The 50,498-nt window shown below is 47.4% G+C and overlaps 1 protein-coding gene across 1 annotated transcript; it reads right to left on the reverse strand.

Annotated features, from left to right (window-relative positions):
* Nucleotides 1–432: 432 nt before the first annotated feature.
* On the reverse strand, nucleotides 433–14,040 carry LOC311221320 (aquaporin-3-like). The gene is made up of 6 exons (XM_084305212.1): nucleotides 13,875–14,040; nucleotides 5,016–5,142; nucleotides 4,708–4,845; nucleotides 3,693–3,811; nucleotides 2,754–2,971; nucleotides 433–2,054 (listed from the first exon to the last, which is right to left on the reverse strand). Exons 1-6 carry the CDS (start codon nucleotides 13,980–13,982, stop codon nucleotides 1,886–1,888), a joined length of 879 nt encoding a protein of 292 aa, XP_084161338.1. The 5' UTR covers nucleotides 13,983–14,040; the 3' UTR covers nucleotides 433–1,885.
* Nucleotides 14,041–50,498: the final 36,458 nt, after the last annotated feature.

Genomic DNA, 50,498 nt, shown 5'->3' on the forward strand with positions numbered 1-50,498 from the left:
ACATACACTGGATACAGAGTAGGATTTCACAACCAGAAGAACTGTATTAATTTAAAAAATAAAAAAAAAAAAAAGAGAGAGAGAGAGAGAGAAGAGAAAAGAAGCTAAGTGGTACAAAGGGCGAGGGACAAACATGGACTACTTGTTTCTTTTGTCTCTTGAAGAATAAGATGCCCAAGAGCAGGATGTCCCCACCCACCAGCCAATACTTTGGCCTTTGCACAGTTCTCCTCCCACCTGCCCCAAAGGGAAAGGAATAAAACACAAATGGAGCATGTAGAGGTACTGACTGGAAGGGTTAATTTCATTTTGCTACTGCAGGCTGAGGAGAGGAAAAGGTTTTAAGGAAGCCTTTGCTATGGATGACTTCCTTTCCACAGCAAAGTTTGCTGACAACAGCTCAGAAATACAACTGGCGCTAACACTTTACAGTGTGGGTATTGACATTTTATTTTTTAAAAAGGCAAAAAAAAAAAAAAAAAGAATACATTATTTCAGTGATTGGAAATGTATAGAAAGTTACATATTTCAAGAAGTTTACACATTAAAGAAATTCTTTTGAAGCCTGTTTCTTTAACGCATTGCCATGGGACCAACAAATTCTTTCACAACTGATACTGCTTGTTTCATATACTCTGTATGGCATTGCGACCACCAGAGATCCTCTGGCACACCAGCACTGCTAGTATAGGAGGTGCCTGAACTCAGGCTCTCATCAGAAATAATGTGTTAAGAGTGCTGTGAGTGCCAGGGATGCCCCAGCAATTCTGCAAGGTAGAAAACAAAATGCTCCAACAGCATAGTTCCGTGATCTAAGGCTATCCTGGGAAAATCCAACAGTATCTCAAAGCTGTCAGAGAACAGGCAGTTCCCACACATCTTTAAATTAACTTAACTCATCCCAATCCTGGTACGTGGTAACAGCTTTTTAAGGAGTGCGCTTATATATCTCTATTAAAAAAAAAATACTATTGTGAAATTTACATGAACACACACAACTTTAACAACACCACATTTTCAGTGGAACTTGGCTATTAGCTGCTTGCAGTATATATACAAAGCTGATTAATTGGAAAGGCTGCTACAGGGAGCCAAGCTTTCTTTCCAGGTTATCCCCAATGAAAACAAGAATTTCCTATTTTATATTCCATGAGTTGGCAATATTAAAAATTGTGATCAAAACACCAGGGTGCAGTGGCTTGTAAACATTTTGTCTTAGTATTCTATTAAAATCCAGTGCATTCTCACTTTCCACTCTGACATTATGGATCAAATGGATATGATCTTCTGGGAGCTCACGGGAGATATGAAAGGATTAGCCAATTAAAATCTTTTAGACAAGTCCATTCCTGGTGTCAAGTCATTGACTTCAGAGCAACACCAAGCATGGATTTGATCCATCATAGAATCACAGGGAATTTTTTTCAAGGATGTTGTATTTTCTATTTAATGCTAAAACAACAAAATAATTATATTTTTCATGGTCCTCACTCTGCAGCAGATGGGGACACAGGTTTGGAGGGAAGCAGTTTGCCAAACTCACAGGCCAGGCCACCAATTTAGCCCAGGAGATCCCAAGTTCCTGAACATGAGGCCTGTGCCAGAGGTGTTGGATAGCAATGCCCACTTCTCTCCTGACTCCTACAGTCCTCAAGCCCCTTTTAGTAGGGAAAGATTACACGATACTGCACATGGGGAAAAGGCTCACAGGAAAGTGTCTAAAGCAAATGCATCAGGGATATTAAAAAAAAAAAAAGCTATAATATCTCAAGACAGGAAAAAAAACTCTTCCTGTTGTTCTTGAAGCTCTTCTCAACTCCTTCCTCCTCTTAGCCAACTGCAGTCCTGAGTAATGAATGTCTGCCAGACCTCGGTGGCAGCTTCCTCAGACCCTTTCCTTGTGCTTCACATTGGCCAATTTGACTGTTTCCTGCTCAGAGGCAGGTGGAGAAGGCTCATCGTGGCATCCAATCATCAGCTGATAGACCATCACTCCAGCAACAGCCCCAAGGAAAGGAGCAACAACTGGAACCCACCACCACTGCTTACCAGTCCTGGAAAACACAAAGGAAATGCTCAGGGTTAACAATTGCAGATGAGGCATTAGGATACTTTTGTCTGGATATGGAACAATGCAAGATCTAGCTGCAAGTCAATGGGGATATTTGGAGGCATAAGACAACAGCAACCCTGGGTCCACCACAACACCCAAGACAGAATTTGCCTCTTGCTGCAAGTTCTGGTGACAAGCATTACAGAGCAGCTGCTTCCAGGACTTCCAAAACTGTTTCCCCACAAAGAAAGGAGAGAAATCATTGCAGTGTCTGAACTTGGCACCTTCACTTCATTCCCACTATTTGCAGGAAAGCGTCTCTTGACAACACATAAGCCTGTATTGTTCATGACTTAATCGTCTTCAGTTACAACAAAATCCAATCATAACAAAGGCCTTACATTTCCTACCAATAAAAAATAATAATAATAAATAAGATTATGTTCAAGGTGCACTTGGACTTCTCATAGATGCCCTGAGGTTTCATCCCTGATAGCAAAATTAAGTCATTTGCTGGGAACTGCCCTACATGTATGATTTCTTAAGAAGCAACAGAGCAGTGTCTTTTTAAAAATGTCTATACGGTCCAGAGATACCTCATGGGTGCTAAGATTTTCTGTGATGCCAGAAGTACTACCTAATTGGACTTATAGTTGTTTTTTCCCCTTGATGCCTGAAGTCTTCATCGGCAAGCACTTACCAGAACACTTCAGAGCCCCAACCAGCAATGGCTGTGAAGAGACGAGGGCCAAAGTCCCTGGCAGGGTTGACAGCATAGCCAGAGTTGAAGCCCATGGAGGTTCCAATAACAAGGACAACAAAGCCAACTGTGAAAGCTTCCAGACCCGTGGGGACAGGGTTGTTGTAGGGATCCACAATAGCCAAGACGCAAACAATCAGGGAGGCTGTGCCAATGAACTGGGGAGGGAGGGGAAAAAGAAAAAAGCGAAGAATTTATTCCAGGCTGATCTTTTAACCAAGTTACTTATCTCCTATGAAATTCCATGATTTTAGGATTCGTTCTCTAAAAAGCTGCACTAAGTCATCCCATGGCATTATTAGACATCACCCTATTGGGAAAGGACAGTGGAGCTCACTCCTAGCAGCTGACAAGCTCCATCATACCTACACCTTTTTCCCTACCCACAGGAGAGCTATGAATAACCATCCAAGCAGCCAAAAGCAGCTGAAGACATCTTCCTGAACCTACCTCCAAGCTGTCACAGCCGAGCAGCTGCTCTACCTTTGTGGTTGGTGGCAACTTCAGGGAGGAGAGAGACCCCTCCAACACCAGCCAGCACTCCACACCCACTTGACCACTGGGTCATGCAACAACCACAGCAGTGGAAGTGAGAAAGAGACATCCTTCAGGAGCTGAGACCAAGTTATGTCCTTTTCACTGGTGTCCTGGCAAGCGTTGGGTCTAACACTGGTTAGTGCCTTTAAGACAAGCTTTCTTGCTTTAAGCCTTTCCAACATTCACCTTCCTATGGGCTAGTGAGGTACCCATACAGAAAGGATCTTGGAGCCAATCTCTCTCCTCTTGAAACTGCAATTCATTCTCTAATCAAATGAGAGGCCCAGAACCACCCCAGAAGATACCTCTTCAAATTCTGGCATCCTCCCAGCACCCTCTTACCTGGTCAAAGAATCCATTCACAATGTTCAGATGCTGAGATGGGTAGGTGGCAAAGATACCAGCAGTGGCATTCTGTCCCGTTACGTACAGCTGGTTGCTGCCAAAAGCCCAGATGGCATCTGGAGGTGGGGAAAAGGCAACAGAGTTAGAGCCCAAAAAAGAAACACTAATCCGAATCCTAATTCCTCCCACAAGGTGCTTAAACATCTGTGGTACTACAGAAGTCATAACAGATATAGTAATGGACCTGATCTGCAGCAAATATGATTTGGGCTAATCTTGCCGTTTCCTCTAAGCCAATAAGCCAATACTTTCACCTCTTGGGGCCGTCTCGTAGAGCAGTTGCCCCCTCATCTACTGCTGTATAGAAGCTGAATAACTACCCTAAGCAGGTTGTATAGGTTCCCTCCATGGTCAGTTAAGAGAAAAATAGCTGCTCATCCCTGTTTTAGGCATCTAGTTAAGATGGGGTTAGTTCTTTTCTGCAGAGAATCTGACTTCAGCCCACCAAATTCTGGAACACTGCTTAGCTCTAACATCCATTAAATGCTGAGCAATGGTAAGTGCTGATTGATTTTACTTGTTTACCTTACACAATTACAGCAGTACTGCTTTGTTTGGAATTAGCAGCATTAAACCTTTTCCTGATCAGCACAAAGAGTGTTCAGTTCTCGTCCATTGAATATTGTTGTATTGAGGAGCACCGTGAAAGAGGAATAGACTTATGAGGAACTGGATTTCTGGGATGTTTTCCAAGATGTACAATCACCCTGATAAGGGCTGCCAAAGCTGCTGGAAGTCCAATTGTCTCACACTAGCATCCATACAATGCAGAAAAATTCAGGTGAAGTTTATCTTTTTTTTTTTTTTTTTGACAAGGGGAGTAAAATGGCTCTGGAACAATGCCCAGATATAAAGTCTCTATTACTACTAGTGTTTCATCAACATTTCTGGAAGATCTGTTTTAATCTGGATAATAAACACGTACTTGCACACATAGACTATCTGCACTTACCATAGTAGAGACCAAAGACTATGCCAGCTCCCAGGAAAGCTCCAAGAGTCTGGGCCAGGGCATAAATTGGCAGCTTGATCCAGGGCTCCCGGGCCAAGAAGCACATGGCAAAAGTGACAGCAGGGTTCAGGTGTCCACCTGCAGAAAGACTGGAGGTTAGCGCACTTTTGAAAGCAGAACTTGGGTCCCAGAGCTGAGCCAGGGCATACCAATCTCCAAACCAGCACCACACAGGAAAAGTGCAGTTCTCTATGACTACACACCAGTTTTCACAAGTGAATTTCAGCCACCACAAAGCCACAACGTACCTGACACTTGTCCTGAGATCAAAATGCCAAGCATCACAGCGAAGCCGAAGGCCAGGTTAACAGTCAGGAATCCTCCATGAGACCCTCTGCTGAGCACAACCTGAGCAACAGAGCCACAGCCAAACAACTGAAAAAAAAAAAAAAAAAGAGAGAGAGATTGAAGTTAGCCTCTGTTTCACATCAGGGCCAGCTGCTGACTGACACCCTTGACTGCTCTGCTCACACCTGCATGCACCACTGAAGGCCTCGGGTCAAGGATTAGCTGTAAAACTTCAACCCCCAGTCATCATAACCAGGGATAATAGAGAAGGAGAAAGGACACAAGGCAAGTCTGACACCTGGCTGGGGGAACTGAAACAAGGACCAAAAAGTCTGAAGAAAGATCAGCCCACAGCTCACATCTCTAAGAGACTGAACATCTTTATCCAAACATCTCATTTTTAGGCAGCTAAAGGTAGGCAAGAAGAGTCAGGGAGACAGCACCCCAGAACAAGGTGTTTACAGCACAACTTGTTCATATAAGGGATCTGGGCACCTTGCTGTTGAAAACAGCTAATAACAGTCTGACCCAGTAGCACATAGATTGTCGGGGCACTATTTTGGTATTGCCTGAAATAAAGACATGGCTGAGGAAGGGTAGGGTCAGCCTGGCAATCACAGACACTCCTTCAGGCAGCCCTGGCTGATGGATTGGGGCTGCCTCCCTGAGCTGAGCTACCTATAGTTGTCCCGAACCCAAGGCACGTTGTGGGCCTCCAAGCCAACCACATCCCTCCTATGGCAAAATTATGTAGGAAAGGACCAGGATAACACAGTTGGCCTGTCTCTACAGTACCAATGTGCATGAAGCACTTAGGGCAACAATAGTTACTTCTGTTGGGTGACAAAGGGTGTTGCCTAATAGCTAAAAGAGGCACATGCTCATGCTCAAAGACGTGCTCTTAATGGGTGATTCTTGTGTTCCCAACCACATTCAAAAGCCATGCTTTCTATGCTCATCCTTAACAACCCAGGCTAATTTCCCCAGGTGGTTCAGTTCATCACTCAACCAGCTGGATGCCTTCTGCCTGGCTGAGTCTTTGCACTACCTACCATGCACTTTAAGAGGCCCTAGTCCTGAGCTTCTCTTTGCTTGTATCTTCCTCTGACTCTACCTGAACTGATTCTCAATGTGTACCAGGTATCACTTCACCACCAGGTACTGTGAGCATCCTTAAACAAGGACAGGGATTAGAGCTTGCTCCTGGACTGCTCCCAGAGGACAGAGATCCTCCAGGTTAGGCATATAAGCTTTCCTTACTTCTACGGAATATGTGCCCATATCTACCCACCCATCAAGTCTTTCTGCTTCTGTAAACTTCATCATTTTAGAATTGCTCAATTGCCACACAGACAGCATCTGCTCCTAGGAGAGAAGCCACCAAATAGGGACTGGGAGGCAGGGGTGGATCTCTTCATCTCTCCTGCCAACGCTGGACATGCTGTTGAGCAACACACAATTCAGAGAAAAGGCAAAGCCAAAACACAGCTAACTCATCCCCTGATAACTGATGAATTACTAACAAAGCAAACACTGCACTCAGCCTGCTGGGAAAGGGGCGGCCAGATAGGCTGGAGGCGAGCTCACGAGGTGGACACTGCACACAGGGACCTCCTGACAGGGAGCCAGGTCCCCAACACAGGGTTTTGTGTAGAAAGAACAAAGGAACCTGCAGAACTTGCTAGTTAACAGGAGATGACATCCAGCACTGCTCTCTACTGGGTGCAATCAGAACAGCCCCTCCAGTGTCCCAACCCCAAGATTCCCCACTGGAAAGCCAGGGCAGAGAAGATGCCTGGCTGAAGGCAAAAAGTCTTGTCTGTTGTGCAGCAAACAGCCATCATTCCTAGCCATGTCCATGCTACTGAGGGGAACAAGTAAATACTGACTAATGACCAGGGTGACATCTGTTTCTTCTTTTACCCCAGAGGAGCCCCAGCACACTTCAGTCAGAGGTTTGGACAGAGTTTTTGGCTATGGTGTTCACCTCTAAGGCCACAAAGCAAGCACATCAGTCTGACCAGGGAAGGATGAGCCCACAAAAAGATGCACTGGGCATCTGAGTTTGGCAGGGTTGGCCCCAGTTTATTCCTATTGATGAAGGTATTTGTGTTATTCATGCTGAAAGAACTGGCAGTTCTGCAAGTGGATGGTGGTTGGCTTGTTAGCCACATATCTTTTAGTCACAGAAACCACAGAGTAAAGTTCCCCACCCTGCCATCCACCGCCTCATTTACCCACAAAGTTCTTCTCTCAACCTGGAGGAGTTCCAGCTCTGCCATTTCTCAAGAGGTTATTCCCCACCCTTCTCTCCCCTCCATCCTACACCTTGCAATCCTTCTCCAGCTTTTCTGCAAGAAAGAGTCTATGGGCCATGCAAAAACACCTCCAGGCCACATCACGGGAGCATTACAACTGTTTATCAGATGAGCCTTGAGCAACAACAGGAAACTTAACCCTAAGCAGATTTAAAAAAAAAAAAAAAAAAGGGTAGGGTGATATTTATGAACAAGTTTGAACTTCAGTATGCTTGTGTGCAATTCTGTCCCCTACCAATGAAGTCCTTTAAGCATAAACACATTTTTATACATGACATCCAACCGCAGCACTTGAACTTTAAGAATTCATTCAAATGATGCTCATCCCTGCTCTTGTGGCTCTTGGTTTTACATTATAGCATCTGGTACAGTCCATCAGCACTCAGCAGCAGCCAGTGGTACACCTTCACAAGCTAGGTGTAGCCTTGACACAAGCCGTACCACGCAGTTATGTTGTCTGGAGGGATGCAGCTTGATGCATTTACAGACACAAAAGTTAAAATAACTATCATCATGTCTGCGCAAACTACGTTTACCTGGAGTGGGATTTTTTGCACCCTTGTGCATCTGAGTTATATGGTAAGTCTGATCTGGACATCTTGAATTCCTCCCTCACACCCAATGGAGAAAAATTGCAACATCTGGAAAGAAACCCATCCTCCCAAGATAGGCAGCCACACCAAGTAGTTCAATCTAGGGTCTCACTTCTCTCTGCTGAAGTAGTCAGCACTCAGCACAGCCAACTCTGACTTTCCTGTTTAAGTCTGGGCAGGACAAACCCCACTGCCACAATGAAACTTTTTTATCTTTTGGTATATTCTTTCAAGACTCCTAAAGAGGCATCAGTGACAGACACAATGCCTGGAGCACATACTGTCACTGTGGTCTGCCATGCTGCTCAAGGGAACAGAAATCAGACCATGTTTACAACCCTGTGGCAGATTTTGTCATGATCCACTTTTCCAAATCCTTGCCCTGCCAGGTTCCTATTATTTTGTTGTGGTAGTGACAAAACTTAATTACAACAATTTCCACTTCCTCTATACGTTAATTTTCCCTCCAATTCCCTCTCCCAAACCATGAAATACAGGATATCCTCACCATTCTTTTTTTTTAAAAAAAAAAAAGTCTTAAGTCTTCTTTTTTAAATACTTAGAAGTTCAAGAGCAGTTAGTTTGAATTGAAAGGCAAGAAGGTCAAAAAAAAAAAAAAGTCAGCATTTATCTGTTGTTTTTTTTTTTTTAAAGTGCTTTAAGTCCATGCAATGGATGTAAAAGTCCTTAGTCAATATTCGACCACTATGGTCAGGAGATAGCAGTGCACACCCCAGGGGAGATGATCCCTCACTCTCAGGATTTTAATAACCTGCTGCAACCACACTGATTTTACATTACAGGAAAACATCCCAACCAACAGAAACCCAGGTTAGTTCCCCACATGGCACGGTGCGCAGCAGTCAGCTGTTATATCCCTGTGAGCCACTAGGCAAGCTCAAAAGCAAATTTTTAAGTGCTAATAAAATGATTGCAACAAGCCATTACTCTGACGTATTAAAGCTACTCTCCTAGGAAGTGAGGTCGCTGCACCCATTAACCAGGCTAATGGAAGCCAGCTCCCTAATTTCATCTCACTGGCTGAAGCAGATCTAATGGTTTCACTGCCAGCAGGGAGGATTCTCCCTCAGAGGCTGATCCAACTCCTTGCACTGCAGAAAATGAACAGGAGCCCACCACCTTCTGCAGTGAGTTCAAGGGTGAAGGGGCTGCACAAGGAAGGGGGCAGCCAGAGGCAGCAGCAAAGAATAATAATATAACAGGAGACATGGCAGGTTGCTGGGTGTAGCTTCATACCCAGGGAAACCAAACCTCCCTGTGTCCAGGGCACATGAGGCTTTGTCACCTCGGGTGGCAAACACCCCGTCTTCTCCCTGGCTAGGGACAAAAAAGGCCTGGAGTTAGTTACAGCTGGTATGAAGGAACCTTAGAGGACAAAAAAATATGTTGAAAGAGCTAATGAAGATGTGAGGCCACCTGGGTTCACAGACAGCTCGTGTGCAGAACAGTTCTGTAGGTGAACTCAGGAGGGTAGCACCCGATGCCTCCCCGCACAATGGCCACATTCCCTCCCTCACTTGCCCTCTCCCTCCTTTGTCAGTGCTCTTTCATGCCTCCAGGTGCAATGCCTGGATGCATTTGCACTTGGACTTCAGACAGACTGATCTCTAAATCAAGATGGAAAAGTTTCGTTTGCATAGCCCAAGAGGAGTGGTGTTGCCCAAGCTGCAACTCTCCTCTTCGGCTAGCAAACAAACCAGGGATTAGGCAAGGATCCCACTGTAAGTCTACCCTAATCACCTTGGTGGATGTGAAATGTTGCTCAGCCCTCACTGTCCTCTGGTTAGGTGGGGAAGGCACCAGAAGGGCAGTCATACCCAGGGGATGCTCTAAAGGAAAGCTATTGATGGAAGATTTTAAGGATCAGAGACCCCTTTCTTCATACTAGGGTGGAACTCAAAACCTAGGGCTTTCACAAAGTCCTCCCAAGGACTTCCCTGCAGCTCAGTGTGAGACTGGGTTAAGACACTGCAAACCCCAAACGTGGCCTCTTACTGCCCTCCCTGTGTAGTGGGGTGGATCACACAGCCAGAGGGACCTCCACCAGCCACAAGGGACAGTGCAAGGAGCACCATTCATGCCCTTACTTGTAATCTCTCTCAAACAGATGGGTCACCATTTAAAGTTTGCAAAGCAGGGGAGAAACATCAGATCCCACAGTTTGGCTTCTTGTCCAGCACAGCTGGAGCCAGCCTGGGCAGAAACACCCCAGCAGGGAAGGGCTGAGGTGGATGGTCTGTAATGTTACAGCTCTCTTCATCACCAGCTGTCTCAGAGCCAGTTGGGGCAGCAGGACTTGAGAGATAAGAGGGAGTCTGAGGGGAGCTGCGCCATACACGCACCATGTGCTACGATAACGCTGCTCAGAGATGGAGAGAGACTGCTCTCAGCACACACCAAAAAAATAAAGAAAAAGAAAAAAAAAAAAGCAGCCAACAGTGGAGGATTTGGGCATTAGTGAGGAAACTTGTTATTTTAGCTTGTTTCCCGCCATACACATATTGAAGTAAGAACACATTGTGCTATTCCTGATGCCCCTCAGATCAGGAGGCTTCAGCTCTCAGGAAGACGTGGGTTTTCACAGGGTTGGGCATTGTTGGGGGAAAGCTGCCTCTCACCAAATAATTACAAAAAAATAAAAATAAAAATAAGGCTTTAAGAAAATAGGCACAAATCAGACAACGACACTGGGAAATGCTGTGCCACCCTGGATGGCTGTCGTATGAGCAGCACAGACTTTAAGCTTTGCACTGCCAACAGTTTAATGAGGTTCCCTCTGCCTTGATCATCCCAACTACTTTGCTATTTTGGTTTCTGTGGTCCGCAGCACACTCATTCCCCAGAAAGCTCCCACCTGGCCACAAAGCCAGGACAGCCTGAATGAAAAGCTATTAGGAGTAGTTCTGTTCTTTCCTCATGCCTCAGCAGCAGTGAATCATAGTTAGTCCAATTTGGAAATCAGTTACAGCAGCAAGTTACTTCTCTTGCAAATGTAAAAACCTAACAGAGCCACCTTTGGTATTTACAGCCAGCAGAGCAAAGCAAACAGACCCAGCCTTTAAGGAAAGTACAGAGACTTGCCACTGGAAATCTCGCTTTAGCGAGTTGCTACAGCAATAACACAAACAGCAAGTCACTTGGAAAATGCCTTCAGCATTTGCATTGCTTAACCACTGCCAGCAAGGGTGCTTCCGACACAGCTATAAAGTTCAAAACTAATGTACCATTCAGAAAGTATATTTTGAAGGGGGGGGGAGGAAGGAAGAGGATCATCTTAATTATCAAAGGAAACAGAATCAACATTGCCATTTCTGTAGCAGGAGGGACGCCAGGCACAGAGTGCAACTCTGTTGTGCAAGGTGCCGTGATCTGCGAAAGCTGCTTGCAAGTGGAGAGCACCTCGCCTTTGGGGCTTCAGGGTTTGGCTGCTTATCTGGATTATTTTTATCTTAAAAAAAAAAAAAAAAAAAAGTATTTCTAGATCACGTTCTGCTTCCTTTACAACCCCTTCAAAAATAAGAATCAAGCACCAGGTTGATTCTTACCAAGAAAGAAACTCTGCAGGGGCCTGAAAAGATTTTGCTCTAGAAGAGCTTTAGAGAGTTGCAGTTATGCAAGTGAGAGGGAGGAGAGAAGGAGCTGAAGTCATGCCAATATCTACGGTGGGACAAGTTTTACATTACACAGTGCAATCTCAAGTAAACTGCAAACTTTAAACAGTCTCACTCCCTCTGGGTTCAGGAAGTTGACTTCAGTGTGAATAGTACCAAGCCTTAAATCCATCCTCAATACTGCTCAGTTCTAATATATTCATCATCTGTGAATGGATCTCTCCATGCATCCCATGGCTTTCCTCATGTATTTATTCTCTGAAGCCCATAACAGATGCTTACTGGGCTCAGACGCAGATCAATGCATTCACACCCAGCTCAGCCTGCTGGCAGGGCAGGCAGCAGGGACTATTGCAGGGTACAAATGCTCATTTTCCCTCCAGGCAGAATCCAGATCTGTGTCCTGGGATTATGTAGCCTGAACCACAACCCAGATCCTCTGAAAAGGGGGTAAAATAGACAACTTCAAGGCCTTTTATGTTCCAGGTAGCTGATAAAAGAGACACAGGGGAATATGGGTGATAGGAAGCAAGAAAAAAGTGACTTCATATTAAAAGAAACAAAATCTCAAAGTCGCACTTCATTACCAGAAGAATTGACTAGGACAGCACCAAGGGATTCATTTCGCCATTTCTATACCCTGTTTCTGCCTGCTGTCAGCCAGGCAGTGTTTGCCATGCCTGGGATTTTTCCATTTCTCCCACCACCCACCCCAATTTCTCCCATATGAGCACAGAGCTCTCACAGCCCTTCGTCCCCAGCATGGGAGCCTCAGGAGATCCCAGGTCACTCCTACAAGATCTGTGCACAAACACGAAGCGTGTTGCTCCCTGGGGCTGTCCCTGGCTGAGGGGCACTCATTTTAGAAGCTGGTTATGATTTTGGGCCAAACCCTTCCATGCTCTGAGCACATCCTGACTCCTCTCTGCCTCACAGCAGCAAGGCTGTAGGGACAAGTTGTAGCAGTTGTAAGAAAGAATAACTTTTTTTTTTTTTTTCAACCACAAACCTTTCTGGATTCATTCACATGACTAAAGGCTTGCCTTATTTCTCCACCAATACTAACTTGGCTATCAGGAGACACTCCTCCTCTCCACAAACACCACCTTGCTTCTATCCTGAGACTAAGCACAGCAACATCAGTGATCCACAAACAGCAGCTTTCTGCTGGTTACTTTCCTATCAGCTTCTACACACCTTAATCCAAGTATAACCCTTCCCTAAGGAACCAGTAGGCTTGCAAGTCACCAGAGCTGGGTCATTCTGGAGAGAAAGCCATTGCACTGTGTAAAGCTGCTTTCCTTCAGGAGTATTAACATTTTATGGTCTCACATCAGATTCAGTAGTCCCCTCTTCTTCATCAGGAAAGTACATGCTACGAAAGCGTACGACAGTTTGTCAGTCCCTCTGCTGTCCCCAGGAGGGCAGGCAGCTTCATCAAACCTTCCTCTGCTTTTGGCCCCTCCAACTATCAGTGTTTTCCCCAAACAACCCTGCTATCAGTTACAGCAAGAGGTAAACCCTCTGTCACTCCACAGAAGCCTGGAGGACTGCTCTGGATCCCCACCACTTCAGATGAAGTTTTTGCCTTTCAGCTCAAAGACACCCACCCCACTTTATTCCTCATACCCCATCCCTTTGGGAACCAAGCACTACAACAGGCAGAAGAGTTACATTGCCATTCAGCACTTAGAAAAACACATGGAGCGACAGCTCAGCACTGCCACGCACACAGGATCAGCCGCCAGCAAGGGCTGCCCTGGTGGCATGCAGACCCACTGATAAGGTTTGGGGGACTTGCAGCAGAGAAAAACACTGCAACACTAAGTTCTGGCTTCTCCATAGGATGTACAGAGAAAACAAAGCAAGGAAAAAGCTTTCGCTGCCTGGGTGATAATAGTTGTACTATTTCAGTGCCAGGAAAATATTCCAGGGCCGAGAGGGAAAGGAAGTTTTGCACGATCTCCAGGAAAACTCCTGCTCTCACACGGAGCCTGCTCTGCTCCCTGCACTCCACAGGCACAGCACAGCCCCCCAGCACCTGCTGAGCCCTACAGAGCCCACCCTTTGCCTGCCACCCTAAAGCTCACCCTACAGCAATTTGCATGAGCTTTTCCCTGCTCTATAGACAAGGACTTCTCCTCTAGAGCCCACAGGGCAGGCTGCACTGGAGCTGGACTCATCCACGGGACAAATCCCAGCAGCAGCACAGCCCCTTTGCCAGGACAGTGTCCCCCCACCAGGATGGTGTCCGCTTCACCCCAGCACAGACTCACCACCAGGATCAGGGTCCCCAAGCACTCGGCCAGAGCTTGTCGCACTAATTTGTTTCTGATCCTCAGGTGCTCCTCAATAGTGGCGAGAACATCCTTTTGCCTCCCCATCGCAGCAGAGGTGTCCTTCCAGCAGTGTCAGGGAACAGCAGCAGCTGACACAGCCTCAGCAAGGTTTCTTCCCCAGCAGAGCTGCCTTTGCTTATAAATAAGTTTGCGATGCCTGACACACCTCCCAGTGACCACACCCCTTCCACCCTCTTCAAAACCCTTTTTTCTCCTCCTTTTCAGCACGAGGCAGACCAAGCTGTTTTCTTCACTTTCTATATTGCTCGCATAGGTGAGCGAAAGATTCAGGACTTTCAGAAGATGGAAGAATTAAAGGTGGCAAAGATGTCCTGCCCCAAACCCTTCTGCTTTCACCGCCTAGTGTGTGGCGCTGTAGCTTCTTCTCTTCAACTGAAGTCCAAAAGCTGGGCTGAACAAACAACATCGTTGCCCATTTGTGTTATCATAGCACCCTGCTTCCAGCTCGCTTTTCCTCCCAAGCCCACCAGAGGATGGCAAAGGCTCTGCTGCCCCTAATTCAGAGGCCGTGGAGGTTTTTGCAGCGGAGCAGTGGGGCAGGAGGGTTGGTGCCCGTAGCTGTGCTGTGGGACGGGGCCAGGCACCTCCTGCCCCAGTAACCCCCCACCAGCAGCTGGTGTTCAGAGCAAGGCCAGGCCTGCCCCAGCCCCCCACCCCAGCTGGAGGATTGTGGTTGGGTCCAAAACATTGGTGACATTGCAGCTTCCCCCTCACAAGGCTCTGCAAGCACATTTTCATCCCAGTCTCCATGAAAGAAAAAAAAAAATCCACAAGAGGTCCCCAGCACGGCCTCAGCAAGGAGACCACCGACTCACTGAGCCGACTCACTCATCGACTGTCGCTGCCTTCTTGTTCTCAGTGACATCCTGCATCACCCCGGGCTGATTTTATGACACTACCTGAATGAAAAGCTGTCCCAGTCCCTAACATCTGGAGCTGCTGGCAGGACGTGTGCCACTTGCAGCATCTGGTTTCTGTTAAGCCAGCAATAAAAATTCCCCGGGCTCTTTGACTCTGTGGGGCTTGACGTAGCACAGCAGGATGAATGAGCAGGGCTGAGGGGACCCCTTTCCCGGATTTGTTCCCTCACCTCCTCTGCAAAGCCACAGATTGCCAGATCTTCCTCCTATTTAACCATAAACTTTCCCCCTGTAAAAGCACGGCTCTCCAATGTGGTGATGAATGGGCTTTTATTCCCTACAGAAGCCACAGCCAGCCCGAAGATCCAAGTCAGGAAAGCAGTTAGGAAAGCAATAACGTGTGGGGAATTGAATGCAGGGGAATATTTGGGTCCAAATGCAATTACAAGGGATGGGAAACATCTCTCAATATCTCAACATCTCTTGGGCCTGGGCCTGGTTTGGTAACACAAGCATCATTGAAGTCCTCCAAACTCCAGCAACATGGGGTTCACAAACCAGCCCCAAGGACACACACTTTTCCTTCCTTTCCCTCTCTCTCCCCATATCCCTCTCATTGTGCATCATCCAAGCCATGGAGGACCCACAGCTGCACCTCTGTCTCAACTCGTCCTGCACTTCCCATCTCCTTTATATTCCCCTCTGTCCTTTTCACCCTGATGTTGTCTGAAGCCACTGCAGCCAGAAGTGAAACCATGGTGCACTTCAGAGCTAACATCTTCTTTTCCACTTGTTGAGCCACTGGTGGGCAGGTGCTGTGGTGTATGTTTATAATTTGTTTAGACTGGGTCATGGATCCCATTCTTTCCCCATAGTGGGGACAGGGCCATAAGACTAGACCCATGCTGGGTGAGAGCCATAAGACCAGAGAGCCTGCAGAGGAGCAGGAGGGACGTGGAGATGCGATGTTCTCCAGATAAGCAGATGCGTGTCTCCCAGAAGTGCAGCACCCGATCCCCACTGGCTACGAGTAAGAGTCGAGGGTACAGAAATTTCCTCATGGCTGGTGAAGGGAGGGGAGCTGTCTGGGCTCCCAGGATGATGATAGAAGATAGTGGTAGCACCAGCATCAAAGCTGGTGCTTGGAAAAGTCTAGACAGACGCGAGCCCGAGGAGCCGGGGTGGGGTGGGCACTCTGACACCAGCTCCGTGGCTGACTCACTGCCCATTAATTACATGGCCTGACCCTGAGCAAAACCTTCACCTTTCCACACCTCAGCTTCTTCAGCAGTAAATTGGAGAGAGTGACAGTGGATTCCCTTCCCGGGGCGTCATGAGGGTGAATCACTGCAGCCCAAGACCCAGCGACTTAAACTGAGCAATGGGGACTTATGCAATTGCTTTCCCAAGAACCACGTTGTTACCTACAAAGGAGCATGGGGAAGGGACAGTGATGCAATGCTGGGGAAGTGGAAGATCTTTTCAGAAGCAATAATTAATCAAAGTGTGAATAAGGGCTGAAAGGTGCCAATTCTGGAGCTTCTCCGTGCCAAGGTAGGAATTGACCTGCCACACCGAGCAGCTGGACTCCAGGGACACAGGACTCAAGCACAAAACAACTGAAGATATGTGTCATCAGCTACAATTTTTCAAAGAAGACCATCCGACCTGTTACCTGGTGCACGAGGTACTGGTACCCATCCTCATGGTTAGCAGTCTGTGGGTCAGCAGGAGTAAACAAGGAAGGACACAGGAGTAGGACTGTGGTAGACCTTCAGTCTGGTAGACCCTCAGAGTTGTTGGCCTTTCCTCCTGTTGGGTGGACACAGCAAGATGTCCACACCTTTACCACTGCTTTGCACGGACATTCAAAGCCACACTTTCACAGCACAGGGGTTTGAACAAAGGAAATTTCCAAACCTCTGTCACAAGAACTCATGCCTCACCTCCTGGTGGTGGTGCCAAAGCTGTAGTCATTCACAGCATCAGGTGAACTAGAGTGAACTATCCTTATCTATCTGTACAGTGTCAAAAAAAAAAAAAAAAAAAAAAAAAAATAGAAGGGCAATGTAACACTTTAATTTATGTAAAATACTGGTCCCCCCAGAGGAAAGCTCAAAGATAAAAAAGAAGCTCAGCTCAGCAGGGAACTCAGGAGAGCATTGTTTGTTCTGTTTAGCTTGTTCCATAAATCTCAGTCTTCTATCCCAATGTTTTCTGGGGCCCAAAAGTATGGGAGTACCCAGGTATAAACCAAGATCTGAACCCATGCCCTCTAACCGCAGTCCATCGGAGCACTTGTCTATAAGTTTGTCACTTTCTTACTCCTTCCTTTTCTCTCCTGCAGAACCTTGCAACATGCCATGACAAACTCACTGTGCTTGGGCTGTTATTTCTAGACACAGTCCAAAACCAACACCCAGGCTCCATGTTTGCTGTTTGTGTTTCAGCCTTGGCACTTGGCTCCTTCCCTCATTGCTCTGCTCCAGGGGAAAGACACAGGTGAAATTTTAAAGGAAGAACCCAATCCTTGGCTGCTTTCCTTCAGCTGTTTTCCTACCGGCTCTAGTGACACAGAATAAACCCAAGCTTATGAACTCCTTGGCTTCTGCAAAGCGCTGAATCAGCCTCCAGCAGTGTAATTTTTCTTATTAAAAAAAAAAAATGCTTAACAAAGTAACCAGACTTATCCTCAAGCAGCTGAACGGGTAAACTTGGACCGATTGGTTCCACATCTTATCCAAGCCAAATTCATTCACCCATCCCAGGATACATGGTGCAATCCAACAGGGGGAAGAGCGTGAATCACACAAATCTGTAATGAGTCAGTCGCTGCACTGGGTCACCTGGTGCAAACGCCGTTATGCCAAGGGAGGTCACTGGGTCAAAGCATGACGGGATTCGTTCTTGTGAAATCTCCCTTTAGAAGACACCTCTGACCACCTCCTTCCCGTGATCTACCTGAGAGGAACAAGGCGACCTGTTCAGCAGATTTCATTAAAAATAAAAATTATAGCTTGCCTGGCAAGGCAGGGTAGGAAGTGAGTGAGTAGGAAGCTTTCTAAACGATTCTAGCTGGAGGGTTGAGCGCAGTCGTTTCAACATCCTGCCTTGAACCTCCAGATTGGCAGAGGCAGGTGCTCATTTCATGACTGGGTCTGCTCAGCTCTCCTTCTTGAGCTAGAAAATGGGAGAAATTTCTCCTGGAAACAGTGGTAGTCCACACAGCTGAGGATTGTTGATGGCATCTGTGTTTTGAGAAACTTAAGATGAAACTGCAACTCTCATTTAGCTTCCTTGGACATCTAACAGGCATACAAGTTGGCAAACTGGGTTTGATCTCTGACTTATAATATAATAATGGGAAAATGTTCAAAATTCATGAAAAAGGCTCTTCACGAAGTCCACTGCTTAGGACCAAGTGAAGCAAAAGTGACCCTGAACTGAGCCTACACATCGTATCACTCATAAGAATTCCATAGGGTTGAATCCCCTCGAGTTATTTCGGGGAACACAGCCTGTTCCCACTGGTGGTTCCTTGTCATGCCTCATTTACTCCTCACCCCAAAGCTGGTCCCGATTTACAGGAATAAACTTTGTTCATCACATGCTGTTCCTGTGGAGAAGCCATTTTCCAGTGTAAGCAGTTACATACCAGAAGAACTACTGTACATTGGAAGAGCACCAATTGCTCCAGAAGGAAGCTTTTTAATAACACATCTGAAAGGAAAGCTATCACAAACAGCTCTTCTGAAATAGGGTGTTTGGCAGGAACTTCCCCCTTAAACTGCTCTGTGCAGTCTTTCTTCCGAGAGCTGCAGAGCCAGGCCTGGCTTGGAGACACTGCTGCTACTGAACACCACAGCAGGCGAGCTGAAAGGCCTTGAAGGCAGAAGATGCAGAAATAGGGTGAAAGTCAGCCAGTGTGTGAGTCAGGGGCAATGACAAGAACTTTCCCTGCCAGGTGAGGAAGCGTCCATGAGTGAGGAGGGTGTCTGCTGTCCCACCTAACCATGGGTAGTCCCAGCGCAGATGTCCCTGGGGAGAGAAATGATTGCTTTAAGAGCCCATTACACCTGGATATCATTTTAGTTTGCCTTTTTGGTGTTTGCACCATGGAAGGGGTGAGGTATTTGTAAAATGAACATGGAAGCATTTATTCTGTTCTACAAATCACAGCAGGGGCTTTCAACCACACCACCACATGTAGGTCAGGCCACCCATGCAAAGGAAAACTAACTAAAAGTGGAAGAGGGGCACAGAAGTATCTGAAGGACAAGCAGGTGAGTGGAGTCCCTCCATTCCCATATGGGCTAAAAGTGCTCAAATAAGGCAATGCAGCAAACCCAAAGCCAAGATGGGACATACCACTGTCAGTAAGTACATGAGGAGGTACAAGAACTGTTTGTGTTGGCACAAGTGCAACTAGGGATAAACTAGACATGGATAATTTTAGGCTGGAGGGTAGAAACTGTAAAAGCATGGGTGTCCTGTTGATATTTTCCAGGAAGGTATTTTCCAGGAAGGTATTTTCCGTTTCCAGGAAGGTATTTTCTTTTCCAAGGAATAACAAGGGCAGAAAGTACCAGAGGGTTAAATTAGAAAGGGGACAGCTTCCAGACAGGAGACATGGTGTTCCTTGAAATAGTTAATTCTTTTTCTCCTGTTTCTGTACCCTGACCCAATTCTAGGAGCCCAAGTCTTGCTTGCCCTCATACGGTCCCTGAACAGAAATTCCTGCTAACCTGCACCCTCACAGGAGAGAATCAGGCCACCAAACTGTAACAGGAGCTTTGGAGCAAGCTACTCTCTCTGTCTCTTATGACCTCAGGGCTGTCTAAGGACTTTAACTACAAATTCACCTGCACACTCCCTAAATCCACCCCTGCAAATGCAAAGTTAGCTTGCTTACATTTGCTGCAAGCAAGAACAGAGCCTGCTGTCCTCCTTGGGACTTGCGTTGCTTCAGCTGGTTTTGCATCAGCCTGAATCCTGGGGGAATTTCCATCCTGGCCTCTTTTATTTTTCCCCTGGTTAGATTAAGTATTAAACATCTTCCTTAACCAAGCAGGCATTGAGGAACTGAATCGTAATGGGCATTTCTGAGATTCCATAATGCAGTAGGGATCTGGCATGGACAGGCCACCTGAGAGGAGCGCCTGAGGCTGTGGAGATAACAGGGCAGTAAAGAGAAGGGCTGGGCTGTTCGGTGGGTGCAGCTCTCCAGGTCTGAAGGGAGGGAAGCACCCACCTCCCAGATCACCTCTCCCAAAAGGAGAGAGAATGTCCTCTACCCAATGGCTCCTGTATGGGCATTAACAGTCATAGGACACAGGGTGGTTTGGGGCTGTAGCTTTTAAGCTGAATCTGGAGGCTTCAGCGAAGGCTCTATCTCATGGGTGGAGAAAAGTAAAGGACTTGAATGGTGTTCTGATGACAGCCACTGTCCTCCTTTTCCTTGGATGGAGCTACGCTGGGGCTTGACTGATCCTACCACTGACCTGGAATATCCCAAGGGTGAAGATCCAACATTTCCTTAGAAAAATGTCTTGGCCTCTTTTTCTTGGCCTGCCCAGAAGGAAAAGCAAGGCTTTGCACACCAGAAGCCCTAAGAGTCAGCAAACATAGATGCCAAAATAGGATGTAGGATATATTCAGAATTTCAGTCCTAAGCCAGAGCAGGGAATACATACAAAAATTCCCATGTGGGGACATGGGAAGCCGAAGTCCTGGGTTGCTTCAAGACCCAAGACAAGGATGAGATGAAAAATTTTCTTGAGAAACCCACTGTCAAACCAGAGTGGCTTGTGAAAGCAGGGGGGAGGACATGGCAGGGGCAATCCCCCCACCAAACAGGCAGCACAGCTCCGACCTCCCTTACCTCCCCGTCCCTCCCTTATGGCCAAGGGCAGGGCTGGGTGTTGAGACCACCCGCACCAAGGCCACAGGAGCCCCAGTGCTCCCCCTGGGGCAGGAGAGCAGTCTGGGGATCAGAAACCCGCAGACAGGAGCCGGTGAGTCACTCGTGCATCCGTAGCTACCATTTGGCAGCAGCTCCCCAATCCAGTCTTCCTGGGATTGAATTTGGGAATCAGAACCAGAAAACCCTTTATCCCACAGCCCTGCTGGCTGCCAGTGCCCAGTGAGGGCAGGATAAGCCCTGAAAGCAGCACCAGGTGCAGCAAGCATGCAGTGTACTGAAGGGACGAGCAAGGGGTCCTCTCCCACCACTCTGGGGGGCCTTGCATCTCCCCCCACCCCAGGATGCAGAGGGGATGTCTCGCTTCATCCTTGAAGCCCCAAGTTTCCATCCCCAGGCCTCCCAGCAAATCCCAGTAGTGCAGTCCTGTCCCCACCACAGCTCCTGTTCATTTGCAGACTGGAAATAAGGAAACACCAGGAAGGGGAGAAGAGCAGCCCTGGGTCTCCCCCTCATAGAATCATAGAAAGGCTCTGTGCTTTGCCGTGTTGTGTGGTTTGTGGAGTGGTAAGAGCAGGGCAAGGCTGCCATGGTAGGAAAATTACCTCCTACAGCTCTGGAACAGCTGGTATCGTGCCACACACTGCTTGGGGAGATATTTACCATCAAAATCTGTTAATGATAGTAATGGGTCTTCCCATGCATCCTCTGGGGACAGGCAGCATCACTTCTGCTTTTCCTGTTAACCTACACACTGATGTACACATTCTTCAGCTCTGGGGTATCAACCCCTCAGGACCTCCTGGGAGGTGCAGGTGATGGGTCTTTCATGTCCACCCCCATTTCCCAAGCCCGCCACTCAGACATCACACCCACCCCTCCTGCCATCACATCCTGCAGGAAGCCCACGGGGACCTGAATCAGACTTGAGTTGGGCAACTGGAGTCAGCAAATTGGATACCTATTACTGAACGGTGAGATAAGATCATTTACACTCATCCCGCTTGTGGTTTGGGGAGTATCTGTTGCAGGCACCCAGCTGGGGCATTGGCTCAGCCTTGCAAAACCCTCGTGAAGAGGCACCAACCCAAGCTCCACACATGCTCTCCCACCCCTCCCAGAATGAATACACTCAGCTGGCAGAAATGGTGGTGTGTGGAGAGAAGGGTTGGGGCTTGGCATGGCCACCATCCTGCTCATCCATCCCTCCTCCTGGCATGTGGGGGCTGGCAATGGCAAAAACAGGATGGAGAAGCAGAGAAAACCTGGTGGGATACCCCAGCATGAGCCATTGGGAAAAAATAAGACATGCCAGTCATTCGTGGGAGGTTTCCCTAAGGGATGTGCCAGAAAGACCTGGTCCCAGCTGCTGCCAGAGAAATCATGAGAAATCTGAACTCAAGGCTGTTATTAACCTATATAGAAATCTTCTTGCCTGGCTTCTCTTCCAGGATATCTAAGGTGTGTATGAGTGGGAGGAAAGGCAGACATCTTCCTGAGGTAAGGTTTACCACCCCAGCACACACGAGACCCCCGATAGTCAGGAGCTTTGCCACCTGCATGCCTGCTGCTAGCACAGAGCACCCTGCAGCTCTTCCAGCGTCACCCCCAGTGCCCCGTGGACACAGCATCCAAACTTAAGGGTGGTGAATGGGTTCACCAGGCCTCCAAGCACAAGTTCTCCAGAGCCAGCACATGTGGAGAGCCAGCAAACAGCAAAAAACTGTGTTTTCAGCCAGGGACCCTTAGGATCTGATCCCAAAGTATCCAGACCCAGGGCAGGTGGAAGGACCAAGCTGTCACAGAGGGAATTGCCTTGGCAGTGGAAGGACCTGCTTCTGGGGATATATCTCTTCTGGGACTACAGCTGGATGTAGCTTTCAAAAACACATCACATGGTGGATAACAGACCTGTGCCCTAGAGGAGGCCCCATGCCTTTTCACCAGCAGGAGGTGCAGACATGCTCAGGCTAAGCAACCAAGGGGTTACTTCAAGCTGGACCACAGCTTGGGAACTGGAGCTGACTGCTGGTAAATCTTCTTGAGGGCCCATATCTAGAAAATAATTAATCTTTACTCACCAAAATTGAGCTTCATCAGAGGCCAGGGAAGCAGGCTGCTCCCTTGACACCAGCCCTGATGGTTTTCTGCTTGTTGCCATTTACTGTAAGGTGCTTCAGAGATGTTTCTCGAATGTGCAGTGCCCTGAAGATGACTCCGGGCCATGAAACTCTAAACCAGCCCCTGGACCTCCACGGTGAGTGGTCACATCCGTCACTATTACCTCCAGCTGCTGGAGCCGTTGAGCTCAGGTCGCTGCTGTCTTTCATCACCCTTGTTTTTAACGCTTGGTAAACAGGCAACTTTCCATCCCCGTTTCTAGGGCAATGCATCATTGAATGGACGTGCTCCAAACCAACCAACACCTTCAGATTGTTGTTAGCTTATATAACAAGAAAAGCTGGGCTAAATCCTCTGTGTGTGTCAACTGGAGCATCTTCAGCTTTCAGCAGCAAAACATTTGGCCTCTAAAATGTGGTTGCCCTGGGTCCTGGGATACTTCCCTGATTGTGTTCTGAACTATCAGACTGTGAGTGACACCCCAGATGTTTTAAAACATTTTAATCTCTGCCCTAGCAATGTAGAATCCCTGGTCACTGTCTGGGGTTGTACTTTCGGTAGTTCACAGAGGTCATCTGTGAAGGTCTGGAGGCCATCTGGTCTAACCCCCCTGAGCAAGCAGGGCCACCTAGAGAGAGTTGCCAAAGAACTTGTCCAGATGGTTTTTAAATATGTCCAAGGAGATACCTCCTCTCATGGAGGTATGAAAGATGGAGAAAAGCAGAGACGCTGTCTGTGTACCAAAGCTGAGTTTCCCTAGCTATGAATTTCAGCTGCAGTAGAGTTCAAAGAGCCCTGTCTAGGAGTCCATGTGGAGGACATCAGATGCCCTTCTTAGTGCTGGGATTTAAAAAATAAATAAGTATAAAAATAAAAAATAAATATAAATATAAAAATAAATATAAAATAAAAAGGATAGTCTGGTTCTGCACCCCTGTGTCCATCAGGACCACCAGTGCCACCAGTATGTAATTATGTAGTTGCCAGAGCTGGATGGTCAGAACAGAGCCCAGCTTGTCTGGTCACCTGGACCAGCTCTTGAAAGTCCATGGCAGTGCAAATGTTGTGACAGATAGTGCAACAGACAACTCCTCACCAGAATTGCTTGTTCACCCACCTCAAGAGGCTTGCTGGAGAGCACAGAGAGGAGAGGAGGGGAACCTCACATGATGGCAGGTCAACAAGGCTGACACAAGAGTATCTGCACCCAGCACTGAAGAGTGCAGGGCTGTGGGGTTTGGGTTTCTGTGCTCTTTTAAAGGATGTTGAAAATGTAAAGGTAGTGAAGCCAGCCGCAGGAAAACCACCTGAGGGCTAACGCAAATACCCTTTGAAGGGAGAAACACAGAGCTCAGTGTGCTCAGCCTTTCAGAGAGAAGATGGAGAGGTAGCTTGATTACAGGGCACAAACACCACAGTGGGGAGAAAAATACAAGGTCCTTAATTTCCGGGGGAAAGACCCGTCAGGCCAAATGGCTTTTAGCCTTGAGGCAAACAAATACAAACGAGAAGCCAAGGCACAAGGGATTTGCACTTCCCCTGAGCAGTGGGGTGGGTGGGTGGGTGCAGCAGAGGGGTGTCTGGGTGGAGAAAGAGGACACAAGCTCACAGGGCTGGAAGACTTTTCTAGCTCCATTGACCACGGGTGCTGTTGCTCCAGAGCATGCTCTGTCACGTTCCCCTTTGAAAGATGTGTTCACTTCAGTGGAGAGACGCAAGCAGAAGTGATTTGTTAGCCTGGGGCTCAGCTGAGCTGCTCCTTCCCCTCTGCTGCACTAGTCATGTTGTGTGGCATCCTTGAGCTCCAGGGATGCGGAGCCAAGCCAGAATAATTAATTGTGCAACACCTTCATGACTGGGAAACCTGCCTCCCCTCCCTTATCTATTGGCAGCGCCCGGGGGCGAGTCATCTCCTGCTGAGCCACTGGAGAGGCACGGCCCCAGCACAGGGCATGGGCACCCTGGGTCCCACACCTGAGGGACAGGATGCATTTGTAGAGCCATGCCTCGAGATGAGAGACACATCTCTGCTCCCACAAAGAGGCGATAAATGTGGTTAAACACCCCGTCCAAGCTCAAAACAAGGATTTCAACTGATCCAGCAGGTCTGGCTGATATTTCTCCTTATTCCCTTGATTTGAGGCTCCTGCAGTCATCCCTCACCTATCCTCTGTTGTCCCTTCACACCGTGTGTGTGCCATCGGACACAGCCAGACCCCACAGGCCTGGAGGGTGCCACTGCATGAGGACACCCATGCAGGAGGCACGGCCATTTCCCAGCACATGCAGCCAGCACCCTCCTTTGTCCCCCTGTGCTGAGCCCAGGCCAGGGACAGGTGGGTGTCCTTGTTCACCACTCAGGTGTTCACCTCACCAGGAGTGTTTTCATTTCGCACAGCCTGTTGTTCTGCTCCCCAGCCTGCCCGTGGCATTGCCAAACAGGCACCACTGGGGGTTGAACGTTTTCTGCCTTGTTTGTTTGCCTAAAGCACATATACACACCTCTAGCTGCCAAGACTTTTTCTAGAGCTTCCAGAAGTAGGCTAGTAACAAATCTACTTTTTTTTTTTCTTTCTTTCTTTTATCTGTGTTAAAATCAGACATGTAAAAGCCGTGGTGGCCTGGCCTTGGATTTGGGACTCAAAATAATAGTCAGACACGTAGGTAACTGCTTCTGCCCGCTGGTGAAAATCCACCCTGATGTTGTCCAGGTGCATAGGTGGTGTCCTCAGGAGAGACTTGGTAGATCTTTGCTAACAAAAGATCTATTTTGAAATTATTTTGAAAAAAAGATCTATTTTGACACATTTTGAAATTCCTCCACCTCTTTTCTGAAAATCCACTACGTTTCTGAACATTTCTGCAGTTTTTAGGGAGAACAAGGCCACTCACCACACCATCCCCACAGAGAAAACAGGTCACCCAGGCTGGTGGCTCCTGGTGGCTCCATGGCAGAAGGCCCCAGGGATGAAAAGCTGGGGCTGACCACCTGCCCCAAGTGCTTCTTCATGAGTTTCCCAGTGGTGTCTACAAGGAAGGAGTCTTATCCGAGAGGTGACAAACCCAGACAGGAGGGACGAGTACTCAATGAAATGAACCCTAGTGACAACAGCACTGGTGGAAGGAAGCTCTGAGAATCTGAGAGGGAGGTGAGGCTAGAAGTTGGAGAGGAAAGGGATGGGGATGGAGGTTTGGATGTGGTGCTAGAGCAAGCCTTTCTTGGAGAAACCAACTCATGGTTCCTCAGAGAGAAGCCAAGGCAGACAAGAAGGCAGTGGGGGCCAGGAGTGGCTGGACCTGGTGACAGTGACTGCCAGACTGTGGACGTGGTGGGAAGAGATGAGGTGGAAGACAAATGGGAGGGCTCTGGGGAATGCTGGCATCAGGGGACAGTGCCTGCAACAGGGGCCAGGAAGGAGGCGTGCATGCAGCTGATAATGGAGCCAGGAGAAACAGAAAGTTGTGTGTAGAGGCATTTTAAACCAGGATCTGAAAGTGGGAGCTGAGGCTCAGCAGAAAAAGGGTCTAGGTTAAGAAAAGGAGAGGAGGGGGGGGAAGTCTATGCAGAGAGGCAGAGAGCAGAACAGAAACCAGTTTAGGGCTTGACAGACTGAAAGCCTTGAACTGGTCAAGGAGGAATGGAGGAAGGCAAAAAAACTGCAACAAATAGGAAGAAATGCTCCAAAAAGGAATGAATCCAGTGAAACAAGCATTTAGCAATCATGACAGACTCTGCTGCTAAGCCCAAACAGAGCTTTAGCCTCACTCTGTCCTCTGTTGTCAGCAAATATTCATGAAGACTTTTAGGCAAAACATGTTTCAACCTCACTTCATGGCTAGATCAGGGCTCCCCACCAACCAGTTGTCCTGGCTTCCCTCTGCTCTGGTGGAAGGAGATGGTGGTGAATCACGGGGACTTGAGTAAGCACTGCACTGTGATCAGTTATGTGATTTTTTTTAGCCACACAGAACTTCTCCGGAAGCATGCATTAAAAGTAGTTTATGAAAGCTTCCACTTCCAGCCCTCCAGCCCCTCAGCATTAAAAAGTGCCAACCCGAAGTTCACCCACACGACCTTGGCTGAGAAGGCTGCATCCCTAGGGGAACAGACCTACTTGTGTGAACCACACGCTGGACGTGCATTGACACAGCCCATTAAGCTGTACACCTGGGGCACAACTCAGCCAAAACTAGGTGTTTCTGAGGTGCCCTGGGGTACCCAAGCCAATTGGCAGATACATCAGGGGACCTTTAGGAGAGTCTTGTCCTTCCTTGCCTGGAGGTCAGGCAGGACACCTAAGGCATCTGAAAGGGCCCTAGACATCTACATTTAAACAACTAACCCTAGCCTCAGATGTAAGACATTGGTGTGAGTTTGCAAATCCGATACAATGTCTAGACAGCTCTTCCTTTACCTAAATACTTTGATCTATATCTGGACCTTCAGCTGTCTGTTAGACACTTTTGCAAGGACTTCAACTTTGCAAATCATTTGGATGGTTTGACAAAAGTTATCTCTGGACAACAGAAAAAAAATGTCTCAAAGATATCAGGCCAGATCCAGCCAAGACCCAGACCCACCCCACTATTCTGTCTCTGTTAGACGCCTACCTTACCTGTTGCACTGGGGTCTTAGTGATTTGAAAACAACAAACAGCAGCAAAAGTAGGAAGAGTCAAGGCACTGAAGAGGAACAACCCTACAGGAACTGAAGCCTCAGTTAACCCTGGAGGGCTCCATCCTGAGCTTTCTGAGGATACGGAGCAGGATTTTGCCTCCTGCATTTTAGCACCAGCTGCACCTCTGGTGTCTTCAAAATGTGATTGCAGCAGGGTTTAAGAAACACCTGGGAACTGCAAACCTTCCTGACAGGAGTTCAGCTTTCCTGGTCCTGCTATCCTTTCCTGCTTCAGTTTCCCCTTCTGCACCATAAAACCTTATCTACCCCATGTGGGCTATGCAATGATGACTAAATAATGCTAATTAAGTGCTTTCAGATTCTCCAATTCAAACAGCTATACAATTGCAAAATATTAATTACTGTTTACTTATTATCATGAAGCCAATAGCAAAACCAGCTGCTTATCTACTTCTGCCATGACTCAGAAAGAGGATGATGGCTGATAAAGATAGAGATGTAGAGTCCAGTTAATCCTGTACAGTGACATGTGTGTGTGTGCGTGTGTGTGTGCATGTGCAAAGGCACCTGACATCCCAGGGCCAAGGCCAAGTTAGGCCATGCTCATGCCAAAGCCATGAACACTGAAAGTCCGTGCAGATGAGCAAAAACCCATCTTGCCAAAGAGATCGCTGGGGAAATGGATGTCTAGCGATGATTCACATGTGTGAAAATGTGTTCGTGAGAGAGAGGCCTTGTGTCATAGAGAATTGCAATAGTCGAGGTTGTAAAAAGTACTGTGAATGACTAAAAAGTTGTTGTAATATAGGCTACTCTCACAGTGTGCTCGGAAACCTTATTGTCAAAGATAACAGAACATGTGTGAGAGCCAGGAGAGAAAGAGGCAGGGAAAACAACATCCAGGAGTGAAGTGATAGACAAGCAGAAAGGAAACTGAGCTGAATATTTTGTCATTAGTATGAATTGACGAATCACTGCAGAATGATAGAAATGAGTTTTGAGTCTAACTTTGAACCAGCTGGTGGTCAGAGGACTGGAGCAAGGTGGCTGTTCCACAAACAAGGGCCACATAGATTATATGCTCCAGCTGATGGGTCATTAGGGCTGACAGTGTGATGGAGCAAAATGGATTGACTCTACTGACAAAGAGGCAAGTCTTGGCAAACTCTAGTAGACACACACGGGATCCTGAAAAGGTACGAATGGCACCAAGCTTGATGCAAGTTGTTGAGGCCTCAGTGGAGGAGTGAAGAGCTTGCACTGCTGGAACAAGAGGAGTTGTGCTTTCCAAGGGGCACTGGGGAAGGGAGGAGAAAGCTTGGAGGACCATAGGAGATTTGCAAAAAGGGTGGACGGGATCTAGAGATCTGTGTAAGAAAGAGCAAGCTTGGTTTGGGAAATCTAGAAACCAAATTGCTATCTGACCTCAGAGGACCTACCAAATCGCTTACATGTTTTAGCATCCCTAAACACCTCAATTTGCACCCTAGCATTTACACTGGTGTAAAATTACCTTCCCTGTGAGGACATGAAAGGGTAACCTGGGAGCCTGTGGCTGTGGCTCCTGCCCAGCCACTTGCAGAGCACCGGGTGCCTCTGAGCTATGGGGACTTCCTCTGCTGGTCTGTTCAGAGCAGGTGCATGTATTGCACACAGCCTTTGCAGCCTAATACTTACATACCCAGGGAAGTGCATGAGGTAGACAGATAACCTTCTCTGAAGACATCCTTGGGAGAACAGAAATGTATCTGACCTACAAGAGGAGAATCCACAAGCACAAACTCATTTGCTTGTCGGGGTCCTCAGTTAATACAAGCAACTATAACACTCTAGTCCAAGGGAATTACTCAAGATGATGCTACTCTGTAATGCGAAAGTTGGGGCAGCTGAAGTGACATGAAACCAGATGTAGATAAGGACTGTGGAGAAGATAATGGCAACAGCTAACAGCATTCCTCATGGAGAATTATCAGCATGTCCCAGGTTAGCTTATGGCTGAGGGCCCATGTGGCCCTCAAGCAGCTTCCTCTCTTCCTTCCAAACCCCAAAAGCGATCAAACCCAACCTAAAAAGTGCAGTGATCCAATGTCCTGCACATAGTACCATCTACAGAATGAGGCCAGAAAATACCTTAGAGCCCATGTGTTGTCACCTGGAGAGGCAGTGACACAGCTGTCATCGCAGCACTCTGCAAACCTTTTTACCTTTTTTTTTTTTTTTTTTTTAAGTCCTGCTAGCTCCCCAGGAGAAATGTAGAGCAAACAAATGTGTTCTGTGAGACGCAGTGACATAATAACATCTCCTCCCAGATCCTTGTGTCGGGATCTAGCTCCTGATTCTATCCCCATCTCCAACAAAGAGGTCTAGCCTAAGGAAATATACTTAAGCCTCAGGGTGTCTGTGTGATATGATCAGTCTGGAAGGCCCCAGTCTGATGGGGAAGTCTCTTTCTTATGGTGCAGACGAAAGTTCAGAGCATTTGCCCAAAGCTAGTCAGAGTCAGGCACTCAGATGTCTCTTGTCTGGCACCTGAACCACCACGCTGATACCTTTTGAGTCATTGTGTACATTCTCCTCTTCATAAAGGACTTCCCAGTCACTCTTGGCTATTTCAGAGTCAGCTTGTGCAGCCTGAGCATCACAGATGTTTAGATAGATGTTCTGCTGGTGACCTTGGTGCTTTCTGGATCACTATTTGTCTTTAGTTGCAACATTGCTTTTAGGAGCAATACTCTTCCTCGTGACTTTGTGGCTACCGATCCTCCTTCATCCCCTTGAGATTCTGTTGAGTCTCCTGCACTCTCAGGATCCCATTGAATGTTTGGAATGAGCTCAATAATTTGGAGAGAACAAACAATTTAAAGACGGCTTGATTTTTTAGGGATATTACTTTACATGGCTACAACCCTTTCTTTTCCCATCCCTCAAAAGCTCTTGGAACCATATTTTCCAAAACATCTCAAAGAAATTACTTTTAAGGCTTTCCAAACATGTCTGGGCCCAGACCCCTAAAAGGACCAACAGTTATTAGGCTGTCTTCTTATGGAAACCATATGCTTACCTTCATCCTGTGTGCCTTGACGGAAAATCTGTCTTAATAAGCAGAATTCATTCTTATAGGCTCTTGCAAGATCTGTTTTGAAGGTGTGAATAAACCTGGTTCATGTCCACATTATAACACTAGCTCAATCATGAAATGTAGGACAACAACTTTAATGACTTCAGTATAAATAGGACTAAACAGTGCTAAATAGAAATAAATGGATTAAAAGGTAGGTGTTATGCCCAACTCTAGGCCTGGAGTCTGATCTTCTGTCTGTTCTGCCTGGGGGTCCTCAGAGGAGACATACCAGTGGCCATAAACACTTCTGACTCCAGGGTGTGGATCTTGAGATTACAGTAGAGATCATTAAAGAGAGAACTTGCCCAGTCCCCCAATGAATGCAGAATCAAAAAGTATATTGCAGACATCCAATCTGTCTCTTACTGTCCAACAAGAAGCAACAATAAATAAATGATGAGTCACAGCATCTTCCTGTTTATGCTTCCTCAGCTAAGAGGAGGTAGATTTCCATCTGAACAACTCCACCCCGTCTGCATCTATTGTCTCATTTGTCCTGGCTCCCATAATCCCTACTTTTACACTCTCTCACAGCCCCCATTCCACCTTATCTCATTCCCCATCTCTACGTTTGCCAAACAGCTGACCTTACTTCACTGCAGACAAGCTAGGACACCCCACCACCCCTAGTACAGGGATCCCACCAGAAACAAGGTCTCAGCAGTGCTTCAGTCATAGCAGTGGACCTCCTTTTAGAATTTCTGGGTTCCCTGACCCAGATCTGCTTATGAGGGAAGGCCAGACCTTGCCTTATTTTAACAAATGACACCTGCAAATTGTCCTAGACCCTTTGGAGCATGCACATAGCTGAACTACTCACAGCACGTATCTGTGCTCTAGCTGGGTTTCTTGACATGGTGAAAGTTAGGAAGTAAATGCATGCCAAGAGGAGGAAAGGAGAAGAAAGTACCAACACTGCCTTGTTAATATGAGGCCACTGAATCCTCATCTTCCACCATCTATCGGATCCCACAACTTCCTCCTCTGTGAGATTTCTTCTGGCTGTGACCAATGACTTCACACTGGAAGATGCCTCTGTCAAAACAGACAGGACAGACAGCCAGGGGTGTCAGGTAGACAGTCCTCTGCATGTTCTGCAGGCTGGAGGTTGCAATGGCAGAAAAGACAACGTGGTCTTTGTTTTTCTCCATGCATATGTCAATTCAAATTAAACTGTCCTCTGCCAACCTTCCTGTATCACTTGTACTGTTGGATCTTGTGTGCCGGTAGAAGAATAAGGACAGACAGCTCCAAAGAGAGGATTTAAATATGGATAATAGCTTTTTAAAAAGGAGCAATGAGCAAAATTTAGGAATTTACCTTAGAGGGACGAGGGAGGAAAGAAAAAGAAAACACCCTAAGTCAATAACACAAGTGCAAGAGAGCACTGTTATGTTATGTGCTAACATAAAGACATTACCGATGGTTTTACATCATCACAAGTGATCAATTAGTTCATCAGAAGTCATTACTGCCAATAAGCTGATGTGACAATTGACTATATGCAAAAGACTAGACAATTGCAAATGAAATTAAATGGGTTTGCTTAAGCCAGACATGGAGGTGCTTGAACTACTCCGTGTAATTTCACAATCAGAACAGGCTCCAACACAAGGAGAGAGTCACTTACTATATTTCAGCTGACAGGTAATAATTTCTTCTGATGTGTTGGCTTAATTCTCTTGCAATCACATGAGCATGCCTTTAGTTAAGCACAAAGGCAAAGTGTCCTGATGCAGAGAGAAGAGAGGAAGTACAGTAAGAGATTACAGTGACTGCGTCAGGCGCCATTCGGTGATCTGGGAGTCAGAAAGGAGTTGTACAAGTGGAAATGCTGTCATACAAGTAATGATGAACACGAAGGAAAAGCCCAGGCGAGCAAGGATTAACTCAGATAGGTTAAAGTACATGAAAAGGGCTATAAACTACTGAGATATACAAAGGGCTGCATAGAGAGGGTTATAAAATTACACTGGAATAAGCAGAAGATGAATAAATGCTGAAGACCTACAATTTACCAAAAAAAAAAAAAAAAAAAAAAACCTGCTAATAACAAGTAACTGAGTGAAAGCTGGTACAGCCCATGCTGTGCTCCAGACCTAGGAAAAGGTTAACTGAAACAAGCCACCAGGTACAGAAATTGTTAATAAGGGGTGGGAGAAAGGTCCAGAATAGGAAAAACACAGGTCAGCCAGTGTGCAGAGTCTAATAAACCGGGGGTACTTAAGGAAGCAGCTGGAGACAGTTCGGACCCATTAGCAATTATCTCCGAGATCTCTTGGTGTTCCCATAGGACTGCTGCAAGGTAAACACAATATCTATCTTTAAAAAGCAGGCCCGGGAGGACACCAGGAGCCCCAGCTCCATCGAGCCACCTTCTGTACCCGGGAAGCTGCTCTGTTCACCGCTCCATTTGTAAGTGCTGGGAACGCAGTGAGGTGACAGCTGCATCAAGATGAGTTTGTTGAGAAGAAACCACGTCAAATCAAACCTGTTTCCTGGCAGATTACCCCATGCTCTGTGAGGAATTGGGAGATGAGATACCACTCTTGGCACTGTCCTGCATGAAATCCTAATATAAAATCAACAGACCACAGCTGAAGTTCTGGTTAAAAAACAAATAAATATGCACTCAGAAATATTGTTGTGCAACACGCTCTCAAACCTGGGAGCATCTCTAAAGAATGCAATGACTGGCCCAGAGGGGCTAGCCTTTTGTGGTTTTTGTTGTTGTTGTTGTTGGTTGGTTGGTTGGTTTTGTTTTGTTTTTGAATTTAAAGGCAGAAAAATAGGATGCTAACAACAGAGTCTGGGAGAGCTTTGGAGAAAAAGTTCAGGTAAAATATAAATGACTTTAGGAAACCAAATGAAATTCAGGAAAATCAAATTTCTACTGTCAGAGAGGAGGACTCAGATGCAAAACAACAAAAGGAGGATCTGGAGACAGGGTGGGCTTGCTCACAAACTTAAAGGCTGTGGTTCCCAGGTAAAAAAGGGTAACTATTGTGCAGATGATGTGGTCAGGAGAGACAGATCTAGGGCACAGGGAGTAATTATTTTGCTATACCTGAGGCTGATGAAGCTGGGGTTGGAGTTTGGTGTCCAACAGCATGGCTACAGCTCCAAAAATGCACAGACAAGCCTGGAGGAGTTGAGGACAGATCAACAAGAATGGCTGAAGGTTTCAAAGGGAGAGGTTTGGTGGGATGTACAGCCTGCCTGGGGCCCAGCTTCCAGCTGCTCAGAGCCCAGCATGAGGATCACAGTGGTGGATGTGCAGGCAGGGCTGGGGCACCCACACAAGAGGGGGCAAGTGAGGATCTGAAGTCACCACTAAGGTCCTGGTGCCAGCATTTGTGGTCTCCCAGCTCCAGCACATGCTGGCATCACTTTTGCAAGCAAGGACTTTGCAAGTTGCTGCAGATTTAGGGGTAAAGAGCACTGTGCATTCAAGTGCTTTGTATGGGAGAGGTGTTACCTTTGCTCAGACACAGACACAGTGGTTTCCACCACTCTGTTAAAACACAGACTTTTCTCCCTGTATAAAACCAAGGGCATGAGGAACCAGAGAGCTGCACGTGTTCAGCAGCCTGCGTCCAGCAGAGGCCATGGAGGGGGCTGACAAAGCCTGCAAGAGAGAGGGAATCATGTTGAAGGAAGGAGCAAGGAATCACCACCACCCTGTCAGTCCTGTTCCTGACTAATGCCCGGGTGACACAACACAGGTGATTCAGCAAGGAGGACAGGGCTGCTCTTGCAGGCTGGAAGCAGCACCCCTCTGCTTGGAACCCCCACAGGGCCCGCATCCCCCTCGTCCCTGCCAGGCCCAGCCTTCACACCACCATTCCCTCACCAACACTGCTCCATCTCTCCTTCTCCTCAGCCACCTCACGCAGAAAGGCCCCTGCCAACTCATGATGCAAGAGCGTTATTCATCAGCAGCTGGGAGAAAGGGAAGTTGGGTTTTACTTTCACAATTAATGTTTTTTTAGTGCTGTCCCCTCCTCCAGGGGGTGCCTCCACAGTTGACGTTGGGTTGGATAAGCCAGGACACTCGGGGAAGATATGGGTCCTTGTAGGGCTGAAGAACATCTCCCCAGGCTGGGACTGCTAAGCAGTCATGTCAGGCTGCTCCTGTAATAGTCTGAAGGGGCTCTGGAAGGAGACCTACCCAACAGATGGGCATGGTCCCAAGGAATAGGTTCATGGAGCAAAGGAACAGCTTTGCTGGAGCAGTGTTCTTTGGGATGGGCCCATCTTTCAGACAAAGCCCCTCAGCTACAACAGGCCTCTCAGCACAAAGCTGCATGGCTTGCTATATCTCTGCTTACACAATTACCCCCCGAGTTCCCTAAATTTGCATGTAGAATATGTAGGACATCCTTCACATCAGCTCCACAGCTCCTTGTTCCTGGATTTGGATACTTCTTCCTCTCTCTTCTTCCAAAAGTAGATGGTTTTGGTCTTTAGCTGGAAGAGAAACTTCATCCTTACCTACCCAGCTAGCTGGGCTGCTGGAATCTCTGTCAAGTAACAAGCTGACCTGGGCCACTTCCACCTTTGTCGTAGTAGATCTTCATGCTCAGTTCAACCTCCTTCTCCTTGTCCCACAGGGTGGCAGGACTTAGTGCTGCCAGCCTCAGTGACGACCAGCAAGCTGCTTAAAGAAAAGCTGATCTCAGTTCCTCCAACAGTGAGCCTCTGCCACTGTTCCTGCCTCCTGGGGCAGCCTTGTTTCCAGCTCCATCCAACCACACATGGCTCAGTGAGGTTCCCTGAGACCTCCCAGCTCCATAGCATTGGGTCCACCAGGACCTGACACTCACTGGGTCTCTGGTGCTGAGCCTCCTGAGACCAGTCTTAAACACAGCTCAGAGGTGTGTGCAAACCAGGACACATCTGGGAGAGGCTTAAAATCCTACTGCTTTTGTATTGGTGGGGTATTTTGGAAATCATGAGAAATTCAAGCTACTTTGTGCCAGGGTGGAGAAAGAAACCCAAATGACCACAGGTGGCTTGCGATGTGGTTTAGGAAACTCTCACTCAATTAACTGCCACCTCCTAGCTGAGACATGGAGCTGGAGCGTGTATTAATTTGCATGCGAAAGCAAAGAAAGATCAAGACACTCACCTGTATTTGGTCACAAGCCAAAAAAATGATCTTTACATGCAACGTATAAAGCTGCTTTTCATAGCAGGTTTTAAAACCAGGGACCCTTTGGTCCAAAAGACAAGGAAACTATTAACGTCTACTTATGGGAAGGCAACACCTACATATACAAGACATCAGATTTAATATAGACACAACATCTACATAAGGAAAGCAAGCTTTGTAAGATATTTATGTTTTTCAATGAGATCCTATTGTGCAAGAAATATTATATGGCTTGTTGGCTGGGAGCAAAGATGTGGGAGGTTGTTATTAGAGCCATTAGCTGTGTCAGAAAAACACAAGCCCACGTTCTCCTTGAGAAAGACACTAGTTGGATAAAGACACTAATTTAACTAAGGAAAAAGGCACTGTGATTTTGTATGAAAACTATGTTCCTCCAGAGGCACTTTATAGCACCCAAATATCTCAACCTATAAGTGACTGGAAAATTCTCTATAGATGTTGATTATCTTTCTGATTCAATACTCTAACTAGCTTTGGTTATTCCTTAACTGATTGTGACAACAAAACTCTTTGAAGAACTTCAGTGTGGATTTTTTTTTTTTCACCTGATACAAATACCTTAATGTAATCAGCCTTTCATTGCTAGGTTGTCTAAATCTGGGAGTGTTTATGTTGCATATGGCAAACTCCCTACAAAAACAATTGTTAGCATGATCACTGCCAGAATACAAAGTATTTGTGTGAATCGGGAAATTATTTGTCTGGCAGCACGTAGACATCTTCCTTAGAAAATTCAGAAAGAAGGATGTTAGGAAGGAAAGTTGGTGAAATTTTTAAGAAGGTATTCATGTCAATATTTTATTCAAGAATTAATGACATTAAAAAGACGATATGTTTGCTGGAGAAATTCTACACAAATAATAATATTCAACCAACTTATCTGGTGTAAAATATCCACTCCTGTATGACCCTAAAAGACTAGAATAACATGTCACCGAAATGAAATCCAATCAAGCAATTTCTCTACTTAAGAAGAAATAGAAACAAAGATTGTTTCTGTAAATGACAGAGTCTGCAAAGCCACAATTAGAAAATTTCAACAAGTTTTTCAACCATGGGAACACTGGATCCTTGTGGAGACACCAAGGGAACATACCAGCTTGCTTCAAATTCAGACAGCTATAAAAGAATTGTATTTTCTTTCTTCTATGAGTCTTTGGAAAGAAGTGATTGTAAAAAAAAAAAAAAAAAAAAAAAAAACACTCTGAACTGAACATAGAAATGTGTCTTCTAACCTCATCCTCATCCCTCAGCACTCATCACACCCTCTGCAAACAACTCTGGCAGGAGAAACAACAGAAATAAAAGAGTTTATCTCATAGCACAATTGTCAGACTCAGCAAAGTTTCAGCAAAATGACATATCAGAGACTTCTGCATTATAGGTGGGGCAAAGCTTTTAAGCCACTGCCCAAGAATCACACTGACACCTTTCTATATGATAATGTGTTTTTTAGACATTCCAGTTAATTCAGTATATTCTTGTTAAGTTCCTGATTGTTTGGGACATGTTTTCCTGGATGTGAAACATAAACAGAATTTCAATGAGAAAGAAAACTAGTAGGATTTGACTGCTTTGGCTTGTTACTGAGATTTATTATCACAAGACAAGACTTTAGATAACTTTTTCTCAATAATAGGATAAGAGAACTTCTTTGATTTCATAGGGTTGATTTATAGCACTTGTGCTTGTCCATTGAACCTAAGAGTTTGTTATCCTTGACATGCCCACAAGGATTCTCTGACAAGGAAATGTTACTGCTGTTTGTGAACCCTTGTAGATGACACCATGCAGCAGCTCTTCTACTAATTTGGGCAAAAAGGTGAGCCTGCTCAGAGCTTTAATCCCTGCAGAGCCTTTCTGCAGAGAGCCACTCCAAAGAGATTGCAGCTAGCAGGAAACACTGTTTGCTTTCTGTCTACTTTAACAATAAATCACCCTACAAAATAACTTTACCTTTGATCATGTGCCCCATAAGTCTTGGGCAATGATAGTCATGAAACTCTTTGGAGTGGAAATCCCATCTCCACAAATCAGAAAAGAGAGTCTGTTAAGAAAAAACAGTCTGCACGTGGAAGTGCCTCAGGTGGTGTCCACACTGAGGTGAGATCCGCTTGCACCAGCGCTGTGAAGTTAATGGAGGGCAATAAGTTATCACATGCTGGAGACATAATGACCACCCCATTTCTAAATTGTGCTTCAGCTTCTCAAAGCCTTTCAGACTCAGCAGTCAAGGACTGGAGAGACAAGAAGCTTTTAAAGCCACGAATGAACTGCAGTGAATGGTACTAGAATAGAATCAAAAGAGCAAAGAAAACAAGCTCCCGCCCTTGCACTGCAATTACAGAGGTCTTGAATCTGCCCTTGTGAAGTGCAAGTGTCTCACCTCACCTGTCTTGTACCCATTCAATACTCTTGTCCTCAAGCCACCTTACAGATCCATCAGCTCTTCCTCTCTTTCTTCTGCCTCTTGGTAAAGTCATTTGCAAGAGCTGTTGCCTTTGTAACATAGCTACATGTGCAAAAAGGCTTTTACTGGCTTTCAAATTGCTCTCCTCACTAGCAAATAGAGATAATGTTAATAACTGCATGTTTTGCTTTCTTCAAGCCATGGCAGGTGTATTTTTCAGGGAATTGGGTCTTTGGCAAACAACAGCAGAAGCATCACAGCCAAGGTTTCTGCCTGCCCTTTTTGGAATCACATTTTGTCTGACGTCTACCAGGTAAAATTCAAGACGGCGTGGATCAGAGGAGAGGTGGATGATGTTCAAAATGTTTGTTTGTCAGCACTGTGAAAAGTTAGCCTTGAATCTGAGACTATAGAAAATATTTTCTGAAGCCAGATTTTCTCATAACTAACATGGCAGTCTTGTGATACAAAATTATAAAAAAAAAATAAATATATAAAAATAAAATAGACATGGGGAGATCTGCCTAGCAATTTGTTGATACTAGGGGTTGGATTAGTGGATTAGTGTTGCTCAACATATTTTTGCTAATCCAGAAAAGGAAGTAAGCAGTTAGGTGACAACTGGATCATTGCTCACTTCCTTCTCAAGAGTGTTTATGAGTATATTGAATAACAGAGACCATAAATTACCACTACTTATAAAACATAGAGGACAGGGGTGCAAGGTGACCTTGAGGGAGCCAAGAGGGGTCAGCCCTATCCTTGTGACTACAGACAGATGTTTATCTATCCTGTTATTTGAGATTCCCATTCAGGGAATCTCCAGCCTGACCAGATAATGCATTCCAGCACTTCGCAATCCTACTGTCTTTAAGATTTTGCTCCCTACATCTCCATTGCTATAGTGCACTCTCCTAACTTTCTGCACCTCCAACTGAGAGAACTTCTTCCTTCAATCATAATTCATGCATTCAAAAACTGGCACTGGTACCCTTTCAGTCTTCTCTGCTGTCTCTCACTTTAGAGTTGGACCCTAAATAAGTTCTTCTGCAAGTGCAGACCTTTTTGGAGATGTTATATCTGCAGGCAGCTGTATAGCACATAGCAATGTGCTTCTTAGTCACCTCTCCCAGACCCTTTAAAAATAGACCAGAAGACAACAGAACAGAGATCAAAAAATCTCTGCTCTAGACTAAACAACCTGTTTCTTCAGTTCTTCTCCGTGCATCATGTTTCCTACCCTCCAGTCACTTCAGTTGCATTCCCCTGGACGCTCTCCCACTGGTACATAACTTTCCTGCAGGGCAGTGCCCAGAGCTGGTCACATTACTACAGCATAGGCATTGTCTACAAGAACAGATTGTTGGAACTATTTCAGGTGTCCTACAAACAATGCTGCTGTTTATATATCCCAGGGATGTTTAACTTTTCCTTTCTTTTCTGCAACACCATGACTCTGTTGACTTATGGTCAGCTGATAATTGCCATAGCCACCTGCAAAGCCTTCTCTATACAGCTGCAGTCTTCCCAATTGTTTGTCTGCCTCTCCCTTGTTTATTCAGAAAATGATTCTTGCATCCATACTGAACCCTGCACCATCCTCCTCAAATTGTATTCCTTCTCTCCAGTCAGAGCAAATGGAAATGGTGAGCCAAGAGCTGACAAGGCTAGGTATGGCAGCTGCACAATGGCCACTTCTCTTAGAAAGGCAGCTAGAAATCCATAATGACATATATGAGGAAAATTAAATAAATAAATAATAAATTAAAAAAAAAAAAAAAACCTGCAGTGGAATTATTTAAAATGTTGCTTACTTACACCGCTCCACAGAGAGACCTGACCACCACAGCAGGCAGCTCGCTGACAACCTCTATTCCATCTGCAGTGAGTCACATCATTTCTTTTTTCTTTACATTTTTACTTCCAAGTGGGAAATTCTCTCAACACCTCCTGACTCCTTCATCTTTGGAAGATGAAGGCCAAAGTGCCCATGTTTCACAACAACCTGTACAAACAAGTGTGTGTTTGCGATGCTGGCACCACACCGCTCAGGTTATCTTCAGGGAACTCAAGTTCACGCAGACATTCCCAGAAGCAGAAAATAAACAAATAGCTTTCCTAATGCCTGAGCCATTACCCAGCACAACCTGCATCATGGCAGAACTCACTGTAAAAATCCGATCTAGACTCAACTTTCATTTTCACCTAACGTGTCACCCATAAAAGGGTAGTGACCCTGTGAGCTCCAGGTAGGGTGGAGCCTTAACAACCATCCTGAGGCTCCACACCTCGGCTGCTTCATAAGGTGGGCAAAACAAGTGATGGTGCCTCAGGAAGAACCACACAGGGTCATCCTGGTACTTCACACATGCTTCAGCAAAAGATGAAATTCCAAACAAAAGATTCTCAAGCAAAAGAGGATGGATGAAGGGGGGAATTCTCAGGATATTTCTCAGCTTTATCAAAAGAATTAAATCTGGAGACTTCTGGTTGAGCATCTTTACTCTGAAATGCCCATAGACAAGAGTTTTGTGGGGTGTCTCAAGCGGGGTGTCCTGCACACAGCATGCCCCGTGGTGAGATCAGAGCACTGCAGAGGCAGTAAGGACAGGCCACGAAGATCCATGAAGGATCTGGTAATGCCCATTTCAATAAATTTCCCTCTTTTATTTCTCTTCATGCTGAAGAACATTTTAGCTTTCATCAAGTTTCTCAGCTAGTTCAGGTCACAGATTAAGGCAAAGCAAAGGTGCATCAAATTGCCTATATTCTTTGCTCTCTCAGCTTCCCATAATAACCAGAATGTCCCTTACTAATTAGACTTCAGCTGACTGTGGGACAAGTTCTTTAGCACTCAGAAGCCCTACAGCCCTCCACACTGCAGTTTCTCATGCAGGACATTGTTCTCATGCCTGACGATCCCATCAGCCTCCCAGCTCATGTACAGCCAGGTATCAGGTTTGCCTTCTATGCCATTGTGAAATACTTCTAACTTAAAGAAATACAAAAGAACATAAAACACTCATTTTTCCTCCACATGCAGCTTCTGCAACAGCGAAGCGTGTTACAAGAGCCCTGGCACCCCATGCCAGGCAAAAGGCAGCCCCACCTCACTGGGCTGTGTGAACTACACCACCCCAAGGCCATGCTCTCAACACTTCTCCAGTGGTCTCACTAGGGACCTGACCTCTTTCACCAGAGGGGAGGAAGGCTGAAGAGCACTAAAAATGGTAAAGGGGAAGCTCTGGGATGCTGCATTGCCCCATCCGACCCCTTCTGCCCCAGGACAACTCACGCACATCTGCATGGGGAGCCAGAGCATGTTTTGTGAGAGGAGCTCAAGGGCCCCATAGTTTTTTTTTTTTTCCATTTGGCATCTGTATTTGCTCTTTCCAGCCCATTAGTTGTTCTGCCACGGTATGGGTGTGGATTCTTCCCCTCCTCAGGCTAGGATGAGGCCCCATTCATGGATTAACCACCTCAGTGGGCAACATGAACAGCAGACATGATTTGTGTGCTCAGGCTACAGCTGCCAGGAGGAACCAGGGTTTAATCTCATTCCACAGGGGGTCATACCCTCAGCTCACAGCCTGAATCACATCCTCCTTCACCCACCTCACATTCCTGACCTGCTTCTAGCACAAAGCAGCCCTCTCAGAGGGGGAACAGTGAGGGCTAACTCCAAAGGCCTCACAGTGTCATGCAAGAGGAAAGCCGTGCCTGGGGCTCCCACTGTAACCAGCACAAAATGGGGTCAGCTGAGCCTCCTCTAGACCTGGTCCTCGGAAGGGTGAACCCAAGGCCTGCTGCCTTTCTTCTTAAGGAGAAGAGAGTGCACACCAGCAGCAGTGGCAGCATGGGTTATACCTCCTGGCCTGGCACCCTGCTCCACATCCTTGAAAAGAAGTTTGCTGCATCCTGGGGAGAACTTTTTGGAGATGGATGTGGACCAAAGCCACCAAACCCACAGCTGCATGCTTTCCTAGCCCTGTAAGTCTGTATTCTCCTGGGCAGTGAGCAGACCAGAAATGGTAAACCTGTGTGTGGCCCGCCACTTAGCCCTCTCCCATATATGACCAAACAGGCCTGGTCTTTGATTCGGCAAATGCCCTGCAAATAAATTACATAAGAAAACCCTGATTACATAAAGTGCATTGCACAATGTGTTATATAAAGCTCAGGTCATGTCCCAATCAGCCAGCTCCATTACATTAAGAAAAAGTAATTTGAGGAGCAGCAAGGAAGGGAAATGGAGGAGGAGGAGGATGCTCCTCCTACAAAGCAGGCGTTTGGCATCTGCATGGCAAACAGGCCCACCGAGTGCCCTAGAAGAGCACTTCTCAGCCAAACCCTTACCTTTTGGCTCTGAGCCTGCCCAAAGAATGCCAGAAAATGGAGGGAGGGTTGTGTGTCCTGCAAAACATGGACCCACAGTCACTGCCACCTTGCCGTCAGCGTCATCTGGCTCCGACCAGAGGCAGAGGGTGTCCATCCACTGCTGTAACATGTCTTGGAGGGGAGACATGAGAAACTTCTCAGGAATGCTTTGTTCATAAAGGCCCAGTTTGCTTTTCTGAAAATTCCTGATTTCAAATCAGAAGGAAATAACCATGGGGAACATTTGAATTTTGAGAGTAATAGAGCAAATTTTGTACAAGCAGGTGGAAACCAAAAGCAAGTGGCAATGCTCTACTCAGTCTGGTGCGAGAGGTGTACCCAAGATGTGTAACAAAGGCCAAATAACCTTTCTGTGCCCCATTTATTTTTTTTTCCAGAAAAATGTATTTGGGATCCACAGATTTTAAAGCCAAAGAACGTCATTAAATTGGACCTGGAATTTCCAGTCAATCCACTACAGGGATGGCAGGAGGGACCCTCTCCATCTCTTGGAAAACCTCACTCATGGAGATCCCCAAAACTGCCTGTGGTTTTAGCACTACTCTTTCAGTCAGGTTTGACAGGTTTGGATGGGACTTTGCAAGCACTTCAATGCAGGAAATGTCTGCAAAAGCTTCCATCGTGCCCAGCAGGACCAGACTGAATCAGCAGGGATCTCAGTGAAGTTAATTTGTTGCTGTTGTTTTTAGTGATAATACAGTACATTACAAAGGAAAAGCAATAAATCTATAGGGGAGATGATACACTGAAAATAAACAGTGAGGTTTCAGCTGTGCTTTGAAGTATGATGGAAAGGCCCAGAGGCAAAGAAAAGCTGGGAACTGCTTGGTCCATTGTGTCAGATCTGCAGAGGAGAAGCTTCTTGTGCCAATGGGGAGACTGAAAGCTACAAGGAGATAAGAAATGCCCTCTCTGAGGACTGGTTTTGCTGTTGGGCTCAGCTTTTAAACAGAAGATGGTGTTCTGGAAAGAGATAGGATCGTAGGAAATACCAAGGGTTATGAAGAGGATTCCTAAGCCTTGAAGGCAGATGATTTCTAATAGTTCTTTCCAGGAGAAAGACCATGAGGGAGGATGGTATTTCATGCACTGCCACATTTCCCTTTGGTCCCAGAAACACCAGATTTCAACATGGGAACACCAAGATGGCCAAAACCATCTGGAGGGAAGTTGTACCTCTTGTGGCACCTCCCAACACAGCTGGCAACAGATCTGGGGTGAAAAAAAAAAAAAAAAAAACTGCCCAGCACTGTAAAAGGGAAATTGTGAGAGCTGGAAAGGGACTCACAGCACAAGCTGGCGTGTTTTCCCCATTCCCTGCAGCCAATCCTGCCCATCCTGGGGAGGGAGTTCCCACTGGTGTCTCCTGCAGGAGTGAATGAGTCAAGGGGTTGCCACAGGCATGACACGGCACGCAGATGTGTGCGGGCAAGGAGATGGCTTTCCTCCTTGGGCCATGGGAACAGTGAGAATAACTCAGCCTTTTTACAGCAAGTCTTCTTGGGCTGGGCCAAGCAGGGCCCCAGCAGTGGAGGTACCACGGACACATCCATCTGCCAAAGCCTGGCTGCGGCACCAGGCAAAACCCCAGCACTTGCTGCCTGCCTGAACTCGGTGCCTGCTGAAATTGCGATTGGGTTTCCACCCCCTCCATCTTCCCTTTCTTCCCAGAAGGGTATTATCTAGGGGTTATTCAGCACACAAAGGGTTTTCTGGGCCAAGGTTAGTTCGCTGAGTCATTGGATGGAAAGCAAACCTGTGCCACCAGGAGATAAGGAGGGAGCTGCGAGCTCTTGCACAACGTGCTCGCTTCCCGACGATGACTGGCAGAAAGCTGACGGGTTTTGTACTCGAAGTGAAATTCCCCAGGGAGAGATGAGATGCCAGCTCACGGGATGCTCTTGTTGGCATCCTCCTGCTCCTCTGTCTAGCAAACTGGATCTGAGGTGGGACCATGGAAACCTGGCTGCCGCAGTGCTTGCACAAAATCCTCCCTTTGTGTGAAATGGTATTGAACAGCCACTTCCACTCATGCTTTCCCCAAAATGTCAGTTTTACCAGCCACACATTCTGCATTCGGGAGAGCTTTACTTATTATCAGCACAGACTTTGCTCTGGGACCTGCAGAAGAGGAGGTCAGGCTGTTCTCATTAAGATCACAGAATTATAGAAACACAGAAAGGTTTGGGTTGGAAGGGGCCTCAAAGACCACCTAATTCCACCCTGCTGCCATGGGCAGGGACACGTCCCACCAGCCCAGGCTGCCCAAAGCCCCATCCAGCCTGGCCTTGGGCACTGCCAGGGATGGGGCAGTCACAGCTCCTCTGGGCAGCCTGGGCCAGGGCCTCACCACCCTCTGAGTGAAGAATTTCTTCTTTATATCTAATCTAAATCTCCCCTCTCAGCTTAAAGCCGTTACCGCTTATCCTATCACTACACTCCCTGATAAAGTGTCCTTCCCTAAAATCAGGCATTGAAGCTCTTGCTACCACAAAGCTCCCATCAAAGTCAAACATAAGAAGGCAGATTTTGGCAAAATGGTCTCAAAGCTGGTCCTGGCAAGCCTTAGTGAGTGTTTAGTAATCCAGATTCCCTGCCTGAAACATAAGCTGATGCCTTGCGGGGCTTTTTGTCACCATGGGCAGCACGCGATTGCAGAGGATCCCTCAGAGGGAGAGCCAGCACAGACCCATGGCACCCAGTGGTCCTCACCTGGTGGTCAGGGGGATCCAGACTCAAACCCCTTCTCTCCCTGAAGAAATCAGGCTCCAAAGTGAAGAGATCAGCCCCCCTGCTATCAGCCACCCTGAGTGTCAGAGCCCCAGGTGAGATGTTCTCATTTCACACTTTGCATTAAATAGTTTGGGGGCTGAAAGAGAAAGCTCTGGTCACCTCCACCAGCAAGGACATGGCACAGGGCCTTCAGCAGGACAGCTGGGGGCAGCCCTTCAGCTTGGCACCCTCTCAGGTCCACCCAAGCTTTCCTGAAGGACTTGGGTTCGGGTCTGTGCAGGTGGGGAGGGATTTGCTGTGTGCTGTACACAGGCCGGGGCAGGTAATGCCATGTTTCCTGGATGGAGGAGGCCAGTGAGGTTGGAGAAGGCCCTGTCCCACAGCAGACCCTTTCCCCAGGTGTCCCATGGGAGCCTGGCACGGGCTCTCCAAGACTTGGAGGACATCTCCAGGATGGCACTGCAGTGCCACGGGGTGTGCAGGGGTCCCACACAGCTGCAAGGCACAGGAATGGCAGCACTGGAATCACCCACGGCCCTGTGCAAAGCAGCTCTGGCTCAAGCTACCCATGGGAGCCAGGGTGTGAGCTACGGGGAGATCTTGGACTTGTGCTGAGAGTCCAAAATCTCACTCTGCATGGGACCACCTGCCCTCCCCCCACAGAAGCCCCTACCAGAATAAATTGTTTTTTCCTCCCCATGTTTCTGGGATCCACTGTCCGGCCAAGGTATGGCAATGAACAGTGACACAGGTATATGCTTTGGGAGACATAACAGGGACGTGCACTCCAATGGTTACCAATTAACATAATTATATGGACATCATTGTGTACTGGTTGCCACACTATGTGCCAGCATTTTTCCATTGTCTTTGTTAACATTTACCACAAATGTTAAAGCACTTCGGGAGCTCTGATCTACATGCACTACCTCACGCACCCTGTAAAGCCGTGGTGGAAATGGTCCTCACCACATGAAAGGAGAGATTCCTGCCATGGGATCCACACCAGGCAAAAGTTCGGCTGCCTGGTCCAACTCATCCAACAGACATCTGGTTTTACAGCCACTCCTGGTGCTCAGAAATCATGTTTTTTTAGGGACCCACTGCCTGGCAGACACTCTAAGCAAAAAGAAGTCGTGTGTCTGGCTCTGACCAAAGCAGCAGCAGCCACCACCAAGCCCAGGCAAGGAGCACTGCTCAGCAAGCCCCTCAGTGCCCAGCCACGGGACATGAGCCAGGCATGGAAGTTTTTCTGAGAAGAGAAGGTCTCTTCTTTGTCTTCTTTTTCAACCTTTTACATTTTTTTAATCTATGTCTCATCATCTGCTAGAGTTTTCGGACATCATTTACAGCCCAGCCACCTCCTTATCTTCCTCTTTACAGCTTCTTTGGCCAAAGTCAATGAAGTGTTACGAGGCAGGGGAAGCTGACTTCTTCTTGGAGGCATCAGACAGAGGCAGCCATGGACAGAGCAGACAAATCATGGATGTAACGTGGGAGCACTCACCTCCCCTTCTTCAGGTCAACCAGGCACTCCTTGCACATTCATCTTGCCGTGCGCCCTCCTCTCTCTTCCTGTGGGGCTGGCTCCTTCTCACGTTGGCAGGGATAAATGCAAGGAGAAATCAAGTAACTTGAGAAAGGTCAGCTTGTCAGACCAAGTCCAAACACCACCTAGTCATCCAGGGAGCGTCTTGTAGCCTGCAAGCAGGAGCCAACAGAGATCCTCTTCCAAGGGCTGAGCCTACTCATACCCAGCAGATTGCCCTGGCCAAAACCACCCCCTGCGCACCTGGGTGTGAGCACTGCTATCTACTGCTTCATCATGCACGGCCCAGATCTCCCATGGGCCGTGGGAAACCCTCAAATTAGGGAGAACAGCAGCACGTCAGGGAGCACTTCAGGGAGGAACGTGCATTTTTATCTTGTCACATTCTTGCATATGGAAGGGGAGAGCTGGATCCCTGTGAGCAAGCCAGGGATTCAGTCCTGTGCAGGACCAGCCCATGGATTTCATCCTACAGCTGACCCAAACATCACCTTGGGAACATCTCTTGGGGTTCACATCACAAAAGGGCTCTGTCCCTTAAACACAAGTACAATGGTGGGGGAATAACCTCTGTAGGGTTTCAGGGCTCTCAAAGCACCATAATTCTGTTCACAACCAGTTCCACCTACTCTTTATTTTTTTTACCCTGGGGAAGCTGAGCCACGGGGAGCCACCTGAAGCCCCCGTAGGAAGAACCAAGATGGAGAAGGTGCTGAGTGAAGTTGGAGGTCTCGTGCCTCACTTCCACTGCATTGCTGAAGAAAAGGACATCTTTAGGATCATTCAGGGAGAAGCAGTGAGGCAATGAGGCAGCCAGATGAAGCAATGATGTGGGCAGCACAAGACATGAGCAGGAAAACCTGCTCTAGGGTCAGATTCCTTATCCAGGCCTCAGTGAGGTCCCATTCCTGGCATTATTGCCATTGACCCCTGTGGGGCAAATGCTGTCATCTGAAGATCTGCGAGGCAGATGGACCATAACCATCCAGGCTGACCTCCAGCATCACCCAGACCAAAGAGCTCCACGCCCAGCATTCCCCACCCCGAGCCTGTCCTTCCTATTTGGCAGAGAGGGTCTTGGTGTCAGACCACCACCAGCTCTTGCCAGAAAGGCTGTGCCACCCGCAGCAGCGCTGGGCAGGGTCGCTGTGACATGAGCAGCCAGCTAACACGGGGGTCCAGCACGTGCTGGGGTACCTTCTCTCCTCCCCACGCAGGCTCCCATACCCCCAGCAGGGTCCCCAGCATGCACAAGATGCTCAGGGCCAGGGAAGAGCAAAGGAGCATCGGGACGCTGTGACTTCAGCTGGCTTAGAAGGGGGCTGGGAGAATCACACCTGCCAAGAGCAGAAAATGGGCTTGGCCTTGAAAGCATAAACCAATTATTTATTGGCCAACGCAAGCAGAAAAAAGATAGCCAGGAGCTCCTCAGCTGGGCGCTAGCATGCTCACCGCCTTGAAAAAGGGCCCAAAGAGCCTGTGCTGGCCAAGCACCACCAGTCAGTCCCCGTGGCGCCCTGGGGTGTCCCCTCCACAAACCCACTGACTCCCTGCGTTTTGCCCTTTAGGGTTTTACACCTTCCTAATTTGCCCCCACCTCAACTGCCCGACCTGTGCCTGCAGTTTCACCTTCCCCACCTGACCTGGCTCTGCTCAGCCCCGTCCCACAGCACGGCCATTCCCCAGCACTGGGAAGGGTGGCGTGGGGTACTGCAGGTGGTAGTCGGGTAGTGCGAAGCCCTGTTTGCATGGATCTGCCCCAGCAAGGACAGGACAGCGCACGGAGGAGCAGGAGGGCCCCACGTGTTAGCAGCTGATAGTTTATCTCGGGGACCTCCAGAGCAGCAGCAATCTGCACGCCCAGAACAAAACCCTCTGGGCAGCTGCAAGCAGCATGCTGCAGGTACAGCAGCAGTGACACCACGTAAAATATTGCCATGCCATGAAACAGGCTGTTTTTGAGATGCCATGCTGCTTTTCCCAAACCCCGTAGGCAGCTCCAGGACCTTTTCAAGAGGGGGTGAAAGTGGTGTGAGCCGTGTCCCTGCTGGGAAGTCCCTCGCAGGGAATCGCCCCGTGGCTGCGTCCCCGAGCCTCGCAGCACCGCCTGAGAGGGGAAGATAAAGGCAGCCGTGTCCCAGCACTGCCAGCTGCCCGTTGCACGGTGTTTTTATGGTGTTTGTCACACACAGGTGGCAAAGAGCACAGCTGTGCAGGGAAACTGCTGGGTTTGCCCCAGTGCAACCCTGGCAGGGAGCACGGGCTGGGAAAAGGCTTCTCCCAGCATGGTGTCAGTGCCACAAGCCCACAGGATGGACAACACAGCACCAGGGTAAGCTGGGAAAACACATTATTGCTTTTGCACGCTTACACAAAGTAAAATCCATCTCCACAGCTCTCCCCCACTTTGGGGTCATTCCAGGGCTTCCCACCACAGCTGTGACGTGCCACCCCGTCCCTCCCTGGACGCCCCGTCACATCTCACCTCCACCCACCTGCACTTCAGGGCAGGAACATATCCAGTTGCACTGCTGCTAAACAAATCTCAACAACTGGTGAAAAGCAACACCATCCCGGGCAGGAGCTGCAAGCATTACTCACGGGGAGGATTGTTTTTGGCTGGGACAAAGGCAGGAGGTGCAGGACAGGAGAGCAGCAGCCCCCACGCTCTGGGGAAGGAAAGGTCCATGGGATGATGGCACCAAGCCCAAGTGCTGGTGCCACCACCTGCAAGCCCTGGGAGGAGGCTGCCCTGCTGGAGCCCCACGTTGGGGTGGGAGGGAGCCAGGGTAAAGGGTTGCCCATTATTCCACCTGGCTGAGCCTTTTGGAAAGCTAATCGGAGAGCTACAGAAAACATTTTCCTACTTTTTCAGCAAAACTTTTTTTTTTTTAATGAAAGCCGAAATCAGTTATTTTCCTTTCTGGACCACATTTCTCCTATTTTTCAATCCCCACCACCACCAACCGTTTGATTTTTCCTTCCCCGGGGAGCACCCTACACTTGCTGAAGTCCCCTCTCACCCCTTGCACAGCATCACGCTGCCTTCCCATGCAGACCCACACACTTCCAAAGCCGTGTTATGCCAGAGCTGCTTTGTCAGCAGCACTTCCAGAAAGGAGCAGCCTTGGCCAGGAAAAATGCTTCAGGTTCAGAGAATTTTCCTCAGAAATGAAACCCTGATAAACAAGCCAGCCCTGACCCAAGCAGCACGGCTGCTGTAGGAACAGGTCTAGGAGATGTGCAGCAACCTAAAGGAGGTTATTTCCTTTCTGTGCTGAAAACGAGACATCTGCTCCTTCTTCAGGTAGCCATGGAAATTTAGGCTAAAGGTTTTCAAAAACAACCAGTGATTTTTGGGTGCCCAAGCAGGATGTTCTTTGAGTGTGCCTTTATTTGAAGAAAACACAGGTTTCTCCCCTTCAGGGGGTCATCCCAAAGTCTGAGAGCCACAGCAACCCAAAACACCTTCAATATCTCAGCTGCCCAGACTCAGCAGGCTGGCAAACCCCAAAGCTTTCAAACTGCTCTGATCATCATCCCATCACCTCTCAAATCACCCGCCCCCCTCCCAGCTGTGTCTCACCAACTTGTTTCCCCAGTTTTGTCCCAA

Source organism: Netta rufina (genome assembly GCF_964035555.1).
Source record: "Netta rufina genome assembly, chromosome: Z".
Lineage (NCBI taxonomy): Eukaryota > Metazoa > Chordata > Aves > Anseriformes > Anatidae > Netta > Netta rufina.

Excerpts from the sequence above, each read along its gene's own strand:
- LOC311221320 (XM_084305212.1), bottom strand. The coding sequence starts at position 13,982 with ATGGGGAGGCAAAAGGATGTTCTCGCCACTATTGAGGAGCACCTGAGG. Across the intron at positions 3,812-4,707 it reads AGTCTTTGGTCTCTACTATG|ATGCCATCTGGGCTTTTGGC; the intron begins GTAAGTGCAGAT and ends CCCCACCTCCAG. Across the intron at positions 2,972-3,692 it reads TGAATGGATTCTTTGACCAG|TTCATTGGCACAGCCTCCCT; the intron begins GTAAGAGGGTGC and ends CTCCCTCCCCAG.